Consider the following 72,089-nt stretch of genomic DNA (forward strand, 5'->3'; position numbering starts at 1 on the left):
TCTATTTGGAATCTCAAGAGATTTCTACGTCCTTTAATTTTTATACCTTTCATGAAAATGAAGTGGTATATTAAGTTTGTGACGAATCTCAAAATTGTAAGTCCTTAAAGGAAAATAGATAGACGCAGCAATAAGTATACCGAAATGATCAGGATGAAGAGCTGAGTTGATTTGCCATGTCCATCTGTCTGTTTCCATGCAAACTAGTCCCTCAATTTTTGAGATATCTTGATAAAATTTAGTGAGCGGCTATATTCAGGTGTCCGATTAAACATTTGTCGGAACAGGCCGGATCGGACCACTATAGGATATATCACACATACAACTAATTTTTCAGAAAAGAGGATTTTTGTCATATGTTCCTCAATTTATCAGACTGAAGCTTCACCATATGCTTTCTTATATTGCACATATTGATGTCTGAAAAAATGGATGAGATCGGTCGTATATATAACATTTGTCCCCTACAACCGATTGTTCAGCTTTTCGCAATTTCTACAACATTTGAACAGCTAGAAGCTTCAAATTTCACCAAATGCTTACGTATATAGCATATATTATTGTGTGAAAAAACCACAGAGTTCGGTGGCATATATGGTATATACCCTATATAAACTGCTATTTCGCTATGGCATTACGCTTACGTCACATCTTGTTAAGATACGTGATTCAAGGTCAAAGCTATTTAATGCAGACCACAAAGAAACGTAAAATTTTGCATTCTCACACAAAGTACCTGCGTATTTTTTATTTTATATGTATATTAAAAATCGCTTAGGTAGGTACACTATATATTTCATATCTTGTACAGCCGATTATTTGGATATTACGAATGGGATAAGATTATTATTCAGCCCCATTCATGAAAGGTATGAAGTGTACGGAAAAGTCGAAGACAGTTCCGTCCTTACTTGTTTCTCATATTATATTAGCAAGCCTGAAAATTACTTGAGGACCAGAACATAACTAGTAGGGTTTATCTCATCTGACAGGGGATAGAAATAGAAGCACCACCTACGCCACAAACCAGCTCAAAGTTAGTACGTAAATGCAAGCTAGTGAGTTAGACCATAGTCTTAAAATATGCATTACTTGGGTCCGGTTATAGAAGAATCGAAAGGAAGGAAAAGGATGGAATTAGCATAAGGAAATAAACACCAGTGGAAGAGTATCACGGGTTGTCACATATTAAAAGCCACATGGCCAGACTACAATGGCCACGACTTAGATCCTACGAAACGAGTTTTTTGAAAATCAAGTAAGGTTAAAGGAAGTAGGAGCTCTAAATGTTACTTATTTCATTCAATCTTCCAGGTTCGTGGCTCACTTTTTGTAATAGCGAACCAGAATTGATATTAATGTTGCTGAAACGAGATACCGAAGAGTCGTTTGGCTTTCCAAGGTGTGGTTGCCGTATTACCCCTACTTTATGTAGGCAGTTGTAACTTAAATGTATCCTATAAAGCAAAGATTACGGACCGCCGCAGCATCCTGGAGCCCCTTAGATACGAACATGATCCCGAATCTTGCAAATATTCTCTAAAACTGCCGATATTGCAAATTTCTGAGCGAGTCTAAAATTTAGGTAATTCTTTCTACTAGAAAGAAGAGCTCCGTACCTTGTAACGAAGATAACCATAGAAAATATGTAGTGCGTAATTGTTTGGATATATAAAAGTTAGGTTAAACTTGCTGGGCAAAGAAGTTCGTTTAACATAAAATAAAAGTAATAATAATATTTTTTATTGTGCCAAAATGTCAATTTTTATATAATACGTTGGAGCTTTACGGCCGGTAATTATAAGGTAAAATTTAAATTTTCCTCTTTCCTCCTATGCGTTTCGATGGTTTTGCATCTTCTTCAGCGAGTCTAGTTTTTGTTTAAAAAGAAAGCCAATACTTTATAAAAATTTAAATTTACCTTATAATTACAAGCCACACCCGCTTTGTCCGATGGTTGATCAACATAATCTAATCGTCCCTTTGGCCACACCATATTTATGTCGTTCATGTAGCTAACGTCGATTTCCTCTCCCCAAGCTCACAAAAAAAAATTTTTTTCTGAACAAGGATAATGGGAAAGATTTTTTTGCTTAGAAATGCTTTTTTTGAAAAGTGTCACCGGGATTTGGTATTGTCTTGCAGCGCTAGCTCTACGCTAATAATAACATCTTAGCCTTAAGAGCAGTTTCCAGGTCTGAAGCCTTTTGATAGTACTCCTGCCTGTTCTACTGCCGGTCCAATACGTAATTTTAGGAGCCTCTGAAAAAGTTGACCGGTTGAGCTTGGATAATGACCACCAATTATAATAGCATCTAACTGTGGTGTCGGCACTATAGTCCTTAGCTTTTCTAGCACTATCTTGTACCTCAGACCTCATGGGCCCCTCTTAACATCCTTTCCTTAAATGTGTCGATTTTTATTAATTTGGAAATAAAATTGAGTGTACTTAAGCATCGAAAGAAATTATTTCAATTTTTAGCTATTTTTTGTTTCAAACATTGCCAAAGTTTGGTCCTTGTCCAGAGCTTATTTTATATAATTTTAGTTGTACCCTAAAAATATTTCATAAATTTCTCATTATCAAAAATGTTGCTAGAAGGCGTCAACACATGGCACCATAATCAGCACAAGTGTTTGTTTTATGATCATGTACGTTTTATTTTATATAAAAACAAATATAGGCAAGTAATATGTTACCCTGTAGGAAAAATTAGCGCATTGTATGAATATTTTCTGTTAGAAACTACAAACTGGCATCAGTAAAGGCGGGTGAATTTTTACCATTCCAAACTTATCACATAGTAATGAGTATTATGGCAACTGACATAAGCTGACTAATCACCAGAACGGATCTTTTCCCTTAAATAACTATAAATGCGTATGGCGTTTTCTTTTCTGAAAAAAAAAAAAAAAAAAAAATGTTCCCACTTTTGAGCATAGCATTCTGCAAAATGTGCGAATTTGTAGGTTAAGTAAAATTTCTTGTTGAGAAGGTCTTGAAGTTTTCTTTTTGTCATTCGTAAAACAGCGGACATATTTTTGTTTTGGACTTCGGATTTTAAAGCCAAGTTGTGGCCCCTTAAAGTATGCTTTTTGTTTCGCCAAAGAATTAGGCCGATAAGAGCGTGGAAGCGAGAAGCGTTGCTAAGAAAGCTAAGAAAATTATTTCTTAAGGAGAATTGTAAAAGGTGTCACAGTGGCAGAAATGTTTTAAGCTTGTAAAATTTATGAAAATAAAAATTTGCTTTTCGCCCTTCATAGCTTATAGCGAGCACTCTGTCGTCAGTCTTAATAACATAACTTGAAGCACAAACTTATTTTGATTATCACATTATATACATAGCACTTTATTTAAAAATTATCTCCCCCGTGTTAAGAGAATATATCTACATCAGTCATTCCCAACAAGGAAATTTTCTACCAACTGCCCATTAATTTTTTTTTCTTATTCTGAAGCTTACTGCTATGCGCGTGCTACGCTTTTTGTTCAATAACAAAAATGACTTGAAAAGTACACACACAAACCACTACATAAATATATATGCTTGTCCACTACAAAAAATACTTTTTTTTTTACTTACAAACCCTTAAAACTTATTTTACTGTTGCTTTTGCCGGCAGCTTTCAATGAATTTACGCCGCCCATCGTAATTTTATAGCTAGTAAATCGGTTAAAAAAGAAAAACAACAAAAAAAAAAAAACAAGTGAAGGTGTCTAAGTTCATGTGTAACCGAACATTATATACTCAGCGTGAGCTTCAATTGTACATTTCATTTCAGCTAAATTACTTTTCTACATAACACGTGGCATCGACCGTTTAAAAAAAATATTGATAAGTGAAATATCATTGATTACAAACTATTTTTTGCTAAGTTATAGCTTATTATTCTAGTCTGCGACCCTTTTAAACTTGTTTCATATCTAAGTTGCCTTGGTCTTTAACCGATCCCGTCCATTTTTACTAGAATTTTTTTTTATTTATTTATTTATTTAATTCATTCAGTCTAAAAGTACATGCTTCCTTGCAGACTAGTTAAAAATAGAAAACAATTCAAGCTTAAACTTATATAAGCTGTTACTAAAATTAAGAACCCTACTGATTTGCTAGATGTATAGTCCTAGTTATAGGTTCATTCAGAGCATAATTCGTTTTATGAGTTAGTTCGATAAATAATCTATTATGCCGAAGATCACGCAGTGGAATATATGGAATGAACAAATTAGATAAATCGGAGCAATTTATGCTCAAGTTTATTATATTATAGGCAAGCATGAGTGAGATATAAGTTCTTCTGTTGTGCAAAGCTTGAAGACCAAGAAATTTGCGCCTGGTGGTATATGATGGGAGGCCATCTGGCCAGTGAAGCATCCGTAAAGCAATTTTCGTAAAAATGTTTGAACTCTCTCTATTTGATAGGAGTTAGATTCATAGAAAGGATTCCATATTATTGAACAATATTCAAGGCGACTTTTGACCAAGCAGATATAAAGTGCCTTCACGTCATAGGGTCCTTAAAGTCACTGGTATTTCGTCTAATGCTGTAAGGAAAATATGTGTACACAATTTCATTACGATATGTTAATTTTTCTTCGAGTTATGGCTCCCGAAACATAGAAAATTGCTTAGTCATAAAAAGGGTGTTGCCACGCCCATTTAAAAAGATTTTATGTTTTTCCTATTTACTGTTATAAATCCACTTGGAAAATGAAATACCATTGATGTAAAACTCTTTTTTGCAAATATATAACTTATTTTATTCGTCCACAACCGTCTTAAAAATCTTTTATATAAGAGTGGGCGTGGCCCTTAACCGATTTCGTTAATTTTTCTTCAAAGCATTCCTTATAGTAAAGGCAACCTCTCTGCCGAATTTTGTTACCATAGGTTTAACGATTTTAGATTTATGATTAATAATATTTGTAAAATTGATTTTATCACAAGTAGGCGGAGGCACGCCCATTTAAAATTTTTTTTTCAAATTTTTATCAAGAGTCTCAATATCAGTCCACATGTCAAATTTCAACATTCTAGGTGTATTATTTAACATAAAAATAATCAGGTTTTTGTGTTTTCTAAAATGTTATATATATAAAAGGTGGGCATGGTTATCATCCGATTTCGCTAATTTTCAATACCAATCTATTCTGGGTCCAGATAAGCTCGTGTACACAATTTGGTGAAGATATCTCAATACTTACTCAAGTTATCGTGTTAACGGACGGACGGACGGAGGGACGGACGGACATGGCTCAGTCAATTTTTTTTCGATACTGATGATTTTGATATATGGAAGTTTATATACCTGTACAACCAAACGTTATCCAATCAAAGTTAATATACTCTGTGTGCAAAGCACGCTGAGTATAGAAATTTGTAAAAGTGAAAGTGAAATTGTTCGACATTTCGACTATAAAAAAAAAAAAAACAACAAAAAAATTACCACACATATGCATACATTCACATGTCCCTAGTGTACATGTATACCAATAAAAGTGAAAGTCAATAAGAAACCTTGACCATTCACTGACCAACCAATGATTTTTTAAAGCCTTCCTGCTCTTTCCATATGAAGTCCCACCATCGTTTTCATATCGCTCTTACGTATCCTGTTCCACAATGAGTACTGCATATATGCATACATATGTACGATTGTGCTTTTAATATGTCCGACCGTCGATTTTGTATTTGCTGATTCTATTCTTCAACTTTCAATAGCACTCGCGTCTAATTTTGCTCACACACACACACTATATAATGCCGGTTTGTGTTTGATTCTCTTTGGTGCTCAATAGTTGAAACCACATATTCCAGCTAATACATTCAAAAGAAAATTGTGCGATTTACAAATGCGAGTAATGATTGCTTCAATATTTCTGCGCAGAATCAGTAATGCAATGAAAGTGAAAGTAGAAGTGAAGAAAAAAAAAATATTACTCATACGCACTGGAGCACCTTTCGTTGCGCATTTGCCGGCTTTAATACTATGCTCCAATTCATACGTAAACACGCATTGCATTTGAACGTTTATATGTAAACATGTACGTACATATGTATTAGTTTGTACATACTTAATAGTGGCTTATACACTCTTTAGAAAGTTTGAAAATTTAGTATACCAACGTTTGCATGCGCAGGACAACTTAAAATTTTTAAAAATAATTAATAGGCGTCCATCTTTCATTGTCGACCCAAAAAGTGTTATAATAAGTGGACTTTTTTTACATGTATATACATATGCACTTAAACTTTATATATGGACTGCTAAGTGTGTGACTTTATCTACACTTATAAAACTGTTGAGCAGAAAGTTCATACTGCTTAATTTCAGTATGTATTATACTCAGTTGTAACTGAAATGTGTCTCTCCATATTATATCTACCTATTCTCCACTTCTATGACCGAAAATTGTGTTTGTCCACTATCCATCGCAGATGATTCAGCTATAGGTTATACACTATGACCAACAGAGTTACGTGTCTGAGTTCAACTTGTTTTCTAGCGAACCTTCACCGCTGCCGCGAGTCTTCAATAATTGCCGCTAGATGGGTCTCCTAAATATCATCTAGGTAATGATAGACCAGGGATGCACCTTAACGTTAAGCTAATCGCTTATCAAAAAATTTCCACCGTTTCCGTTGAAACACTTCGAAATATTATCGATAAAGAAATTATCAAGATAAATTGTATCTCGTTTTTAACCGAAACGAAAAGCTTTCGTTAACGTTAAAAACTTTAACGAAAACGTGATACTTTATGTTTGAATTGTGCTGGCAATGCTATAGCCATGGTGAAGCCGTAAGGTGGCAACAACGAGCGCACATACACACACAAACTCTATGTAATTTGTTTGTGTAATTCGTTGGTGGTAATGTCAAAAATACTCTGAGAAATGTTCGTACTGTCAAAATTCATGAGAAAAGTTGCAATCAGCTTGGATAATGCTTTCACCTTTAATGACTCCGCCATCAATCAGCTTTGCCAGCATAGTTTGAAATTAATAATCAACATAAACGATTTGATTTCGTTTTGATATGGCAGAAAACGAAACGAAATCATTTCGTTAATTTGACGATCTTAACGTTAATAAATGAAACGAAATGACTTCGTTTCGTTTATTAACGTTGATTATCGTAACGAAATGATATCGTTTCGTTGGTTAAGCATGCCTGTGATAGACGTTGTTTTTAACGGAAAATGTAAATGTATATACATGTGAAAAAAACGGCTGATATGTGCACTTTGAACTACACCTATTTTGAGGTAATTTTATAGTTCGTTACTATTAACTATGCCCTTTGAAATGAAGACGGGTAGAAGAAATGTTTAAACTGTCAAAGGTCGTGAAAAGCGTGCAGGGACAAGTATAGAGATCTGTTGAGGATCTACAAGTGTGAAACTCACAGGGCGAAGTTAGTCTCATAGCAAAATTTCTGTATTTCTGTGCGGATATCGAGTGCTCCAGCGACGCAGCGGTGTAGCGGAAATATAGTCCAGGGGCTAATAAATAAAGAGAACTAATAATGGTCACGTACACTTACGGTCAAAAAAAAGCCAACGAAAATGTGTTGCATGTTACATCGTTTCTAAGGTCATTACAGCTATGTAAAGAAACTTTTTAAACGGTTTTATTTAGCTTGACTTGACAGGCAGGCCGCACGGCTGCATGCACGGCCGTTGTGAACGAATTTTGTAATTGAAATTTAAGTAACTTCCCTATAAGCTACAAGCTTGAAACTTGGAATATAGTTCAGAATACGATGTTAATGCAATAATAAGAAAAAAATTGCCACTAGGTGGCGCAAGGATCGAGATATTTACAAAAATCGTATTTGTGGTCCGATTTGGCTCATATTTGGAACACATAATACATACAAGAACAGAAAGCGACCTATGAAAAAAAATCGCCGCTAGGTGGCGCAAAGATCGAGATATTCAAAAAGTCCGATTTGGTCCATATTTGGAACACATAATACAAACATGAATATAAAGCGACCTATGATATCCGATTTGGCTCATATTTGGAACAAATATTACATACAGTACGGTAAAAGTGACATCAAAATATTTTGCAGTTGGAGGAGAGACAAGCATACGTGGCGTAGAGTCGAGTAAAGTCTTTGGAAGGATTATGTATTGAGGACTTAGATCGTAACAAATTGTCAGGAAAGAGTCCTTGTAATAATGAGTCACTAAATAGAATGAGAAATAATAGAAAATTAAATAAGGACTTAAAACTTGAAAATAAACTTGAAATAAAATATTATTGAAAACAATACTTACATGAAGTAATTAAATACTTAAAGCTAGAAAATAATTAAGTAGGTCCTAGGTACTAGTTATCACACTCCTCATCAATTTAGGGCGTTGATCAGACAATTAAATAAAAGCGTTGGACGCGTCATATTTTTATTGATAGTCATAAGTAAAACCAACTGAACCTTAATCAGGTTATGCTACGCCTCACATTTTTAGAAATTTCACGCGCCCAATGCTTTTGTTTAATTGTCTGATCAACCCCCTATAGGGTGGTATCTATAGGTGGTATCTTAAGGCGAGAAAGCTAGAAAGTTTCTAGCAGGTTGCGTCCTTGAAGAAGAAAATTAATATAATCGCTTACGAAGGACAAATCACACAAAATATGGAAATAGTAGGCGGAGTACATTAAAATAAATTATTCTTAAAAAGATTATGGACGAAATATATTAAATAGGTGACTTTATCCTCTCATTTTCGAAGTGGACGACCGCGAAAGGCCAATGTAGGCGTTGATAGGAATATCGTCATCACGGCTCTTCCAAATACACTTAAAACTACTCCAGAAACTTCCGCGGAATTGAAGGATAATATAAACATGACAACTACAATAGCAACGGCGCTGTGTCTCTTGAGAAAAACGAATTTGATGGCCCATGTCTAAAAAACAAAAACGACAAGCGATCCCGCACGCTAACTGGTATTATAAAAATATAAATAGGACAGGGAACGATTGGCCATGATTCATATTCTCTTCTGAGTGCATAATAAATTTTAATCAGTTAAGGTTCGCGATGCGTAGTAAGTCTCAAAAATCAGGAAGATTGAGTCAAAACTGCATTAAGACAAGTGAAGGATTCTCCGCATATAATGATGTGGAATGCATTAAAAACCATGAGAGTCGCTTAAATTTTGTTAATAGGGAGTTAAACTAACTCCGCCGCCTACATTGAGAGCATTCAAGACGGCATCTCACCAAGAATTGGTGTATTTTTGGGTCTAACAAGTGGGCGTGGTTATCATCTGATTTCTCTCATTTTCAATACCAATCTATTCTGGGTCCAGATAAGCCAGTGTACCAACTTGGGTGAAGATATCTCAATATTTACTCAAGTTATCGTGCTAACGGACAGACCGACGGACGGACGAACGACGAACGGGATGGCTCTATCAAATTTGTTTTCGATAGAAGAGTCCGCTCAAGTGCTTCTCGGCTCGCCTTTCCAATAGGTAGCTGCTACAGAGGAGCATTTACACCTCGATCACAGAACAGGGAGTGCCGTGTTTGGTGTCCGATACCAAGATCAAATGGGCGGTGAAGACTTTCTATAAGTTTAAATCGCTGAATCCCAATTTTCCTGCCAGGCTACACATTTCTGGTAGAGTGATCGTGGGGTGCATATGACTGAATCATTACCTCATTCTTGGAGAACTGCTCTCGTAGTTTTTCTACCAAAGTCGGGGAAGACCATGCTTGTGTAACCCAAAAGCTACAGGCTCATTATCTTAACATTAGAGGTTGTTAGATGTGTACATAAACTTCAACATGGATGAAAAATTTAAGTCAGTCAATACGGCACTGAACAGGGTAGTTATTAACAAAGCGAAAGCTTTGGATTGTAAGGAGTCGTTTAAGACATTGCAGAGGCTTTCAACAATGTTTCTATATAAATTACTTTATAGAACATCTAACTCTTAACTGATGAATCGGCTGCATGCTAAAATGCAGCAAGATTACTTCGCAGTGGGGATTGTATGAGGCCACGAAGTTAGTTAGCAGGGACACGCAACAGAGAGGGCTGTTATCACTTTTGCAGGGACCGCTCGCTATCAACCAACTGCTCATGCGGTTCCACGAGAAACCCGACTAACTAACGGCATGCGCAAATGACGTTGCAAACTAACAAAGGTACTTTTATCATTGAGCGTCTCATGATGGGGTGTTTGAATGGACACTACCTTCTGACGACATAAGCTTTTAAATTATCGCCATGCTAAGGCTTCAAATATTAGTTAGAGTTGGCACAGTTATCAGAACTAGAAGCAACAAGTGCATACATACGTTCAAGAAAACCCCTATTATTTATTATTTTTTAACATTGGTTCTGGCTTTTGATAGAGTTTTTAAGTTTCGTCGTTGGGCAAACTTCTGGTATCACTATGGACCCCCACGGACTAGTGCTACTGGCTCTATTACGCCAGTTTGTTACGAAATAGAGTTTAAGGCGGTAGTCGTACCAACGCAATAACTCACCGGAGGATCTTTTAATCCTCAAACAGTAAAAGCGAGAAACAAACACAAAAAACGGTTTAGGCTATAGTAAAGCTAAAACTTTGGGTGTAGGAATATATGGACTATCTTGACTATTGTACTCAAAGTATCGCACAAAGATGTCACACCAGTGCAAATCCTATTGAAATACAAATGCAAGAATATGAAAAGCAATGAACTCTTAAGGGCCCATTACTGATACTTAGCATAGACTTGACTTGACTTGGCGTAAACTTGGCAACTTAGCCATACGAGCTGGCATCATAATCAGCTTTGAAATTTATTTTTAAATAAATGTCAATTTGTATGACAAAATGTCAAAATGAAATAGAAACAAACAAATGGCATCTCAAAATGTAAACGTCACTCAGAACTTACATAGAAAATCAAAATTCAACAGACTTCTAAGTCAAGTTAAGTGTTGCTAAGTTTTGAGTAATCAGTAACATGCAATCAGTGATGCATCTTAACGTTAAGCTAATCGTTTATTAAAAAATTTCCACCATTTCCGTTGAAACACTTCGAAATATTATCGATAAAGAAATTATCAAGATAAATTGTATCTCGTTTTTAACCGAAACGAAAAGCTTTCGTTAACGTTAAAAACGTTAATACTAATTTCACACAGACGGCTTATTGAATAATAAAGGCAATTTTCTACATTAAGACGCTTATTGAGCTCAATCTTCCCTACAAAATTCGAATCTATTATTATTTCATTAGTAGCTAATCGAATGCCTAATGAAGTCAAAAGCACAATGCAACTCTGTTGGCAGCGTTCCACTTCCGTTTCCGCTTCTTAGTTTTCAAAGCAAATGTCATTGTCTGCATGGCGGAACGATACAAGGTGGCCGCATCGAACAGCTGATTATAACCTTTTTTATTTGATTTGATACATCAACTGCCGGCGCAGTACGATTTTGACATTTGTCCATCGAATTTACAAGTACATGGAATTTTTTTTGTTTGTAGGTATGTCACCATGCTCCCACCTTGTATCGTTCCGCCATGATTGTCTGTCTCATCCTTCATACTAATCGAGCAGTTACTTCTGTGTGAAAGCAAAAAATTTACGATTTCATTAGCAGGTGAAATGAGATCATTAAGTTTCTGTGTGAAAACTGTATAACAAAAACGTGATACTTTATGTTTGAATTGTGCTGGCAATGCTATAGCCATGGTGAAGCCGTTAAGTGGTAACAGCGAGCGGACATACACACAAACTCCATGTAATTTGTTTGTGTAATTCGTTGGTGGTAATGTCAAAAATACTCTGAGAAATGTTCGTACTGTCAAAATTCATGAGAAAAGTTGCAATCAGCTTGGCTAATACTTTCACCTTTAATGACTCCGCCATCAATCAGCTTTGCCAGCATAGTTTGAAATTAATAATCAACATAAACGATTTGATTTCGTTTTGATATGGCAGAAAACGAAACGAAATCATTTCGTTAATTTGACGTTCTTAACGTTAATAAACGAAACGAAATGACTTTGTTTCGTTTATTAACGTTAATTATCGAAACGAAATGATATCGGTTCGTTGGTTAAGCATGCCTGCATGCAATGTTCATTTAACAGAACTGTAACTGGCAGTTCTCAAGTCAAGTCAAGTCTATGCTAAGTATCAGTAATGGGCCCTTTAGTCTACCTATTTTTCGGGTTCCCTACGTATCTATGCATTTATTAATTTCTCATTTAGGATTTAAATTAAAAATTTAACTTTTTTCTTTTACAATGCTACATTTACAAAATTGTTTGTTTATTATTAACATTTTTGCATATCATTCCACATGATGCACGGCATTGGATATCTAAGCTCAAAGCAATCTTCACTTGCTTATATGAATAAAAGAAAATTTATTTGTAAATAACTTTATTAATCAATGCTGACAATTCGGAAGCATTATTGAGGGTTGTTTGATATATGTACTATGACTTGCTGAAGCTGTGACTGTAGCTGTCAATTGGACTTAGCGATAGAAAGGACAACAAGCAAGGATAAAATTGGCTACGAAAAAAAAAAATGTATTTATAAAGGAAATGTGTACATCCACAAGTGGTGTGTAATATTGTAAGACAACAATCAAAAATAATAACGCAGCAAGAAAAAAAAAAAAACACAAAAAAATCTGTACGAGTGTATAATGTGAGGGATAACTCTAACGGTAATACACAAAACGTACGCATCGAGTGGATAATTGTTGCAACATATTTGGCAATCCAATTGTAGGAAGTTTTGCATTAATGATTTGCATTTGGCATACGCAAGTGTTTGCGCTAAATAAAAAGCACTTGCATGCGCTTGTGTGTGTGCGTTAAATACGAAAAAAAAAAATTTGCACGTCATGTTGTTCATTATCGGGTTGCTCAAGGCATATCCGCTGTTGCCACAATTTTGATGGGCATGCTTGTGGCACAGTTGATTAGCTCATGAAAACACACAAATTCATAGGCAAATGCGTGAAATCAGATATAAGATGTACGCTTCAGTAGTAAGATGATGTCAAATTAATGCGATGCATAATTAAATATCTATATACACGCGTGAGGGGAGTTCCATGTGAAGTCGACAACGGCTTAGAGCACACATTACAGCTTTTGATTTGGGAGCCGCAATATAAATAAATATAGTTTAAAAAACTAAAAAGGTAATTAAAAAAATTTTTTTAAGTTAAACGGTTTTATTGCAAAAAATACTTACATGAAGTAATAATAATACTTAAAGCTAGAAAATAATTAGTTTGGTCCTAGAACTAATCATAACACTCCTCATCAATCTAGGGCGTTGATCCGACAATTTTAAATAAAAGCGTTGGGCGCGTGAAATTTCTAAAAATGTGAGGCGTAGCATAACCTGATTAAGCTTCAGTTGGTCTTACTTATGACTATCATAGAAATTTGACGCGTACACCGCTTTTATTCAATTGTCTGATCAACGCCCTAGATTGATGAGGAGTGTGATGACTAGTACCTAGGACCTACCTAATTTTTTTCTAGCTTTTAGTATTATTATTACTTCATGTAATTATTGTTTTCAATAAAACCGCTTAACTTAATAATTTGTTTTTTATTATTTTATTTTCAACTTTTTAATATTTTTTTAATTTCCTATTATTTCTCATTCTATTTAGTTCATTTAGTGACTCATTATTACAAGGACTCTTTCCTGACAATTTGTTACAATCTAAGTCCTCAATACATAATCCTTCCAAAGACTTTACTCGACCCTGCGCCACGTATGCTTGTCCCTTCTCGAACTCTAAAATATTTTGATGTCACTTCTACCGGACTGTATGTAATATTTGTTCCAAATATGAGCCAAATCGGCCATCATAGGTCTCTTTCTATCCTTGTGTGTATTATGTGTTTCAAATATGCGCCCCTAGCGGCAATTTTTTTCATAAGTCGCTTTCTATTCATAACTATATTCCAAGTCTCAAGCTTGTAGCTTATAGGGAAGTTACTTAAATTTTAATTACAAAATTCGTGCCGGCCAGCCAGCCTGCCAAGTCAAGCTAAATAAAACCGTTTAAAAACACGCAAATTTCGTGCCGTTTTAGTATCTACAGTCCGCTTAGATATGTAGCACAGAGGTTCGTGCCTCCGCTATTAAGCAAAACTCGTTTTGTAACGAGTTATTAAACCACTTCAATTGCCGCTAGAAGGGTCTAACTCTCCTAGCCCAGAGAGAGAGCTAATATAAGCGTGTTAAAAATACATTACAACTTGTGATGAGCCCACCCTGTTGAGGCTCTCATGAGCAGCAATTACTATGAGAAATGATTAATATGTAATGCATTGATTGCCACCGTGACACTGAACGTCTGGTTGATAGCCTCGTGAATGGGTTGATCATAATTTCGAGAATATTTCAAAAAACGTCTAAAAGTGTGTTGTAGCAAAATGTTGATGGATTCTTAAATAAGATCATGTTCTCGAGTGCTTTGTATTTCCAAACCAAGAAATTTCTTAGCAAGGTGTGGTGCATTACAGTGCACCGTGTAAAGTGTCGAAGATTATGTGTAGGTCTTAGAACCTTATACTGTTTTCACACAGATACTTAATTATCTCATTTCACCTGCTAATGAAATCGTAAATTTTTTGCTTTCACACAGAAGTAACTGCTCGATTAGTATGAAGGATGAGACAGACAATCATGGCGGAACGATACAAGGTGGGAGCATGGTGACATACCTACAAACAAAAAAAATTCCATGTACTTGTAAATTCGATGGACAAATGTCAAAATCGTACTGCGCCGGTAGTTGATGTATCAAATCAAATAAAAAAGGTTATAATCAGCTGTTCGATGCGGCCACCTTGTATCGTTCCGCCATGCAGACAATGACATTTGCTTTGACAAATGACATTTTTAAGCACTGAACACACCAAAAACTAAGAAGCGGAAACGGAAGTGGAACGCTGCCAACAGAGTTGCATTGTGCTTTTGACTTCATTAGGCATTCGATTAGCTACTAATGATTCAATAAGCCGTCTGTGTGAAAATAGTATTAGACTAACAAAATTGCTTCTATCATTAAAAAGAGAGGACTGTTGACTTATGATGGGTATTCTGACTGAACACTGCCTTCTGGCGTCACATGCTTTTAAATTGGGCTTGGCCAGTGATAGCAGATGTAGAAAGTGCGGGTTGGAGGATGAAACGATCAAGCAGTTTTGTGCTCATGCCCAACGATTGCAAATCTAAGACTCCAGCTATTTATACAGCTAGTCAGATCTAGACGCAGCAAGTGGCATAGGTCATAGAAAGCTTCTAGTATTTTGCCAAGAAGACGGAGTTATTTTATAACATACGTCCTGGTTTTTGATAGGGTTTATCAGTTTGGTCGTTAAATAAACTTCTGGCAAAACTACAGGCTCATTCAGTCTATGTGAGTTCCTCATGGACCAGCCAGTTCAACCTAACCTAACCTGTTGCATTACAAGAACTAACGTCTGTATGTGAAAAAGATTTTAAGTTTTTTTTGACAGTAATTCATTACGGAAGAGATAGAAACACAAAATTACAAAAAAAAAAAAAAAAAAAATATTTATATTAACTTAAGACATTTTTATATTAACTCATAACTTTCTCAAATATTTTATATTTGATCATTTGTTTAATTCAACCAAAAAAGGGTTAAGCCAAGAAAATATTCAACTATCAAAAAACTTGGATACACTTAAAAAATTCAATCTTTTAATGACTTCTTATGAGTAGAATATAGCATTTAGAGCATTTAGAGCTAATTTACGGAGCTCAGTAGTGGAATTAGTTTTGGATTTTTTTCGGGCTAGCCATTAGTGACTTTCTGTGTACTTGAGAATTATTTCATAACCAATGACTTCGGTATCAAAAAATTACCTGCTTCCGAAAAAGAATCCGTATGTTATGTGTTACCAACAAAGTTCGCGGTGTCACAAAAAAATGCCCGTTTCCAAAAAAAGTAACTGAATCTAAAAACGGACCCGGTTCCGAAGAAGTATCCGGTTTCGAAAAAGTATACGATTTAGATATAATATCTGATACATAGCCACCGGCCCCAGAAAAGTGATCGAGACGAAAAAATTAGCCGGCACCGATAAGGTAACAGAGTTTTATGGAAAACCTTTTTAAAAGAGAGTAATCGGTTCTGAAAAAAGCTACCACTTCAAAATGGTAACTGGTTCTAAAAACGGTTAGTTATTCGTTTGAAGGCTGCCGGTTGTTAAAATGCTAGGGGATCTCTAAGAAGTAAACGGGTTTTTAAAATAATAACCGGTTCTGGAATAGTAACCAAATTTCAAAAGAACCTGGTTTTAGGAAAGTATTAAGAAAAGTTACCGGTTTCAGAAAAGTAACTGGCTTTAGAAAAGTAATTGTTTCTGGAAAAGTAATTCTTTTTAAAAAAAAGTAACAAGTTTTTGAGAAAAAGCCGGTACTAAAATGGTAACTGGTTCTAAATAATCATTTGGGCGTTAGCACTAACAGTTTTGAAAAGTAACCGGTTATCTGCCAAATGATACTAATAGATGATACACTTGATTCGCTGGTAGGGTTGGGAGCAACCTTAGTTGAAGCTATAATGTACAAATAAGAAGCTGACCAAATTACTCAAAAGCGTTTGTGTCTTAAAGAAATCGAACCGCATAGTATAGGGCTCTGATCTAACCTAAAAAATCACTTCACAACCGTTCTGCTATGTGGATCAAATAAAGTTGATTCGGCCTGGGATGTATTTCTAACCAAATCCGCTGCTGTCTGATTGTCGAGATTGAAATGGGAATTAACTGACTCTTGATGCGATCTGTCTGCTCGAAGACATGCTTCTTTACATAGCTGATGCTCTGGTTCAATCAGTTGTCCCATATAAAACACTGAACAAATCTGTCCGCTTTAGCTTCGAACTCTTAAGTTTCACGCTGAATTTGGTGTTCAAACGGCATAAGGAGACATTTAATAATATTACTGAAGAAAAGTTTCGACCAAAGTATTTATCTACATAAATAGAATGGGCTCAACTGCAATTTTTGATCGATTTAATATGGAATGACTCATATTTAGGTATGCAGGTATGCGCGTAATATTCTTAATGTCCATTGAACTTGAAATATTGAAATTAGAGAAGATGCTGAAAGTGAAATTAGTTGAACGCTGAAGCCGCCCATACAAACTGACTGACCAAAGGGGAAGTGAAAAAAAGTAAATAAGCGAGAAACACCCTTAAATATGAATTTTATCAGAGCATAACTCGAAGATTTTTCTATTACTTAAACGGCATAGACAACAACAATGAACAAATTGAAAATATATCGCATACAAAATCGAATGTCGCCAGCAGCAACGAGGACAAAAAAATCTAACAAAAACAACAACAACAAAAAGTTAGAAAAGTAGTTGCTGCAACAATAGAAGAATTGAATAGTAAAAATTTATAAAAGCAAAAAGGGCGGACCAATCAACCGCCTTACGCACAAGCACACAGATGCACACACACACGAACAAGCACCAACACTGTCACATGGCTACATTGTCACCAGAATTGTTGTTGCATTGCTTGATATTATATGCACGCACTGACTTCGCTTCAATTCACTTTTTTTGAGGGAAATTATTTGATTTTCAATACTTTGGGGTGTTTCATAGCGGTTTTTTGATGGAAAATCTATCGCACGCTAAGCTCGATTGCAGCTGTGTGTATGCGTGTGTGCGTTTGGCATCGAATTTTTATTGTGAAAATCGTGTCGCAATAAAAGTGCAACGTTACAGTAGAGGGGTAGGTAGAAAGAGTGATTATTTGTTGTTGCATGTGGTTGCTGATCGATGATCGAACATTTTTGTAAATCGGTGAAATTCGATGAAAAAAGTGCCTGATTTGTGCACTTTTTTGTTGAGCGTTTTTCTGCTGCATCATGCACTCAACATTGCCCAGTACGAAACGGCACGTTCCAAAGGATACAACAAAGTCGCGCATGCGCTTCTATTTTTTCGCTATACAAAATTTACGCGTTTCATATTACGAACATTTGTGTGTGATTTTGAAAATAAGGTGTTTTTGTGATGACTTAGTACTTTTTTTTTTTGTATTTCGGTAAAAAATGAAGAAATTCAGCGGATGATTATATAATAAAAGGAACGAAACAAAAGAAAAGGAAATTAAACGATTAAAAAAAAAAAAACGAAGGATTTAACAAAAAATTATATGTGTACGTATGAATTAATAAACAAATAAAAAAAATAAATAAAACCGGCTGTGAGCATTAAATAACCGTTGTATCTAATGGCATACAGCAACCGAGATAGATACAGACTTCCGCATATCAAAACTATCAGGATCGAAACAAAATTTGATTGTCCGTCGGTCCGTGGAATATCTTTACAAAATTTGGTATACTGACTTTTTGCGATCCAGAACAGATTTGTATTGAAACAAGTAAGGAAGTCTAAGTTCGGGTGAAACCGAACATTACATACCCAGCTGTACACTTGAAATGCTCTTGTTGTTTGTTTTGTATTCTTAATAGTGTTACAAGACTGCGCAATAATACATGTACATATGGTTTTATTCTTAACTAATTTTTCTTCGAGTTATGGCTCCCGAAACATAGAAAATTGCTTAGTCATAAAAGGGGCGGTGCCACGCCCATTTTTTCAAATTTGAGGTGTTTCCTATTTGTTGTTATAAATCCACTTGGTAAATGAAATACCATTGATATAAAGCCCTTTTTTGCAAAGATATAGCTTATTTTATTCGTCCACGATCCTTTTAAAAATCTGTTATATAAAAGTGAGCGTGGTCCTTAACCGATTTCGTTAATTTTTCTTCAAAGCATTCCGTATAGTAAAGGCAACCTCTCTCCCGAATTTTGTTACGATATATTTAACGATTTTTGATTTATGATTAATAATATTTGGAAAATTGATTTTATCACAAGTGGGCGTTGCGACGCCCATTTTAAAAAGTTTTCCAAATTTTTATCAAGAGTCTCAATATCAGTCCACACGTCAAATTTCAACATTCTAGGTCTATTATTTACTAAATAATCAGGTTTTATGTGTTTTCCAAAATGTTAGATATATAAAAAGTGGGCATGGTTATCATCCGATTTCGCTCATTTTCAATACCAATTTATTCTGAGTCCAAATAGGATCGTGGACCAAATTTGGTGAATATATCTCAATATTTACTCCAGTTATCGTCTTAACGGACAGACGGACGGACGGAAATGGCTCAATCAAATTTTTTTTCGATACTGATTTTTCTATATGGAAGTCTATATCTACTTCGATTCCTTTGTACCTGTACAACCAACAGTTATCCAATCAAAGTTATAATACCCTGTGTACAAGTACAGATGGGTATAAAAAGCGAAATCGGCCGACAACCACAACCACTTTTTCGATATCGAAAATTTCAAAAATTGGTAAAAATGCGATAGTTCATAGCTAAGACGGATAAAGCGATGAAACTTGATATGCGAGTTGACTTTGTGACGAGAAATTTGGAAAAATTTTAAAGAAGAAATTTTGAAAGTGTTAAAGTCCTTTGAGATATGATGTTGAAGTGTGGCATGAAGGTTGTGATTGCTGCTACATATCGTTAACTTAATTCACAAAGGCCTTAACAACAGATTTTTCGAAACAGCGTTTCTCACAGATTTCGGATGGAAGTGCGTCCTGGGTAAGCATTTTAAACTGTTAGAACCAATAACAACGGAACCATGCCTTTTTCAAAAGGCCATATCTGCATGTAGTAAATGAGAAAATGAATTTCTTTTTGCTTCCCCTGTAAAATGTTTAGTTTGTTGGTTGATGCCTTTGTGAATTAAACTTACGATAAACTCACTTACTTACTTAATTGGCGCTCAAGTGTTTAAATGGTTATGGTCGTCTAACAAGGCGCGACAGTCGCTCCTTCTCTCTGCCAACCGGCTCCAATTGGTCACACCAAGGGAGTTTAATTCGTTTTCCACTTGGTCCTTCCAACCCGCCCTCTACCTCTGCTCAAGTAGGCGGGTTCCGATAGAAACAATTTCTTGGCCGGTGCGTCATCTTTCATTTGCATTACATGGCCCAGCCAGCGCAGCCTCTGTGTTTTAATTAGCTGGACTATATTGATGTCTGCGTAGAGCTCGTACAGCTCATCATTAAATCTTCTTCGGTATTCGCCATCGCCAATGAGTAGACGTCCATAGATCTTTTGAAGAACTTTTCTCTCGAACACTCCCAGAGCCGTTTCACTTGATGTTATCATGGTCCATGCGTCTGTACCATATAGCAGGACGGAAATGATAAGTGGCTTATAGATCACGATTTTCGCTTGCCGTCGAACGACTTTAATTTTCAATTGCCTACCTAGTCCAAAGTAATATTTATTAGCAAGAGCGATTCTTCGATTGATTTAAAAGCTGATGTTGCTATTTTTGTTATGGCTGGTTCCCAAATAAATGAAAACTTTTACTATTTCGAAATTATGGCTGCCAACAGTGGCGTGGTTGACAAGGCATAAATGCGCCGACTCTTTGCTTGATGACAGCAGGTAATTCGTTCTATCTTCGTTCACCATCAAACCCATCTTTCCCGCTTCTTTTTCCAGTTTGGAGTACGGAGAACTTACGGCGCGGGTATTCAGACCGATGATATCAATGTCGACAGCATTGCAAGCTTTTATAAAATATTGTTCTAGAACTGTTTAAATCTGCAGCTAGTATAATTTTCACAAGCATCAAATTAAAGAAATCGCACGATAGGTGGTCATCCAGTCTGAAACTTTGTTTAGTTTCGAACGGCTTGGAGAGGTCTCTCGCAATAATGACTGAGTTGGTGCCATTGCTCAGCGTCATTTTGTACAGCCGAATAAGTTTTGCGGGGAAACCAAATTTAGACATAACGCCATATAGGCAGCTCTTTTCGTACTTTCGAGGGCGGATTTTTTGTTGGAGAGGGGTGTCTCTTCTACTAGGTTAATCTTGGGTTTACATTTCCTTACGGGTAGTGGACCAGGGTTCACCTATTCTTGAAATACTTACGTATGATGCGGGGGTGGGGGATGAATATAAGCAAGAGAATTTCACAGGAAAAAGAAGAAGAAGGAGGATAGGGTGCGCAGAGGGAGACGTAGAAAACACGGGAGAGGAAGAATATTGCTCATAAATTATAATTCATTAAAATAAATTTTTCAAATAAAGATTGATTTATGAATTTAGTTTATCTGCGACAGCAACGCGCCGGGTAAAGCTGGTATTTATTACAAATTTCTGAGTGATTCATCTTCAACGTACGAGCCCAGAAGTATAATCGTCATCCGCAACAGTGCGCCTTAATTACAGAGGCGGCTAGTGATCGGGCTTCGTTCTAATATAACTGAATGTACCAACTGACGCCAAATCATTCAATATGTATACTCCGCATAACACCCTGAATTAGCTGAATTAGGGCATTGCTAGTTCTTGGCCACCGACTTCTCGACGCCTTTTTATGTCGCGGAAAAGCTTGGATGCAAACAAATGCTCGGGTAGCGCCCGGAGTTTGGTTAAACCTTCTACCGAGAGCAAAGTAGGGTGGACCGGGGTAGCTTCGTCTTTTTGTTTTTTGAGCCCTATATCTCGACAAATATTTTACGAACTGAAACAGATATAAGTTCATTCGATCCCAAAGTATATCTAGGATTCTAAAAAAACATTTCTTGAAATGTTAATAAAGGCTGAATTTTTTAACATTTTATGAAAATAGTCGATTTCGCTGAAAGTGCCCCATGGCGGGGTAGCTAGCGGCATTGATGGGGCACCTTCATCGGTCATGTAGTAAAACTGCGAAATGAGATTAAAAATCTTTTTAAAGTATTTTTTAATATGAATTAGTGGACGCCGTGGTGTGACGGTAGCGTGCTCCGCCATCCACACCGAAAATCCTGGGTTCATGCACCGGGCAAAGCAACATCAAAATTTTAGAAACAAGTTTTTTCAATTAGAAGAACATTTTTCTAAGCGGGGTCGACCCTCGGCAGCGTTTGGCAAGCACTCCGAGTGTATTTCTGCCGTAAAAAATTCTCAGTGAAAACTCATCTGCCTTGCAGTTGCCGTTCGGAGTTGGCGTAAAACAAGTAGGCCCAGTCCCGCCAATTTGTAGGAGAAAATCAAGAGGAGCACGATGCAAATCGGAAGAGAAGCTCGGCGAAAAATCTCTTCGGAGGTTATCGCGCCTTACATTTATTTATTTATCTGCATATATAACGTTTGGAAACAGAAATAAAGTTTTACTTTAAATAAGAATTTATTGTCCGGGGTAGATACAGCGTCTTAATGGGGCACATTCGGCCGCCGAGATATGCCCAATTAAAGGACGCTGTATCTATCCCGGACCCTGAATTTTTATTTTTCTATTTTTTATGAGTTATGAATTATTTAATAAAATCTAACTACACTCTACCACAAACATCACATTCTCACCTTTCACTTGCAATACATTATTTTTTTAAGGACACACATAAATATTGAAAATCACTTGCACAAACAACTTGAAGTAATATATCGGCACTCACGAAACACACAAAAGTACGTTTATTTGTATCAGTTATACAGCTAGAAATATGCAACTTTGTAATGGTCATAATTATTGATGGTGGGTGAGTTTGCGTCGATATTTGATGATGACAGATTTCTCTTTCATGCCAAAAACGTCGTTGACGAATGTACCTCAACGACGGAGGTACCCCGGTCTCCCCTAAGTTAGGTTAGGTTGCAAGGGCTGAGCTGGACACTATGGTAACAGCTCACTACTCCCCTACCTGCCCCAAATTGAACTCAGGCGAATTTCGGGCCGAGTTTCTTCAATATATATGGCTGCCTGCTTTTAAGTGTTTCCTACAAATTGCAAAGACCTTGTATACAATGGTGATAGAGTTTTATTGAGAAGTTTTCTACGGCTTAAATACATCAGAAAGTTTCGATTTTCATTTCCGAAGTTTGATGTTTCATGCCCCTATACCCACTGACCCCCATGCCGGACTTCATCACATTCCAATTTTACTATAACATTTCATAGCATGGCTTTTCTCCCACCAACTACAACAACGGTGTATGGAGCTACAAAAATTCAAGCAATTTATTTATCAACATAAATTTAATAAAACCCAACCCACTTTTTTTTTGGGAAATAATTTCACTACACATTGCTAGTTTAACGCATAACTCAGAAAAACGGCAAAGGAAAAGCTGTAGCATCCATTCAGTATATATGTACATATATAGATATGTGCATACGTAGGTATAAGAAACTATCAACATAAACGCATACATATTTCGATATCGAACCTACATTTCTTTTCATTTTTCTCTACATTATTTCATTTTGTACAAATTCTATGAAAAATTTTCTATTACATTGCACGTACATACATAATTTTCCTCAAACCAAAACCACTGGCATAACACACCGTTACTTGTATACAAAAAAGGAAATTACATACATAACATCAAAGCAATGCCAAACATAAAAACGCACACAAATTTATACAAAGTCATCCAATTTAAGGAATATACATTTTTCTTATTTTGTGTGTTTTCGTATCTTATTTTGAGTTCGTAAGTTGCCACGTCTTTCCTGTCCTCTTTTAACAAAGTTACATTCACTGAAGCTTGTGGCCAAGATATGCCAAGCTCACAACTAAAGCATACCTACACACCTACCAAACACCTACTCACTTACTTACCTCTTATACATATGTACATATTTGTGCGTGTGTTTGGGTAAAACTTATAAAAATTTTCTTCAACATGACTTGATAAAATAAATTTCATTCTTAAGCGAAAAAAAAAATTCCAAAGAAATAAAAATAAAATAAAAATGCAAGCAAGCAATCGCACAAATGCTGGCATATCTCAGGCCTCAAAAGAAAAGAAAAAAAAAAAAAAACAACAACAACAAAATTCTCAACTATGCTAAAACATAAATTAAGTTTCCATGGTTGAAATTGGTTGACTTGCGAGTTATATACCTATATCAACATTATATACACACACACTCAAACATATTTACACGTAATGCATAGTTGGCTCTCTAGGTAGGCTTGTGTGGGCGGGGGGCTGCTTGGTTGCGCCTGCACGCTTGGCTAGTTTGAGTTGAATTCGGTTTTTGCTTAGCAGCCGTTCACTATTTCTTTAGTTAAAAGGATATGCTGCAAATATACACACATATGCGGGGCAATTTCATGTCAAAAGGTACATTGATTGGTGCGCGCTTTTCTTCTCCACTTTCGGCTCTAAATTATCCCATATGTAGGTAGAGCTCGACTTATCAAGCATCACCACGATTAGCATCAAGACGAGGTTTTTAAATATAACATTTATTTTTGTCTATGTACCAATCGATGATGCGGCCGACGTGGATAAGGACACCTTTTATGAGAAACCGAAACTACCCATCGGGTTAAGGTTGATGGTTGAGGTGATACATGGCTGTGAACAGGATATACTGCAGTCATTGTGCCATGAGCTAAATGAGCTTTACGCATATAAGAACATATTGCAAAGAGTATAGCTCCAAAGGCTTTGCTGACTAAGTCATGCTATGCGAATGGTAGAAGCCATTCCGGCTCAGAAATTATATTTGTCGTTACCAGTATTGGGTAGCAGATGGAGGAAGATTTGCGAGGGATAGGTGAAAGAAGACGTGATCTCACTTGGTGCTTTCAATTGGTATCAGCTATCGTGAAACAGACTGACTTGCTACACAGCGGCAAAAATCGCGAAGGCGGTTATAAAGATGATGATCGTTAGGTTAGGCAAAGCTGGGAAGTACAAGTAGGCTGACTGACCGAGCGTGATACTACTGAAAGGGCCAATACCCTTCTTCCTTTAAATGTTGGAGCAAATTATTCGTCTAATGTAGTGCAAATTGTTCAGTCTTTTTGTACATCTGCTGGCTCGGGATGGGAATCTGAAAAAAGAACTGTCCTAGACTTGATAGCTAGTGTCACGCGTATAGCCCAATTAATGGAACTAGGGAGGGACAGTTGTCTACACATCTCAAAAATGTGTTCAAATGCCTATCTGGAACTAGCTTTCTCGGTTATTTGCAAGAGTAGGAGCGACATTACTCAACTGATTCTCAAAGTAAATTGCCACGGACATAGGACTCTTAAGTAGCAACCATCGAGCAGCCTCGTTAATTCCTAGGTACTATTCAGTCTGAAATAAGCTGCAATGGCCCGGCAGACTTATATAAGGAGAGGAAAAGATCTTCCAAGCAGACACCATTATCCTCTTTACTACCAAGTTTGGAGCCATCCATGAAGATACCATTACATTTCTATCCCTTTGGGATTCGTATGGAGAACTTGTTGTCTAGAGATAAGGTCCGAGTAGTATAATATAATTGAATGCAGTTTTCGGGGAGTTTACCCTACAAGTCTAGCGGGGGAAGGCTGAGCATTGGGAGAATCACCCTGATGTAAGCAATACAATTTATCGCTGATTTCTGGTTATCCTACAGACCGTACTATTTTTTTCGAATGCCGGCCACCACACTGTAATGCCCTAGAATAGGACGGATCTTACGAGCGCGGTATGCAAACAGTTTTATATGGGTGACTTTGAACTCCACATTTATTCCACAGTTAAACCCTTTCCAGGCCAGTCCTCAACAAATTTGTTCCAGTCGAGCTTCCTCGCTATTATAAAGCCGATGATAGAATTTTGCAGTTGCTGGTTATTAGAACTATTCAAGTTTTCGCAAGATTAAGTTCTGATTTGACTCATTTACAGGATCTAAAGATTTTCAAAAGCATGGCACAAAGAATTCGAAGGATTTTATGGCTCATTCGACCTTGTGAGGAGTGCTTTAATGCCATACGCAGTGGGAATTAACCGCAGGGTTTGCAGAATTTCGTGGCTCTGTGGTGTAGCCTGGAAATTGGTCATCCATTAAAACATCCATTATTTCACCGATAGATGTCCAAAGGAAATAAATAAATAACCATACCATTTCGGTCGATTTGACATGGAATGACCAATGTACGTACTTTTGTGTATTTACATAAAGCTCAGTTTTTGCTCTGGGCTGCTGCAGATATTCTGAAAATTTAAGTTTTTCGCTATGGGCGATGGGTGGCAACTGTGGCGTTATGGCTACTGCCACTATATGCGATATGCATCAGCAAGAGACGAGTGTAAAATGTTTCTATCTTCTTAAGATTGTGTGATTGTTTGCATGTGTGTGCATAGGTAAATGATTGCTTGTTACTTCTTCACTCCTCATCAAATTTTCTACTATCTAACGCAAACAGAATCGTTGTTTCTTTATTGCATTATCGTTATACAGGACATCTTTTCTTTATATAATAAATATACATATATACTTTATATGGTCCATGCCGAGGCTTAAAGTGAAGTGTAAACGAAATAATAAATTACAAAAAAAAAAAACCAACAGAAGCAGCGAAATTTCAGAAATTGAACGAAAAATGTCTTAATGAAAATTGCGAGAATGTAAACAAAATACACTTACATTTTCTCCGTCAGTCTCAAGAAATTGATTGAATGGGCGCGTGTGAACGTGGGTTGTAGAAGCCAATACCAAATATGGTGGCGATATACGCATATATGCACTTGTGTACAGTGGCGTAGATAGCTTTTTGTGATGGGGGGATTTATTTTGACAATTGTTTTTTTACTTTTAAGTTAGTTTTATTGGTTCTTTTTTATAATCATGAGAATCACTTATTATATTGTATAAAACAAACAGAAATAGGGATACATTTTTTACTTGGGCGCCCTCAATATGCGAAAAAGTCTTTCAATAATTAAAAAAGGAAATCAAGTTATCGGGATTTTTTCGATAACTTATCTATGACTCCATCAGCTGTGATTGCAATGTCATGATGAATAGCCAGAGCAGCCAGTCCATTCAAGCGGTTCTACAATAAAAAAAGAGGCAAACATTAATTTTTAGTTTTAGAATAAAATTCATAGATCTTAAAGCAACTATAATTGCTTACTTTTTTTGTTTTGTTCCTCAGAATCGTCTTTATCCGTTTCAAACGTGAGAAAGTGAGTTGATTTCGATACCGGTAAAGTAGCTAATATCCTCAGCAATACATTGATATTCGGAAAATTTTCTTCTGGACAATGTTCAAGCGCATCCAAAGAGCTTCCAGGTTTGATATCGCCTATCGAATCATCAATCGACTGTCTCGATGAAATTATCAGCTACTTTTTCAATTTCATTCAAAACATGCTTGAAAAGAGCCGAAAATTCGTCTAGTATATTTTCATGTTAAGTGAATCTTTCTCCAAAATCCATGATGTAAGAATCTATAAAAGGATTGACTGCTACACGAAAATAATCTTTTGTATTTTGAACTTCAGGATTTCTCCGTTTTTTGTCTACGCATTATTCTTTTGTGTTTAATCTCAATGTCAAGTTTCAGCAATTTTTTCGAAGCGTCGTAAATTTCAGAAAAAGCGTCATCTTTTGCACAAATCTTTTTTACTTCAATGGCTTGAACAAATTCTAAATTAACCTTTTGCAATTCGCGACTCAAAGGCAATTTCAATTTCCCATGGGGGATTGATCTCGTTGACGCCCCCCTCATCTATGCCACTGCTTGTATACATCTGTACATTTATTCATATGTGATTGGGAGTTTTTTTTTTGGCCGCCTTACGTAGTAAAACAACAGATTTGAAAAATAAAATCAGAGTTGGTTGTGTAGGTAGAAGTTGGTGTGAAGTGCTTTAACGCCTTAAAGTAAATATGGTGTAAGGGAAGAGCGGCTGTGAAATGAGTGGTAAAACCAATAGGTACGAAAAATATTAGTTTCAGTTACAGAAAAGTTTCTGACTCGATATTTATGCTGTGAAGGATTCGATGCGCCAAAAACCAATGGTAGATTCGCAGGCTCGAAAATTATTTTCGTGTGTATGCGTAGTGGAACTTTTCTTTCCTGAGCCCAAATCCTATAGAAAAATCGATGGCGCGATATCGGTTAATAAATCGACCCAGTCTACTGTATATACTTACTTTTCTGTACTTGCATTCAAATTCTTGATTTACTCACTTATAAACTATAATATTTCTGACATCCCCGCAGAAAATATGAAAGACAGTCACGTAATCTGGCAGTTACGCAATACAACAGCTATAATGACTACCTCCACACTTGTATCATTTCTCTAGAAAAATTCTCTATTTCAAAACTGGTGCCCTTCAAGCTGATTCGGAATCACTAATACTCTGTCCTCAGTCTCTTAAACATGTTTTCAACTGACGAGTTTAATATGGCGATGCCCTCCGCTGTATTACCTTTTTAAAGTTACGCATTAGATAACAGCCGGATCACTAGATAACAGTCTAGATCTAGTTCCTTCATTGACTAAATTTCCGTAGTTCCCAACTCGTGAAAACTGTATAGTTTGGAACTTATTCCGAAGTTCTACATGTTTTTAGCCCATTTACAATTTTATCAAATACAAGCTACATTAGTATTACTTGCCGCGTTTCTACCACAAATAAACAAATTTCATAGAATAGGCCTACGTCGCGAATAGAAAGATTTTTGAAAATCAGTCGGCATCTGGTCCACTGGAAAGAAAAGTTTGTGAAATATTGTAACGAATTTAAGGAAATTATGTAACTGTGCGCCTTCTCTTATCTTTCGAATCACTGAACTGTCGAATAAATAAACCTGAATGTTTCGTATATAAATTTCTTTTTATTAACAGCACTACTATGGTAGTAGATCTTCACAATTTAATGTTTTTACGTACTCCACTTATGGCGTGTCAAAATTAAACTGATTTCCTATTTCTTAGCTCGCGCTGTTATTATACTCCCAGTTGCCACGTTCAACTATTTATCAGGGTCTACACTTTTCGCGAACAGCCTTCTGTTGCCTTTTATGCATGTATGTGTAGTTTATCTGATGCCATATGCGCTCTGTGTTTTTGTTTACATGTGTGTTTAATGCCATCGACTCTCTTGAAAAAAAATTAAGAAAAAACACCGAATATGTTTTACGCAAATTATTGATCTGTATCGAAAATTGGAATTGTGGGCGGTGCCATGCATTCTATTAGAAAAATTAAATTTCCCTTCATCGCGCTTTATTTAACCCAGGCCTCAATATTTGGTATATAGTTTCCATTAATAAAAAAAATTAAGGTGAGAATGAGAGTAGATAAAGTAAACAGTATGGGATTGACAGTGAAAAGGGGATGCGAGGCCCACTTTTTAAATTTTGGCAAACTAATTTTTGTGCTGGCCAAAGTTGTCCAGTTGTAAAACAACAAAAAATCTTTTCCCAAAATAGTCTGTTCTGTTCGTATGTTTCGTTAGTGCATACTCATTTTGAATTGCTAGAAATGTTGGGACAAATCATTTCCTGAATGGGGATTTGGATTAGGTGAAAAATACGGTGCATGAAATGATATACAAGAAATGTATACGATCAAAAATGCCTTATTTGAGCTCAAATTCAATGCATTTTGATATTGGCTGGGACGTTTATAAAAGAAAATACTGAGATAGGGCGTTCTTCAAACGAATTCTGCGATAAGGTGTTTTTGAAACCAATTCAGAAATATTCAAAATTTCTCTGAAGTAGGACGTTTTCGAAACGACAGCCGGGATAGAGACGCAAAACTCAATTTCTCCATTTCAGTTATTTTTTTTAATATGAATTTCGAAAAGTTACAAACCTCTCTGACTGTCCGTCCTCTTATTGTGACATTCTGTGCAAGAAATATTTGAACACTGAAACATTTCTTCTGGGGAATTTCCCATAAGTAACAACTTCTATTTCTCCTCTCTACCTCTAGAAGTTGAGTTCAACCTCTATCTCTACTTTTAACACACATATTCCTAAAAAAAGCATTGTTAGTAAAAAGAAGTGCGGTAACCCAAAAGCATAGTCTTCGTGGTCTGACAAAAAATTTTCGGGCTTTATATTCGAGTATAAGAGCAATACATAATAAAGATATTACAACTAGATATTCTTAATTTTGTGCACTTATTATTTGCAGATCTAGCATAAACTCCAGCGGAGCTTCCAAATTACAGTATTCATGATAGAGGTTCGCTGCTATCATTTTATCGGAGTTCGGAAGTTCCAATGGAATTTTACTATCAATTAATCAATCAATATATATCATAGGTCTTTTTTTATTTTTATTTATGTATAAAGTTTTAGGTTCAAATTTACTTGAATGTTACTCGTTCCATGTGCATGCTTCATACAAAGTACTCTTCTTAAAAAGCTTTTCTTTTATCTTTTTCTATTTTCTCCATATAGTATTCACAAAAATGGCCGCGTCTATTTATGCCACCCCACCGCCAGATTTAAGTAGCGAGGACACTGCACTTTCCGATGTCTCGAGTGCATCATCGACAAACAATCGCAGTAACAACAACACTACACAAAACAACAACAGAAATTGTAACAGCATAACTACAAGTAACAACACCACAACAAACAGTAACCCATTAACGGTAACAAATAAACAAAAACGAAACATAAGTGAAGTCCTTGCCAATCAAGCCGATCAACCAACGCCACCAAAACGTTGCAATAGCGCATCACCAAAACCAACAAATAGTAGCGGAAGCACTACAAGTGCAACAATTTACATTGAGGAGAAGGAAGAGGCCGTTGATGATACAAGCGCCCCACGAGATGTGATTACAGTTGATGATGAGGCCGACGATAAGTCAACGACATCACCAAATGAAAGCGCCTCGGCGGCTACAAAGGCAGCCGTAGCGGCGGCAGCCAATGCAGCAGCCATGCAATTGCAGCTGCTGGAAGCGCTCAGTGATGCAGCTAAAAAACGACGTAAGCAGCATAATCCTAGCCGAGTGGGAGCGCAAGGAACTGCAATGCTGCTCAATGAGGTCAGTGATGGCGCGCCAGTCAATGCTGCGGCTGCGGAAGCCATAAATGCAGATAATGAGGAAAAAATGGAAGCGGCCAATATTCCACAGCCACCAACAACAACACTGCCAATAGATTATGAAGAAAAATTATCGAAAATGTTTTTACCAAAATCTATGGAACAGTTGAAGGAAACCTTTGAGTTGCTACAAAAACAACAGCAACAACAATTTGGAAACATATCAACAACAGTTAGCGAAAAGAGAGACGACGAAAGAGAGCTATTGGCACCACAAATGCTGATACCGAAAACTGAAAACGATTTGGATACCAAATCAGATGCAAGTGAGCCCTTCAGTGATATAAAAGCCCCCGAGCTGCATGAAATGAGCGCCGAAGAATTGAAAAATCCTTATCAGACCTATTGTAAAACATGTGGCGAAAATTTTGAAACCGAATTTAAACTAAGTCTTCATATGCTGCAAGAACACGCCAATGAGGAGAACGCACAGGAACACACGAACTGTAATGCCGCTAATGCGCAACAGCAAAAATCGGCGCACCCAACATACGATATGCTCGCTATGGTGAATGTAAAAATGGAGCATCCCGATTTTGAGAACTCCAATTCACCACCAACAAATACATTGCAGAGTAGTCATCTAACAAGTACCATGAACACAATCACGCCAAATGGTAAGGACGCTTGGTTGAATGCTATGCCTGGTATAGGATTTCCATTTCCTCCCGAAGCAGCCGCTGCTGCAGCGCTCTCATCCAGCGGTTATTTACCATTATTGGGTATGCCCGGATTTCCTGGTGTGGATGGCTTAAATCGACCGCCCTTGCGAATTTTTAATCCCGAAGCTTATTGTGATCTTTGCAATAAGGAATTTTGTAATAAATATTTTTTGAAGACGCACAAAGCCAACAAACATGGCATTTATGATCCTGCTGTAACCGGCGGTAGTGAGGGCAGCGGCACAAATGCTGCTGGTGGGGTCGGAATCGGAGGTGCAAACATGAATGCCATGACGCAGATGTTACAACTACAAATGCAGCAACAACAGCAGCAGCAGCGACAACAAAATTTAGAACAACTACAGCAGAAACAACAATTAGCGCTCGAAGAAGCGCAAGCCAAACAGCTCAACGCTCAAAGCGCCAATGGCACAGCACAACAACTAACACCCCCTGCACCGCCGCCTGTTTATTGCGATATTTGCTCAAAACGTTTTACCAACGTCTTCGCTATGCGTCGTCATCGCTTCAAAGCGCACGAACAGCCGCACAGTAGTCCTAGTGAGTTGCCGAACTCCGCACCAACACCACAGAATTCATCTGCGCAGTCACCTAAGCCAGAAGCATCTACAGCACCACCTCTAACTGAATTGAAAAATGATCAACCAAATAATAATATGCCGACAGATGACGCAAGTAAACAGTTTCAACTGCCTGAAGGTTTTCGTCAAGATTTCACACTCGAACAAGAGGAGCTCGCTTTTACGCCACAACCACGCAAACTTTCGCCACAATCGCAGCAGCAGGCGCGTGATGCCAATTTTGCACACGACAAGCTGCGCCGCTTGGGCGTGCTCAATCCGGAAGCATTTTGTGAAATTTGCTGCAAAGAATATTGCAACAAATACTTTTTGCGTACACATAAATGGAAACGTCATGGTATTTTTGTGCCACCTGATGAGCTCAAGGACGAACAAATGCAGTTGATGCAGAAGATGTCATGGCCCTTCATGGGTTTGCCCGGCATGCCATTGAATTTTATGATGCCGGCAGATAAGGCGCTAATGGCTCAACGTATGTTTGCTGCCGCTAATTCAGCTACCGCTACGGTTAATGCAGGAGCTGAACACGAAAATCAACACTTGAGCAAACGCATCAAGCTCGAGCAGTTGGATGAGGAAGCCGTGCACGCTAATGACGAAAATCAAGAGAATAAATGCGCTATCAGACGTGAGTCTTCGGACCAACAACAACAGCTGCAGCAAGGTGGGCAGGCGTGTTCAAATAGCGTTTCCTCTACGCCGGAGCCGCCACATATAATTCAAGCTGAATCCTATAATTCGGGTGCCAATATGCCAGCTAGTCCAGAGTCGGCTGTGGGTTTGCAAAATTTGCAGAAACTACAATCGATGATACAACAGCTCAACGATTTGAATGGCAAACGTCCGCTGGGCTGTCATCTATGCGGACGTGAAATGGAAAATCAATATGCGCTACAGGCGCATATGATAAGTGAGCATGCGAGCTTGCTTGATAGCAGCGGGCCATTGCCGTTGAACTTCCAACAACATCTCTATCAGCAGCAGCAACAATTGCAAGCACAACAAGCGCTCAAGTTATCACCCTCCGACTCAACTAGCATCGTAGTTCCAACGCTCAGCGAAATGCGGTGCAATCAGTGCGATCGTGATTTCGCCAGCATACAAGAATTCAAACAACATATCGCCGAAGTTCATCTGCTCACAGGCAGTCCATTGCGTGAGGGTTTTGTTACACCCGAGCGTCCAATCAACCCGAACGCCGTGGTGGCAGGTACACGTCCACCCTACACTATCACACCGACTAGCAGTTACTGCGAAATCTGCAATAAGGAATTGTGCAACAAATATTTTATGAAAACTCATATGCAGCGCATGCATGGCATCGAGATCGAGAATGGCGCACAAATTGGTGGCGTCGTCTGCAACATTTGTAACAAGGAGCTCTGCAGCAAATATTTCCTACGTGTGCATAAACACAACACGCACGGTATCGTTGAAGAGGGTGCGCCATTACCGCAACCACGTCAGAATGGCTTGAGCTTTGAGGCTCAACAGCAGCAGCAGCAGCGCGAGCAGCAACAACTACAGCAACAGCAGCAGCAGCTATCATCTGCAGAAAACGATTACAGTCGCAGTATGAACTTGAGCCCATTCGGCAGTGGTAATTCGGGCGATTCGAAATCTGATAATGCTAACTACACAGAGGTGTGCACAATTTGTACCCGTCGATTTCGTAGCGCAAAGTGGTTGCGTGCCCACTTGCTCAGCGATCATGGCCCAGCAGGAATTGAGAAGTTGCGTGAGTTGGAGCAACAGCATGGCTCATTGAGTAAGTCAGCAAGTCCTACGCTCAAAATACCCAATGGTTCCGCAAGCAGCACCAGCTCAAGCACCGGCGGCGGCAGTAATACGAGTAATGCCAACTCATCCACCCCGAGTATGCTACCAAATCCGATGAATCTTGCTCAAGCTCTGCAAAATCTTAACGCACAGCATTTACTTGGTAATATGCCGAAGACTATGTTACCTGGCATGTTTGGCGCAGTCGCGGAACAAGCGCTGCAATCACCGCATTTACAAGAATATCAATGTTCAATGTGTCCCTTCACCACACCCTACTACGCATTCCTATTCATACACGAACGTTCACATTCGTTACTCAGTGGGGGTGACGGTGGTGATGCGGTTGGTGAGCTGAGTGTAGCGCCTACAGAGCAATTAATGGGTAGCAGCATCAGTGTGCATGAAGACAAAGTCGCGTCAGAACGCAAGCAAGCTGGCAAGCACAAATCAGAGGCCAATAATTTAGTAACAACAGAAAAGTCTCATCCATCACCATCGACGCAAAACAATAACGGTAGTACAGCTGAGAAAGGTCGCCTGGAATCTACAAATTTGCATTTACGAACCAACACCCCCACGCACGCACCATCGAATGGCGGTTCAAGTAAATTAAAACCAAGCAAAGAAAATGCCATACTACGCAATGCTAAACCAGTTGAATCCAAAGATAACCACAAAGAGCTTACTGCAAAAAAGTCTTCGAACAAAGTGGAAAAAGCACGCACAGTTGCTACGTCGCCTATTTCCGCCATCTTCAACACGCCTGCGCATGAGGCGATCAGTGAGTTAGCAAATAAAAGTGGTAAAATTGCTAGTTACGCGTTGCCAAAAGATGTCAATGCTAGCGCTGCGGATAATGGGAGTGAACCAGAAATGCAGGCGTTTGTATTAGAGGCGCAACAGCGCAGTGAATTGGAATTAGATGCTGGAGATGACGTGGATGAGCAGCGTAACAGGTTTGTACCAGCTATAGTTTATTTGCCTGTTAGGAAACGTATCTCAGGGCCAATAACTGTGTCCTTTAATTTGACGCCAGCCTAAGGAGAACTAACTTAGGGTGTGGGTGTATGAAATGTTGTGCGTAACTTGAGTAAAATGTTGTCAAACTGAAACGCCTTTTGTTAGATTGAAAGTACGATAAAGAGCAATTTGTTAAATGTCACAATTATAAAATTTCTTGTTGGCCAGTTGTAGGTTCAGCTAGAAATTGACCTAAAGATGATTTATGTTTCTCTGCTGTGCAGACTAGCGTACTAAGAATGAAGAAAAATGCAGCACGCGATTTTTCGATATGATTTTGAGTTTACTTCTGACATTATTTTTTGAGCGAAGTTCGAGTTGTTTTTAGTACGATTTCTTACATAGGGCTTGGCCTGGATCAATTTATCAGAATTTAACTCTTAATTTGTTTTGGTTTAAGTAGCTGATGTTTTCGGTAGATATCGAGCCTATTTCAGAAAATTCTTGAGATTATTTCTGTCTCTTTTCAATATTTATTTTTCACCGTTACCAAATTTTTAGTGATATATAAAAACACTCAAATCTGAATTTATTGGCTTTGTAAAGCATCGTTAAAATATGGGCTTGCCTTGCCAATGTAACACTGTCATGTCCCATGGTTTTTCGCAGAGCTTTAAAGTTCAGGCAGCTCTTGCATCTGGCGATAAACTATTGTATAAAAATTTTGTTGCCTAAGATTAAATAAAAACACCAAAAGATATAGTGCTAGTAAAATCAACAATTTGGGTTTGTTAGTCTCAAATTAAAAATGTTCGGTAAAAATGACAGTCTTCCAATCAATCTAACTGATTATCCTGTTAAAATAACTGATTTCATTGGTCATTTCAACATCGAATAACTGACGCAGTTATGCAAATGTATCAGCGAATTTTAACGAGAAATTTACGCTCACGGCACTCACTACATTGTTCTTCATATCAAGAGCTTTCACTGTTATCCGAATGTTAACGGAAATATGCTGTTTTAACAGTATTCTTAGGGTGGCAGTAATAATTGTCAACTGAACAGCTTAACATCTTACTTTTGATGAAAACTTTTTTTTTGCTCGAAGTTGTTGCAGCTATTTGCAATAATGAAAAAATTACAGAAATATCGGTTGAATTGACCCGTAATTCGGTTGATATTACCAGTTTTTTTCTTTCAGTGTATGTATAGTCGAGATATTGTACATTCTAGACAATGTATTTCGTTAACCTTTATTCCATCTTATGATCAATATTATCATTAAAATAATCAGTGTTAACTCCACCAAATATGAGCTTTTTTAATCGAAATAGCAAGCATAAATTTCACTAAAAGTAAAACAGCAGGTGACGCCATTCTCGGTAGTGTAGCCGGGGCATCTTTGTTTACCACCAAAATTCACTACTTTGCCTCCTGTTCTATGAAGAATTGAATTGATATGAATTTTATATTCGCTTCTTGTTCTTGGTCTTCTCTAAATTGGTTAAACTTGATGTTAAAAGTTACCATTTCAATCAAACGGGACTTGTCATATGAAGTCAAATATGTTGCCGTCTGTTCTGACCACGAGAGTCGATTAAAATGACAAAATAAAGGAAAACGTATACAACAAATTTTACATAAAACCAACAATAAAAGAATCATGTTGTCGATTTTTACATCATGTTTACATCGTTTGCCAATCGGCAAATGCAATATCGTGTGCGGTAACCATAAAACGCATTTGACACCAAATGATGATTAGTTGAGGATGATGATTAGTTTGAGGAAACTTTTGATGTCAAACATTGTAGCCTAATCAAACCCGAGCTGTATAGTGGTTACGATTTGCGAATAATTTATAGTGCACTTCTTCGGAGTCCATTTGTAAATTTTTACAAGCTCAAGACTATCAATATTACAAGTATTTATGCTTGGAACGCCATGATTTTTCTTTCGAAAGAAAAAAGGAATTAGGATCACGAAAGCTGACAAAGTAGACTTAGTGTTAAAGTTTGTAAACACTTAAACTCAACCGCTATGTTGGGATCTCACCTTTTGTATGCAGATATCTGAAAGAAAACTGCAAGAAAATAAACTAAAATTTTTGTAGTATCTTATTGAGATTGGTGTCCTTAGCGAATGTGAAGCAAAACATAATTGTAGATTATAGGGTGGAGTGACACCCTATGAAAATTAAAAGCACAATAACAACAAGCGAAAGTAAATCAATGACAAACAAAAAAAAAATAAACATTTTTTTTACCTACAAAATTGTTCAAAGTTTAGTTGCGTTGGGGCACCTCTAAACATACCATGAGTGAAACAAAAATTTTCAAGCTTATTTCTGGTCTAGAAAGGCAACTTTCTAGAGGTCAGCCAAAAGCGATTTCGAAAAAAAAATAAATTCACTCCACCCTAGTAGATATGCATGGCATGGGTAGAATTGATTCTCTATTTAAATAGTGGGAGAATTATTATTTATTTATATTTAGGTTAGGTTAGGTGGAAGAGGCTGCATCCGCTGTCCAAGCGGAGACTCACGTAGGCCGTTGTGGCCCGTTGTGCTACCACGCGGGGGCCCCTATTACCTATTTCCCTACTTCCGAAGAAGAATGTTTAGACCCCAGGGAGGCTAAACCAGCGCGTTTGTCTGGTGAAACGCAAGATGTCGTTTGTGTTTGCAGATTCAAGCTCCGCAAGACACCCCCAAAGGAGTGTCTGTGGAGGCATCGGTATCTGGTTTTCGACAGTGCGGGACAGTGACACAAATAGTGCTCTACGCTTTCTATCTCCACTTCGTCCCTACAGCTGCGGCAGAAGTCATTTGTCTGAAGGCCCATATAGGTACCGTGAGTGCCCATGAGACAGTGTCCTATAAAAAGGCCCACTAGTGGGCTTATAGAGATACGGCTTAACAATATCACCGATTGCGATCTCTTTTCATTAGCTTAGGCGAGATTTGCTTGGATATACTACATGTAGGTTCCATTGTCCATCTGGCGTTTGCTTGATCCGTGAAAAGAGATCGCAGGCAGTGTTTGCAGGTTTTTAGAGGAGGGCTGGCCCAACCAGCGGAGGTTATTGTTTGCAGGTTGTTGCCATCCCTAGGTAGCTCATCCGCAGCGCAGTTTCCTGAGATGTCACAGTAACCAGGAACCCATATTATGCTTAGGTTGCAGTTTTCAGCTAGATTGTTGAGGGTTTCTCTGCACTTCAATGCTACTAGTGACGAGGTGTTACTGCATTGCAGGGATTTTATGGCAGCTTGGCTGTCCGAGAAAATTGAAATAGAATTGGTCACCTGCAGGTTAGCAAGATAGAGGGCTGCTTCCCTGATAGCTATAAGTTCAGCCTGAAAAACACTGCAGTGGTCGGGTAAGCGAAGGCTCTCGCTTAGATTGAGCTTATCCAAGAATATTACGCTACCGACCCTGTTGCTTAGTTTAGAGCCGTCCGTAAAAACGGAGATTTCGTGAGATTCCGTCTCCCTGCCGTTTGCCCACTTGTTCCTCTCTGGGATTCTTGTGGAAAATTTGTTGTCCCAGCAAGGGGACGGTGTTGTACGGTCCAACTTCAAGAATGTTTCGGGGACCAGCTTCAGGATCCGGGTGTGACCAAATCTGCAGTCCCTTCATGGTTCGATAGCGTTGAGCCTTACCGCGTTGCAGGGGGCATAGTAATTTCCATATAGTTTATTTATATTTACTTTATTTTCAAACTACAGGTAAAACAATTTTCGCCAAAATAATGCCATTAGTAGGGGATCATGCCATTAACAAAAGTATATCTTAAAAAATATTCTGCAAAAGCTTGAAAATGAATCCGGGATGATTCTGTTTAGAGATAGATAGCACAAATTTCCGCAAGGATATGATAGACATTTTCAAGATGTTGGCAAGGCGTATTGTACATTTATTTTGTTGGGTTTCCGATTTGATTTGATTTTCCGGCTTTTCTTGTCAAATTTGGTTTGAAGACCAACCGGTTTCGGCTTTGTGCTATGTTTATGTTCAGAGCACGAAAATGACACTAAAGATGGCACAATATTGAAACTTGCTTTTCTGCAAATCAAATTTGAAAAGAGGAAACGGAAAATAGCTCCAATATATGTACATCAGGCACTGTAAGGATGGGATTAAAATTTCCAATAATTGCATAACAATTATTGTAATAGATTACTGCTTATAGCTGACAAAACTAGAAAGTGGACCTTAGAGAGAGCTCGGCAGTCACATGGGTCAATCACTTTCATTTCTGATAGGAGTAATCACATTTGACAACATTTTGCTTAAGTCGACGCAACAAACCAAAGCTTTTAACTTTGGTGATGCAAAAAATCAAAAGTTCCTATGACAAAAATCAAAATTTTTTCTTTGTAGTAGAAACAACTAGCGAAAATAAAAATAAAAACAACAAAAGTTAAACGTACATATATAATAAATATATATAAAAAACTGCAACTTAATTAAGCACAATACAGTTACAGTTTTAGTGTAGCTAAATTTACTTAAACTATACATAAATAAAAACACATATACACATATACATACATATATAGTGGGACATAATATGGCGAGGCATTAGAAAGAATACACTTCCACAGGCAAACAAAAAGCTATTACGTAAATATTAAAAGAAAACATTTTAAATATAGAATTTAAATTAGTGCATATGTATGTATGTAGCTAATATATTAAGAGCGCACAAAAAATAATATAGAAACATACATACATACATATAAGGATGAATATGTACCCACAAGGGGTAAAGGCTTTGCTCAAATCGTATAAAAAAAAAACAAAAATCAAATAATGAAATATATGAATTTACTATAGGAAATATTTTACATAAACACATATACATACATACATATAATTAGTTTGCAATCAAATGAATATCAACAAGTAAATACATAGATACATAAATATCGAAAAAACGTAATTCAAACGTAGTAAATATGCAAATTATAATGATTATTACATACATATATATCATATATACATGCATACATAATTGCCAAACGTACGACTTTAAATAAACAAAAATATGCAAATACATAGACACAGGCACTCACGAAAAAAAAGTAGCAGCAAAATATGTGGACATTTTATCAATTATTTTCTCCTTGTGTATATTTTTATTGATTTTAGAAGAAAAAAATTTAAATGTAGACTATAGAAATCAATTTCGAAAAAACTCACTTATCCGAAACATTTATCAAATTCTTCAAAAAAATGTCCAAACAAATATATTTAGTAAAACAACTGGAGACTGAACTCGAGACGTTTTTAAACAAATTCGAAATTCGGGAAAATTTTCAAATCATAATGGAAATTGTAATGAAACTAAAATGAATTATGTAAACGAATTTCAAAAACGTTTTCCCAAATGTTCGAAAATTTGAGAAGTTCTTCATAAAAAAATTTTTGAATAATTCAAAAAAAAAACTTCCACGAATTCCATAATGAAAACTATGGAAAACAACTTCGAATATATTTTTTATTTTTTTTTTTAACAAAAATCCGTAAACATTTTTACTGTGTGAGAAGTTCGCAAATGTTTTATAGAAAAAAGAGAAAATTCGTGAAATTTTCCAAAACTATCAATAATACAAAATAAGAAACTTAAATAAATTTTTAGTTAATTAAAGTAATTAATCGAATTTCAAAAACGTTTTATAAAAAGTTCGAAAGGACGAAAAAATTTTGAAAATCCTCAAAAAAATTTCCAAAATAATGTCAACAAACTATATTGCGAAAACAATGGAAATTAATTTCAAAAATGTTTTAAAAAAATGGAAAATTGGAAAAATTATTTAAATTATTTATGAATATTAAAAGGAAAAATTTATTGAGATCTGCAAGGAAGACAAATCATGAAAATGTATTCGAAAAAATTCAACGAGTCGTGAAAATTTTTAATATTATCATAATAATCTTTAAGAAAAATTGTGTAAACGGATTCCGAAAACGCTTTCTAAAAAGTTCAAAAATTCGGGAAGCTATAAAAAAAATCATGAAAATATTTTCGAAAAAGTTCAACGATTCGTGAAATTTTTTAATATTATCATGAAAATCTCTACGAAAAATTATGTAAATGAATTTCGAAAACGTTTTCTAAAAAGTTCGAAAATTCGGGAAACTATTAAAAATCTTCAAAAATTTTCCAAAATAATCTCCATGAATTCTGTAGTGAAAACAAGGAAACAAATTTTGAATACGTATTCAAAAAAAAAAATCTATGATTAGAGGAGTCTATAAATTTTCATGAAACTTTCTTTCGGAAAAAAATTAAAAAAAATGTTTGGAAATTTTTGCGCTGAATTTCAGAAGAATAGGGATTGCTTTTTACAAGTAACCAAATTTGTATTCAGAATTTTTAAAACGTTTTTGAGTATGCAGTTTTGAAGAGAGATTTATTTTATTCGGACTAAGTACAAGCTTCAAGTCTCTCAAAATTCGCATCGATTTTTATCAATTTTTCCAGTGTTTTAGATTTCGTTCCATATAAAAAATAAAGTTTTCACATTTTATATGATTAAATCCAGTAAAAATTTTGAAATTTTCGTAACTCGTACTTCGAATTTTTCCGAAAAGTGTTTTAAAATTGGTTGAAATAAATTTTGCTCTACAATTTATTAAAGTGCTGTCTAGCTTTAAAGAGAAAAAAGTTTGAAATAACTAGCAAAGTTTTCATATAGTGTTTGCTGCTATTTTTTTACACGCAGATGTATACAAAATATAATGTTTTAACCAAATTAGCATAAATCATAAAAAAGTATAGCTAAGAAGAGGCAACATTTTGTACATACAAACGCACATACATGTATACATAACAAACATATAACTACTTACATACATACGTACTACACACATATAAACATAGAAGTAAATAAATAAATATTAAACGAAACAGGACAAGAACATTTTTCTCAGGGCAAAAGTACAATTTACTTAGTACTTTCCATTTAAAATGCACTAAATATTAACAAACTTAAATAAAAGTAATAAACATAATAAAATAATTAATAACAAAATTTAGAAAAAGGAAGCAAAAAAATTGCTTGAGAAAAAAATATTTCAACTAAAATAACAACTAAAGAATAATTTAAAGAAAAAAAAAACGCAGTACTACCTCAAACTAACTAAACACAATAAAAATATTGACAGGTAATTTTTCTAAGCAAATAATATGCGGATGTCGTTGTAAAAATAATATATATGATGGTACCGATAAAATAATAAATATTTTTCGTTTTGATAAAAGAAATATTAAGTAAAATGAGGAACGCAAACAAAATGTTGTATGTGCTTGAAATTTTAAAAACTAATTAAACAAATTTTTGTTTTGATTTTTTTTTTGTTTTTAACATTATGTAAATTACATACAAACACATTCCAAAAATTTTAACAACAATATTTAGTGTTATTTTATATATAAAATTTATTTGATATATAAAATTTTAATTATAAAATATTGGGCTCGTTTGCTTGTTATTGGTTAGATTTATTCACATCAAACAATAACAGTACATATTCAAACTTTATTGTACTTTACCGCAACTTATGCTCAACATATGACAACAACTGATCGCTGTGCTCGGCTCGTTCGCCGCTACTTTTATAGCCTGTCAGTCTGTCAGTTGTCTGCTCATCTGGTTACTTCAACACTCGTCTGGATTGGTTGCATATTACATTCTCCAATAGTGCTCGGATATATAAGCGTCCCCTCTTTACCTTGTATATGCGGGTTTTCTTTGTGTTTCAGACAAAAAAATTTAAAATATTTAATAAACGCATTCACACAACAATCTACAAATTTGATTTTGATAAAGTAATAGCTGCTGAATAAAAAGTCTCGCTCTAAAACTTCGCCACAAATTTCAAAATCGTTAGTTTTCAGGCTGTTCGAATGGTAATATGGGCCTATGTATATTTCGACTATCAGTCTTCCTAGCGACGATACCTGCTTAGATGTCTCGTTTGCTGAAAGCTGCGCTCAGTATCTTTGTCGTGAGTCTAATCTAACTATCTTCCTTTAACTTTCATTTCCAGAAAAGGTTTAAGAACCAGCATCTAGGGGTTTGTATTATTATGATTTCCATTGTGTATCGGGCTATAATAACTGCGACAATGTCGCCTGCGTAACCGACTAAGAGTGTGTCATCGGGCATTTGAAAATTGAAAAATTTACCGTAGCTAACGGTTCGCACATCGGAGCCGAGAATGGTGTTGTTTCGCTTGTGACTTTAGTGGTCCAATGGTCCTCTGAGATTGGGAATATGACGATCCGATCTCTAAGGTAGCTTCGAATAATATGTTGGTCTAAGCTTTTCCGATTTCGATTTCATGCTGTTCAAGATAGCAGCTTTCAAATGCCTTTTCGCTCTTTTGTATGCGTCCGCTTAGACATTGGCGTGTACCGTTCATCTTGCCCTTGCCTATTCTCGTCGTAAGCATGGACAATTTAGTCTTATCTCTGCTAATTCTTCTGTCCATTAGTGAACGGACTTTCCTTGCAGATTATTTGATAACATTTACATACATGATTTTTCTTACAAACTTGTTTACCATCAAGCATTGCATCTTAAAAGAGTTTCTCTGGCACTCGTAGATGCGTGATCTTGGCACGAGTATTAATTTATAGTTTAATCTGCGGGTACATCTGCTTGTGTCCGCCCAGTAGGCCTACTTTAAGGAGATATGTTGATGGTCGCTGTTAGCGAAGTTTGCCGACAATTTATACTTGTATGGCTCTGGAGATGCTTTGAGATTAATTTGTGTTATCTGGTGTGCTCTTGGGTTAGTTGTTGGCTTTCTCCATTCGTTTGCTTCCGGGTTGATGTCCCTATCTTACAGATTTTGTAGGAACTCTCCTATGCTTGCGCTGGGTCTTTGGAAACGACATATTATTCCGGCATGTTGGAGTTGGGCCCAGGTAACTTTCTTGTTTTGAGAGCCTTGCTACCAGGTGGAACCCAAGCGTCACTCTTATAGTGGAGCTTTCCAGTCAGCAGACGACGTCCTTTTATTTACATATACTGCTGCATTGCTACCAATATAACGAGCCCTAACTGCAGTTTTAGTGTAGCCAACAAAAAAAAGAAAAAAATAAAAAATCGAGCAGAAGATGTTTAAAGTGCCTTGACCTAGTCCCAGGTTGGCATAATTCCAAGCAAAAATCTTTACCTTATGTTACAATACAAGAGTGAAGATAATTCCAACTTTTTTCCAGAATTTTGCTCCTTCAAAACATAGGGTGACACCTTGAGGATCTTCTCCCATAAAGTTATGTATATTTTCGTTTGTTATACTACGTTTCCACCAAACCCAAACTCCGTGTTCGCCTAATTCATACGGCGGCTAAAACATGCCAAAAAATATAGAGACAGGTATCGAAATACACGTTTTAACCTCAATATCAATAATTCTAAAGCGAAAATGAGAAATTCAATTTTTGTCAAGAGATATTTAGCAAAAAAAGGTTGGCAAACACGGTGTTTGAGTTTGGTGGAAACGTAGTATTACATTAAATTTGCTGTTAAGACATTACCTACCCAATGAGGGAGATAATTCACGTTTTATGAAGTGAAACCAGATGTTGCAATATAATTATTTATATTTTTTTCGCTTCACAACTTTAACACGATATTGAGCATTGATTTCGGCGTTTCTTTAATGGTATCAGCACAAATTTATCCCAAAACCTAGCCCTACTTTAGAATTGACTAGCCAGTATAATTGCCCATAAGAACCATGGAAAAAACGCCCTGCTTCCAAATTTTCTTCAAAAACGCCTTTATTTAGCATAAATTGAAAACATTTTGATTTAGATAGCGAGTTTATGAAACAATTTCGAAGATAGGGCATTACGGAACCGAATTCTGAAGAATGGCGTTATTCAATTAAATTCTTCGATTTAGCGATTTTAAAATTTTGCTGAGATAGATTGTCATCGAAACAGCTACCGAGATAGGCTGTTATTCCACACAGCCGTAGATATATGACTCTAATTTCTTACTTAAAAAACACAAAATTTTCTCAAACGAGCCCAATTTAATCTAGTCAACGTATTTTATACAACCAGTTCGGCTAATAGCTTCAAGCTTATATAAAAGAACAAATAAATATACTTATACGGCAAAAGTTTGATGCGTACGCATATTAACACGTACATATGTATATTAATTTTTATAGTATTTAAGATAATTTTTTTATGATATGCTAAATGAACACAAAGAAAAGAATATAAAATAGGGCAAAACAAAAAAAATAATGCATGCATAATAATATACAAAATTTAAGCAAGAAAGGTTTAAAAATAAGCATAAAAACTATCGCATATATTCAACAAAAAAAAAAAAAAAAGTACAGTACAACGGCAATTGTTATTTTTGTGAATTGTATTTAAATATTTTAAAAAGCTGTGTGCCTTTTAACAATTGCCAATATTTACTGGTTTTAAGTTTAAATTTATTTAAATTTTTTTTATTTTTTAACTTTATTTTTAACTTCATTTATGGTTATAAGTTTATTTAATTTTTAGTTTAGTTAATTTACAAAATATAATTTTCAATGTGCATAGTTTTAATTGTAAAAAAATGCTAAACTAAATAAAACTTATTTTTTAAATAAAAAAATATATAAATAATTTAATTTTATTTCTTTCGCTTGTTTTACTCTTGATTTGCAGTTTGTTTTATTTTTTTCTCAACAAATCTTTGCTTTGTATTGCGAGCGACCGTACTTTGGTCTTTGGTTCATTTAAGGATAGGCTCGATCACAAAACTTCGGTTCGGCCCTAGCAAAAAAGTTGCCAAATATGGCCGAAAGCTGCTAAACTAACATATTTTACTTTTCTTGATAATAGTATTGAATGTTAAGAAAATTCTTGATTTGTCAGCGCTATGTTCGCTTTGCCAATAAATGTCGCCTTTAGTCACCTAAAGTGCTGTTCTTTTATTCTTTGCCGGGATGTGATGAGGCACATGTAGAGATGTGTACGTGTCTCCCACCAGTTAGCTCTCGCTGTCATGTATACCGTTGACAACTTTGTGTAAGAAAAATACAATATGTTTAATAACGTTATTTAAAAATGAGTTAAAATATAGAAGAATTTAATGCCTGCTAAATATTGAGACGAATTTCATATTTTCTCGGTTCTTATTATCGGTACGTGTCACTGGTTTGTCAATTACTAAAATTGTAGTGCAACTTCAACGTATTATTTCACTAACAATTGATTGCTTTAAATCAGGGGTCTGTATTCCATAGCACAATTATGGTCTCAGTGCGTATCCGAAAGGGCAATTATTTCCAATTTTTCTTTGCACAATTGTTTCATGTGTGTGGTCGTACCTCTTCTGATCAACTCTGTTGCTCTACGCAAATATGTCCAGGAGCCTATAGAGTTGAAGAAAAGGGCCGAGAGCAACGCGGCATAAAGTAATAAACTTTGTGTTGTCGACGCTTGAAGAAAATATTTATCGTCGTCCTATCTTAAGGCAAAGACCACAAATAATTTACGGGGCATTTGTTTGTAAATATTTTCACTTGAAGTACGCTGTATTTTCGGAGGCGCATCTTCCCCCAACTTTCCATCAAGCTTGCACTCATCGGTGTACATGTTGATGGTACCTGGAACAGTATGTTGACTTAAACTTTATCACCGTGGCTTAATAAGCTAAAATAAACTAAATTTTTAATGCAAACTTTTTTTGCTTGGCTGTGAAGAGTTTGTCTTTGGTCTGAAACCAGAAATAGCTTTCATAAATTTGGTCCTTGGAGCCCTTAAATAAGCCTTTGCAATATTTTCATTTAATACAGTATTTGTGGTTTCATGAACAGAGGAAATGTTTTATGCACCAACGGTATATTATTTCCTTACTACAAGACTCTTCAAATATACATAGAACTCCCTTTCTCTTTTGACGGGATACTCGCCAAAACTTACTTCCCACGTAGCCAGGACCGTATTTACCATTACGTGAGCTCTATGGCTCCCCTTAACCTAATAAGCCAAAGCAAATCTGATGCCGTTTGGTGAGAAGTATTTGTCTCACGTATCTGCTGGTCATATCCTATCTAGCACTTCCGCAGGTCATGTGAAGATCGGGATCAGTCATCACACTATTTCCACTGCACATGACCTGGTTCAGTTTATGCTCCGTTAGTTCACAGCTTCGTCATGTCGTCTGCGAAAATTAAGTTAAAGGTGTTTTCGGATATAGCGTCGAAGCTTGTGCTGCAACGTCTATTATTGAGAATTGGGTCTTGCGGTGAATGATGACAAGACGAAACTCCTCCTGTCTCGCAAAAAGTATCGACGTACTCAAGCCTTTGCAGTCACGTTATTGTGGACTTACATAAATTCTATCTCGAAACCACCATTATTAGGGCACACAATGGCAGTTTGAAAGAGAAGATTAAATCTTGCCAAAAGTTCTATTGAAAATTACACTCCTTTCACGAGACAAAAATCACTCGCCATAAGTCTCTTTCCATATCCATTCCATATCTGTCCTGATGCATGGCTTGGAATCATGAACGGCGTATAGAGACAATGAATTGGCTTTTGGTGTGTTCAAGAGAAAAATTGTCTGGAAGATTTATGGTCCTGTTTGTGACGCCAGTGACGAGTATCGTGTGAGAGCTTTGTTGGTTTAATCAAGTTATGCGAATACCCTAAGATGTTTCGACAAATGTATTATTCCACTTAGTAGGGAGAGTCAGGTTGAGAAAGACTTGGTCTTCCTTAGCGCTCCAAATTGGCGTCAGCTATCGCGAAAAAGCAGTATCTGGCGTAACTTGTTACGCAACTTCCAAAATCGCCAAGGTGTTTAAGAGAAAATTTATGATGATGATAATAAATACTGATTAGTATGGATGAAGATGGGAAAGAGTCACTTACCCTTAAAGAAAAAGAACCTTTGCTAGGTTCTTGCACTCCCTAAAATAAAAAGCGACTGACTAGCCGAGTCAGGCGATCACTTGGTTGACATAGATTAGCTTAGAGATGATGTTATTTCTGAAAATTATGCTAGTACAGGTACTGCGTACTACAAGAATCATTTTACAATTTTTATATTCGTAGAATCGCTGGGCAAAAAAGGTCTGAAGGTAAAGAGGCGAAATTTTCTGAGCTTGTATCTCTATTGGACATGCCAAGTTTTTCTAGTGGGAACACTTGACCAGAGTCTCATATAAAACAAGACGGGTGGTATTGTTAGAAGTTCTACAAGATTTGGGTCGAGCTTATAACCGTTGTTCGGTCGTTCTCTTTACTGTTATTTTCTTGCTATTGTTGTTGTACCTATATATATTTTTCTTAATTTTGAGCATGTGCGTCAGCATTTTGCTATTATTTTCTTTTAAAAGCAAATTTATGCATTCTTTAGTTGACTTTACGATATATATTTTTTTATTTTTCCATTTTTTTCCACATTTAGCAAAAAAAGAAACGTAAAATCAACAACATAAAACCATGAAAAGCTCTTTACATTGCAAACTGGTGTTAATTTGATGTCGCCTTAGTGGCGCGTGTTAAACACACTTTTTTTTAACTTACAATATTACCCTCACACATATGAAGAACTTGGCTCAACTACTTCTACCGTTACCTCCGTTTTCCCCTAACTTACGTTTTGTTTCTATCGTCAATTGTGTATTTAGTATCGGTTTTTTGTTTCCGTTTTTTAAAGTTACCCTCCTTAAGATTTTTTATGACATTCCATTGATACCCTACTGTGCAAATACTCATGGCTACTTAAATCCAACGTCAATATAACCGATTTCCCATCCTCCCCTTATTCTCCTAATGCACATATAATCACACACGAAAGCCACGTTCCTTTGCTGGTATTGATTTCAACTAAAAAACTCACAAAAACTTAGGTTTATGTAGTTATGTACATATTTCTTTTCCTGATACAGACAGACATATGTAAGTTGTTGTTGTGTTATCTTATGATGATTGTATGATTATTGTCACACGATATCGTAAGGCTTGTGATGAAGATGGTTAATTTTTGAAGTGAAAAAACTTACACATTACAATTCTCTAACAATATAATCTTACAAATTTATAAGTATGTAGGTATGTGCTTACACATATTTTTTAACAATAGATAAATTTGTTGTTTTTTTCCTTCGTTTATATCAGATCTTCCATGACAAACATTTATTGGCTGCTGTGCAAGTTGACAGTTTTATTGATTTTTAACTTTTGCAGCCATTCATTAGGGTGTTATTTAATTAAGAAAGACGATATTGCACACGACAGAAAAAAACAATAATTTACAGCAACAAAAGATGGTCTTGTGAGAAGTTTTTTAGTTGGTACAAAATGTAATTTTTATTAAATTATATCTCAATTGAATCCATTGATAATTGAAGTAAATGAAAATTGGGCTGTTCAATGTTAATGAAAAAAATATTTAAAAAATATTTAGGGTTCATAATCTCTTTAAAGCCTGATTGAGTTTGTAATGAAGTTTTGAGTAGAGCAGAGATTGATTTGCTATTTAAAAATAAATTAGTTACATCAGTGATGCTCACACATATAAAATGACCTTAATAGTTACGAGAGCTCAACCCTTCACCCAGAATTATTAACGCAAAATAAATAAATGTAAGGCGCGATAACCTCCGAAGAGATTTAAGGCCGAACTTCTCTTTCAATTTGCGTCGTGCTCCCTATAATATTTCGTACAAATTGGCCGGACAGGACTTGCATGTTTTATAACAGATAAGTTGTAATCATCGTAACTTGAATATACCAAGTATTTTCAAACGGGCCCAATCCACTTTAACTCCCCCAGGGGTAAAATTAGCCAGCTACGGGCTTGCTATAAGTTGGTTAAAAATAAACTAAAGTACACTATTATCTGTTTATTTTCTTAAATGAAAGCGAACTATTTTGTAGATGGCAATTTGTGAAAAATAGTCAGAGCTAATTTCTGCATTACATGTCAACTAACTACAAGTCAACTTACTTCAGCCTCAAAATAAGATAGCCCATTGTTAATTGTAATACATTTGCATGTAGGTTAGGTTTGGTTGGACTGGCTGATCCATGAGGACCGCACATAGACTGAATGCGTCCATAGTGTCACCAGGAGTTTCTTTAACGACCAAACTGGAAAACCCTATCATAAAATCAGAACCTATAATATAAAATAACTCCTATACGCTTTTTAGGACCTATGCCGCTTGCTGCTTTTAAATCTGAGAGCCGTATCACTTCCAATAGCTGAAGTTTTAGCCTGGCAAGCGCAGGGCACGAACACAAAACGTGCTCGATCGTTTCCTCCATCAACCTACACTTTCTACATCTGCTTTCACTAATCAAGCCTTATTTAAAGGTATGTGACGCCAGAAGGCAGTATCTAGTTAGAATGCCTGTCATGACTCCCCAGTCCTACTCTTTAAATGATTGGAGTAAATTTGTTAGTCTAAAGTTGTAAGACTACACATGGTTTTCGACACTTTGCAGCCCCGTGCTTGGGTACACGCCTTTCTCTTTCACTCGGTCGATCTCGCCGAATCTATTTGGGATGTATACGGAGCAAGCTTTGAGGGATGCGCCCTTTTTAGCTAGTTCATCCGTTTTTTTTTATTTCCATCTATTCCCATGCGCTTTGGGACCCAATATAGATGTAAGCTTCTCCTTGTCCCCATTCTTTCAAAGGATTCCTTACACTCTAACACACTTTTAGGTGGTGTGTTATGCAGGATTGACGCGGCTGCTGTTAAAGCGGTTTCTCCTGCTGTCGTTACGGCTACTACTTTCGCCTGAAAAACGCTACAGCTGCAGCTTATATATTATTATATTAGTTTATTCCAACTCATATCGATATCCAATGTGGGATATCAACTGGAGAAACATATAGATTTTAGAAGTAGAAATTTTTCTAAGATTGGATAATAATTTAAAATTATGTTGGAGACAAACTGGAGAACTTAAAGTTCATAAAACGTGGTTGGATAAAGTTTGGACAAAGATGCTGAATCTCGACTTAAGAACTGTAAGGTCGGAGAGAAATTAGAGAATGACGGTGCATACAAATTTGAGAACTATATTTTTCTCGAAGACTGGAAAATCAATATTTTGATTGTTTGCTTGGTTATTTACATATAGTTATGCAAATTTTTTAGACACCGTTTACTTTTAAAAAATTATCCGAAATATTCTCTCACGTTTTTTACAATTATTTTCTGACTTAGAATTATATTTGTTTTGGTTAACTAGACGTCAGTTTTCTGTAGCTCTGCAGGTCAGCCACTATAGATGAGCATTCTTATACATACTTATTGCAGCAGGTGCAATCTGTTACGTTCCGGTACATGACACCTTTAAGGTACTAGCCCGACCATATCGGAAACGATTTAATATGGCCACGTTGAGTCTTCACCCAAAACTTTAATTCATATCACAGTTCAATATTCCTTCCTTTGATTTTGGACAATAAGCTACTGGTACGAACATCTTGAAAAGGATTGGACATTACCAGGTCGAACTTTTTCAGGATGCGTTCACGTTTGAATCTCTATGCTAGCAATGTGTGGAGCTTCGATAATTTTAAAGCCAACCATAGCATAATGTTCATGTTAATCCTGTGACGCTCGAGTATCATGCGATTAGTTATGCTAGCACTGAGGCTGCAACCTAATTACCCTTAATCTAGTAAGTTACAGCTTGATTCACAACTCTAATCAGCATCTATGCTAGCATTGAAGCTCTAAAATGAACGCACCTGCCAAATATATGCACTTTCAAATTCATATTTGTGACAGGATTCACCTCCCGTAGGTTTATAAGATAAGTTGTTTAGCTATACAACTAAATATGTATTCCGCATTCATCTTTCAATTATAGTGTACTGGAGCTTAATCAACTATTAGTACGGGACCTAATATTTCGGGGTCATCCATATAACAAAGCTCCAACTTTTTGTTTAGGTTTGTCATTCTACAATTCTGTGGACTTAAGCGATAATTGCATATGACTACTGATTTAAGCCGATATGCTGTCAACTAGCATATTAGCGGTGATTAAAGCTACCAACCAGTTCATAAACTAAAACAAAGTATGATACTGCTACTGTTACTCCTCAAAAGTAGTAGCTGCTTCTCGGACTGATTTGCCACTCTAGTAGTTGGAAGGTTCTGTGATACTAATGAGGGGCAACGAGCTCTTACATATTATATAATTTCATTGCCTATATATAGTATGTAGCGGATGCAATGATAGTGTTTCTATCGCAACCCGCCTATGGAAGCAGAGGTAGAGGGCGGCCCCCACTCCGTTGGAAGGACCAGGTGGAAAACGATTTAAACTCCCTTGGTGTGACCAATTAGCTCCGGTTGGCGGAGCGAACGAGCGACTGGCGCGCCTTGTTGGACGGCCATAACCGTTTAGACGGTTAAGCGCCAATTAAGTAAGTAAGTAAGGATGCAATGATAGTCTTAGATATAATATGCTGACCTACCATATCGTAGGTCCCAATTTCAAGTAACGGGACAACTAGCATCAAAAATAATATAGAAAATATATCTAAGCAATGGTTTGGTAAAACCCAAGAGTGTGACCCGCAACATGTTGGGAAGCCAATTTGTAGGAAAAATTAGAAACTAGCACACAACATACCTTTTTGAAGAAAAGCTCGGCTTCAATTTCCTCAGTGGTATATCCCACCAAATTATTATTATTACACACATACAGCCATATTTAACATTTAGGTATATAAAAAGTGCTTAACTGCATATGCCTTGCAAATAAACGAGCGAATAACGAGCTGAAAAACGGTGCCTTCATTTAAATGCATTTTTAGTATACAATCTGTTATGCCAAGAGTAGAAATAATTTCACTTCCGCATTAAGTCCCCCACATTTTTAATACTCTCGTTTTATTTTTCAATCAAAAATAAACCCAAAAAAACTCCCTCATTTCCTAGCACTCCCGCTGTGAATACAACTGTATTTTTTTTATAATTGAAACTCCAAAAAAAAAAAAAAAACAAAAAAAAAAACATAAAAAAACACAAAGTCCAAGTGGAAAAAAGTTATAAAATAAAGAAATGCATCTGCATTTTGAATTCTACCCTCAAAAAATATAAATAAAAAAGAATAGAAAATAGGAAAAAGTCAGCCGAAAAATGCAGGCCAACGCATGACCGCACTACTAGAAACATTTAAATAGGCATAGTTAAGCCACGCGTACACCCAGGACAATATGTTCTATACCAATGCCAATGCACACATACATACATACGTATACAATTCATATTTTAATGTAAAAAATGAATAATAAAAAAACGGCATGGTCAAATGAATCTATTCAAATTATGCTATGCGCGTGCAGGACATAAGCGTTTGTATGTTTATCATTATTAAAGTATCAGCAACTGTAGCCATTGTAAAAAGAAAAACAAAAAAATTGTAAAAGGACTTAGTAACACATACATACATATATATCGTTTTATGGATCAGTGTAGAGTAGCAGCTGTTGTGTGTTGATTTTTTAAAGGCTATATAGAAATGCGGCAAATCGAAATAATTAATATCGTAAATACATACGAACGTATAACGCCTCGTTTCTGCGTTAACAACGTACATATCTACAATTGGGGAAGTGTTCGATAAGCGTATGAAACTAACATAAAGTTGCTTGCTTTTTTGCATACACAAAATATCGATACGTAGTGAAAGTGTAAAGTGCTCGTACAGTTCGTCATATATACATATAAAATATACAGTTATAAATGTTTTTAAATTAACTAGAGTTCGGCCAGCGGCTAAAGAGCGAAAAGAGCTTCGTCGACTTCTTGTTGGTAACCATCGATATCTACAAGTTATTGGCTTGTTATCGATAGCGAGTTATTATCGTCGTGTTATCGTTTGTTATCGCCGAGTCATCGGTTTCCTATTGCTTTCCTATAGACGGTCTTCATTTGTGTCGTCATTTTATATTGAAATTGTATCCTCTTCTTCTTCTTGTAGCAGTGCAATATGTGCGATCACTTATCATCTATTGTCATCTTTGTGCTCTGCACTGCATGACTTTTCATTGGCGTCGGTTTCATAACAAACCGATTAAAAATAAATAAGAATGTTGTTAATAATGCCATCAACAAATTGATAACACTTCGATAAGATAACTTTTCGATAACATATCGATAACTCCTTAACAAAAATCGATATATTTTCAAAAACAAATCAAAAACGCGCCGATGACAAATTGGTAACAGTCCGATATAAAATCTATAATTTTTTGATAACATATCGATAGCTTTTCGATAAATAGTGGATGATTTGTCATACTGAATCGATAATTTTTGATAACAAATCGACAAATCGATAATAATCGATAGTTTTTCCATAATTTAGCTATACATTTTCAAAAATTTTTTGTAATAAATTGATAACTTTTCAATGGCTATCAATAATTTTTCGATAATAATATCATCTTTAGAAAATCTACGCAAATTCATTGGACTTCGGTAACATACACTCAAATCATATCAACTCTACCACGTTCATATATTATTCCCACTTTGTGCTACTCTTATGCTTACATTTTATAGTCCCCATATTACATACCACTTCCAAATACTGCGCTTACATCTATCTTACTATTTTATTTTGCACTCTCCCATACCGTGAGCAAAGACTTTTGCACATCAAAACCGTTTTTCTCAAAAAGTGTAAAGGACGAAAGAGCCATTTCATTATATGGGTGAAAATTTCTCCGAGATTCCAACGGGGGTTTCGAACATAATTAGTACTAACCTCAGTAACGACTCCATTGTTTAGTTCATGTTTTGTGAATGATTGAAAAACCGAAGACTTAAGAGTGGAAGCGGAAAGGGGGAGATTGGCTTGGCCCTTTTTATTTGTTATTGGCGCTAGGTATTTCCACAAACGTAAGCGCTAATAATGAATTTGATAATATACCCAACATAAGTCTCTTATCGTCAATGTTTCTTTTAAAACTCCGTACTCCGAGAGCAAATGAGGCGGCGGTTGTGGTGAAGCAGCAGCATGCTCTCCTACCACATCAAACGTCTGGGTTTTAGGCGCTGGAAAAGGAGCATCAAAATCAGGCACCTATTAGTGAATAAAAAGGAATAGCAACAAAAAAGGCAATTCTTAGAGACCAATTGCAAAGCGAGCAGCGGGGCATTCATATGGCTGAGTGGTTAAATGTTGGAGATTCGAGTTCAATACTCAGCTCCCGAGAAGCCAGCTGATGAAGAAGTGAAATTCAGAAACCTGTCCTAATAAACATCGCCGTTTGTAAACTTTAGAATTGTTCTCTAATATCAATAAGAAAAGCCATTGTATAAAGCAATATGAGCTAGTCTCGCTAATTACATACATATGGAGCATCTAAATCTTTAAAGTTTTTCAATTAGAAAAGAAAATTTAAAGGAGCCTTGAATATTCCGTTCTGAGTGGGCATAAATCATGCAAGTTCCGTCTCGCCAATTTGTAAGAAAAATTAAAACGCTCTTTTTTGAGAGTAAATGATTGATATTTTTGTCCGAATGGCAACCAGGCCCTGTCAAAACCTTCAGCACAGTTTGTTTGTTAATTGGGTTCGAAATAAAGGTCAAAAATCCTAAACTGCCTTAAGAAAAAAAGAAGTGAATAAAGGTAGTCCACAGAACTCTCCCATGTGCAGTATCACTAGTACGACTCCATAGGATTTCTGATTTTTTATTTTTCTCTATGCTCAGTTCTATTAAGAGCATTCTGCCAACTGAACCGTGTTAGATGCTCAAAAGGCCATTGCCCGCCGTACTTAGAGCATAATTGCTTTTCCTTGTTCGCACATCTAAATACTTCATATTCCACATTTCTTTTGCTGCAGAAATTCTTGGCCCGTGTTCATTACAGTTTTGCTACTTCTGTCACTTCTGATTGTATTCGCAACAATTACAAGGAGCGTAGTGGAAAATATGAAAGCATGCTCCAGCCGGAGGCAGCATAATTATTTGTCACGTGTCACACGCAACACGCGCATCAATGCACACACGCGCACACACACACACACACAATAATACATACATTTAGGCGCAAATAAGTGAGAAGAGGCATGCAAATTTTCGCTATTGACTAGATGAAGTCAATTGCTAAAACAACTTCAAGAAGAAATACACACACATACATACTTGTACATACACATGTGCCCATGTGGAATACAATAATGAGCAAACGTCGACGTTCAAGGACATTCGATATTTTTTGGAAGCTTATTGCACTACTCGTACAGCTGCTTTGTTTATCGTCGACTCTTGCTGCTTTCGCTATTATTTTACGAGTTTTATTTTTTCAACTTAAATATCAAATGTACTTTCGCCATAAAATTGCAAAAATATGTAAAATGCTAAGCAATCTGCCCAGCAGCGTTTTGTATTCACCCTCGCTAACAAATTTTTGTTCTTACGTAATCATAATTCACGTAGAGTTGAGTATTTATTAAATTGGCAATATGTAAAAGAAAAATGCAAAAGCAGTAAATTGTGAAAATATTGCCGTTATTTGAATTTTGTATCGAATTGATGGCAATTTATAATCAAAATTTCACAATTCACTCATACACACGTCGCGCTCACTGCCCTGCCCTGCTTTATTTGCTTTTTTCGGGCATTTTGTTAGTTTTTAGCGCATTTGACAAAGTTTAATCCAAATTTTTATTGCCATCATTTGTGTAGGTTTTTGCATGCAGGATGCATATTATAAGTCGCATACATAAACAGCATGCATGCCATATCTACATACATACATATACATACACACATACATAACGAAGGCATACCCACGACAGGACCCTTCTCATTATTTTGTGACGATGTTTTGCATTAAATGCGCATTGAAAAAATTTAGGGGTGCAAGCGTTCAAGCAAAAATTATAGAAAAAAAATCTGCATATAACAAAAGAATTTATATTGTATTCAAAGCGCTTGGAAAAGAAGAATTTTGTAATTTGCATGTTTAAAAGTGCAATTTTTCCAAGCGTCGTCTTCATCCCATTTTTCGTTAATGCCTTTTTTGCATGCATTTTTGCATAATGTTTTTGTGTGGAAAAATAAATGAGAAGAAATCAGTGAAAAATGAAAAATGCAATTTAGCAGCGATTGTGTGCTTGCTTGTGAGGAAGGTAGAGTAGAGTGCATGAGAGATGCGCACGGTAAATGCTTTATGTGTATTTGCATATCTACAGTTACATACATTTGAAATGGGACAGTCATTTATCATAACAATCGACAATTCACGTTATGTATATACATAGATGTGTTGACCTAAAAGTCCAAATCTGTATTGGATTTTTAGCCGTGTTTTTTTATACACACGTATACGTTTACGTTTGCGCGTGAAAAAAAACGCCTATCCTCGCTTAGATAATGCTCAGCAGACCCATCTAGCGGCAGTGGTTAAACAACTAGCTACAGCAACAGGGTGTACCGAAAAGCGGAGACACAACCCTCTGTTGTATGCCTGTGTATAACATATAGCTAAATTAGTTGCGATGAATTGTGGACACACATAGAAAACATAGAATTAGTGTAGAGGGTGAAACAAAAACACATATTTCAGTTGAGTATAATGCGTATTGAAATTTATTAGTACACATTTTATGCGCAGCAACCTCAGAGGTGTATTTAAAGTTTGACGCTAAGCATTTACGTGTAACATTTACGTGTAAAAAAAACACGGCTATTATATACATAGCTTTTTGGGAACAATTCAACCACACTTTTGAACCTTAAAAATTCGTTCGTACGTGAAAGTTCAAATTCTTTTGAGAGTCACACCAGAGCGTTTCTTATAAATTACAGAATTTGACTTGATAATAAAACTGCAGAAATGTCGATGCTAATGCGACCAGCTTCAATTCACTGATTTGCCAAACTTACTCTTTGGTGTATATCAGCGCTCTTGGCATAATGCCGCTCTATGTAGCCTGTCAGGTGTTAGAACTATCTTCTTTGTCTGCTTTAAGGTCTACTTTTGATTATAGACCACTGAATTTTGCTTTAACACTCTGGCCACGTAAACAAATTTCTAAAGGTCTGGAAGAGGGCTTTTGACTTTTTGCTAGACACCTGTCGGCCATTCTAGTAATTTGCGACTGCGTGGAAAATTTTTACTGTAGATGCCACAATGCCAAACCGCTTCCGTACAAACCAAATTTTACAAGAGATGACGGAAAATTGTTACAAGATACATCAATTTCAGTCCACCACTCCAGACTCGAGAGAACCGAAATCTAGGCCTAGGATTGTGAACACAATTTATCTTGACTTTGAAAAAGAGCGAGGGCAGTGTTATGGAAATTAGGAAAGGCATACTAGTGAATGTATAGTAAGACGGTTGTTATCTGTATTCATAATACTAACGAATGAAATGAAATCGTACATAATTGCTGTGTTTTTTTTTTTTGTTTAAATATGTCAGCGAGGGGTTTGGTGGACAACCCTCAGGACCTAGTGGTTTAAGTTGTTTGGCCTTTTTGATGCCTTACTCAATGAGGAATTCTCATCCTTTATGGAGGTAAGTTTTCTGTTTCTACTCTTGCCTAATAGCTTGTGCGCTTGGCCGTATTTATTGCAGAATGCAGGACAAACTGCTGAGTGGCTAATTCCTGCGGGTTCTATTTGACTTTTTCGCTAAAGACAATTAAAACAATGCTCGCCGTCACAGATTTTGTTCCGCTAACTCAAATGTTCCACTGCTGTCCACATCCGCTTACAGGTCCTAAGATGATCTTCCATGTCGCCTCCTTTTTTTATCACCCATCCGGCAAATTTATATGTTGAGAACTCTTACTTTTGCATATTCTTTGTTCCTTCCTCACTTTGTATCGTTAGAGGCATAAGCCGTAACTATAATTTCGTGAAATATTGGTCATTGTCGATCATCAGATTTCAATATAACCTTAAGATAGATCTGAGATAAGCTTGAATATACTCAATAGAATTAACTAAAATTTCGTCTCAAACTTCAGATTCACTTCTACACCATCCGTAAAAGGGCTCGTTACACAACACTGAATGATCACAGATTTCCATAAGTCTTTAGTTGAAGTCAAACCTGTACAGAGAAACCATTGAACGTTATAATGCCTGCAATCTAGTATCAATTTGTGCCTAGGGTACTAAAACCTCCATATTTTTCAGTCGGTGATCATTTTAAAAACCAGCTATTTTCGTGGCATAATTTGTCGACAAATGACAATAATAGTTCAGAGAATCCCACAAGAGTGGTTCTTAAAGAAAGAGCAGCAAGCACGCATATCATGGGAATAGATCTTTGTAACCGGGTTTACGGTGTTCCGGCTAAGAAAGCATTTTATCGGAACAAGCCTATGGGAGCAGAGGAAGAGGGCGGCCTTCATTCCGCTGGAAGGACTGGGTGTGAAACGATTTCAATTTCAAATAAAATAGGAAAAACAGAATCGATACCATTTCTACCAGCATTCCATAAATAAACAAGACTAACTTCTCTTCGAATGAGGACCTTTTTCACCAGCCCAGGTTAAGTTAAAACTTAACTGAAGGATAGCAACATTTCAGATAGTTTGATTTGACAATTTCACTTTCTCCACTTTGATAAGTTATAGATAAGTAACTAACAGAAGACTGCAATAACGGTCTAAAAATCAAATTTGACAAGGGATGACCGAAAATCATTCCAATATACATCATTTATCTACCCTGTCGGAAAATCAACAAAAGAGAACGAAAATCGACACTGATGATGGCACAACGCCGAAACCGGTTTTTCTCAAAACCAAATTTGACAAGGGGTGACGGAAAATCGTTCCAATATACATCGGTCCTAAGAGTCTTACGGCCAGTTTTAGTTGAGCTTTAGTATAAATGCAATGTTAGCACTTGTAAAAATTTCAAACTGTCCCATTTCTAATGCGATTGACTGTTTAAATGTACATATCTATTAACATCAATTGAATTTTCATTCGCAAGCAGAAAAAAAGGTAAAAATCCACTCAAACATAGCACCCCTCACTTGCGAGTTTGTAACAAATGTTGAATATTGATTTTGTGCATTGTGACTGAATTCTCGTGCGCTTCGCAACTGAAGACATTCTCTCAGACTGTCAATTATTGATTCGTTATTTTTGTTATTGACTTTTTACATATACAACAAGTACGAGTATGTATGCATATGTGTAGCAAATTTTTATTGTGTTTCAATACATAAATGCTATGCAAATTTTACCGTTACGTCATTATATTAATACCATTAAATCATGTCTATGACAGTTGTAGCGCAACGGAGGGCGTAAATGTGTCTGAAAATTGTGAAATATGAACGAAAACATACATACATACATACAAACATACGTACATTGTTAGACAAGTGGGTGAACTTACTTACACTTACTTATGTGCATATGTAGTGTAAAAATTGCCATAAAAATATGAATTCTTTCTAATGTCACATTTATTTTTGAAAAAAAAAAATTATAAAAATTTGCGACCCTCATTCTTGCTAGTTAGCCTACATCTATTGAGCAAGATTAAGCGCTTTGTACACTTAAAATTTATACATAAAAGAGGCCTTGGCGATGTCTCAATGAAGGTTTTACATCAGCCTGGAAAAAAATTTTAAAGTTCTTACATATGTATTCAAAAACAAAATTTTTTTTAACTTCCAATCCTTTTCGAAAGTTATTCAGTTCCTGCATCTTAGTAAAATGCATGGTATAAAAAATTAAAGAAAAAAAAACTTTTTTAAAAATAAGCTTTTATTATTGGTTAACAAAATTAACTAAAAAGTAAAAAATAAATTGACTGTAAAGAAATATACACTTTATAAGTTCATTGTAACCTTTAACGATAATTAGGCTTTTGCTTCTGCGACAAAAAAATTCCATATTGTACATAATTATATATTTTTAACATTAAAACTTTACACCTAAATTATTAAATCTTACAGTTTATATCACAGTACTAATTGTTCTAATAAAAAGCGTGTTAAATTTTGATGGTATAATTAAGAACATTTAGGACCTCCTTTTCTTGCTATCACAATGTAACACGCTTTTATTAGAACAATTAGGACTGTGATATAAACTGTAAGATTTAATAATTTAGGTGTTAAGTTTTAATGTTAAAAATATATAATTATGTACAATATGGAATTTTTTTGTCGCAGACGCAAAAGCCTAATTATCGTTAAAGGTTACAATGAACTTATAAAGTGTTATATTTCTTTACAGTCAATTTATTTTTTACTTTTTAGTTAATTTTGTTTACCAATAATAAAGGCTTATTTTTAAAAAAGTTTTTTTTCTTTAGTTTTATTTTTTACTTTTTTGTTCATTTTATTAACAAGTAATAGAAGCTTGTTCTTAGAAAAGTTTTTTCTTAAATTTAATTTAAATATGAATTTTTGTTTAAATTTTTAGTAGGGTAAAATATTGTTTAAATTAGTTATGTAAACTTTACTTCGTTATTTGTAACGTTTCTCATCCTATCCATTTCTTTTAATGCATCAACATTACAAGGTTTCCTCAAAATCAACTTTGAACAGTCAAGTTCTTCTATTCGAGTGTTAGCTAACGTAAAATCATATTTTATTGTGACTTTGCCTATGTCGCGTTCATTGCAGATCTCTGCTCTGTTCCATCGCCAAAAATCTGTAAAACAAAATCAAGTGCGCCGAAAAGTATGCAACATTTAGCGATAACAGCCTAATACTGTTTTCACACAGAAACTTAATGATCTCATTTCACCTGCTAATGAAATCGTAAATTTTTTGCTTTCACACAGAAGTAACTGCTCGATTAGTATGAAGGATGAGACAGACAATCATGGCGGAACGATACAAGGTGGGAGCATGGTGACATACCTACAAACAAACAAAATTCCATGTACTTGTAAATTCGATGGACAAATGTCAAAATCGTACTGCGCCGGTAGTTGATGTATCAAATCAAATAAAAAAAGTTATAATCAGCTGTTCGATGCGGCCACCTTGTATCGTTCCGCCATGCAGACAATGACATTTGCTTTGACAAATGACATTTTTAAGCACCGAACACACCAAAAACTAAGAAGCGGAAACGGAAGTGGAACGCTGCCAACAGAGTTGCATTGTGCTTTTGACTTCATTAGGCATTCGATTAGCTACTAATGAAATAATAATAGATTCGAATTTTGTAGGGAAGATTGAGCTCAATAAGCGTCTTAATGTAGAAAATTGCCTTTATTATTCAATAAGCCGTCTGTGTGAAAATAGTATAACTTCTACGTTTGTTGCATACACAAACAAAGCGAAGTTACCTAGGTACTTTCTTTCCCCTTGTGCTCCTTATTCCCTTGTGAATACAAATCTTTACCGATAACTCTGTTATCGATTAATTTATCGAATTCTCGCAAAGTAGTATTGCATTGTTATACATGTGTGCAATATTTCAGCTCAATCGGACACCGGGAAGTGTATCAAATTTAATTTGCAAGATTTGATTACAGACAACAGCCAAGTGAAAGTAAATAAAAGCTTATAAAAAAATAAGGTAGTTCCACTCAACATTTATTTACGTTTTGGGGATTTTAGAAGTTTCATAATGTTTGTTGTTTTGCTAGAAGCGTTACTGTTTAATGCGAAATTGTGGTTTTTCGGGATGGAAATTTCTTTTAGCAGGATTTATGTGCGTACATATCTATTCAGAATACAGTAAAACACGCAATTTTATTGAAAAATATTGGATAATGACTCATGCATTCGTTAGTGACTCTTACTTTTATGGCAGCTTGACCCCTAGACAGAAAAAATACACGAAAAATCAATCATTATGCCCCTACAGTGGATATTTCTCAAGTCATGTTGAGAAAAAGTGTACCTCCAAAGTTTGCAGTGAGTGGTAGGTGTTTAATTTGTCACGTTTGTGAGACGCTACATCCATGCCAATGCTAAAAGGGCACAGAATGTGTATAGGCTGGGCTTGCCCCAAGGTTACCCCTGGTATAACGCGCAAATGAATTTTCATAACTAGTGGCTAACCTGCAGAGCTAGAGGGCAATGTTTTCCTTAAAAAATGGTTTAACCATTCCCTCCTCAAGCGCTGAGCTTGAATTATACAATAAATAAAAAATGTGCGACTTGTAGCCAATTTATCACCATTCAATTTCAAAAAAATTGCGTTTAAGTTTGCTAAACTCTTTAGAAATTGCGGTGTCGGTTTATAAGGACCTCCTTTGGGCAATCAATTGACAAACTGGTATGTTTTACACTTAAGAAGGCTACATTATTTTGCTTTGTATACTTCGAACCATGTTTTTTTCATCAAAGCCATTCTCGGGAGCTCGAAGAACTTATTGAAAACATTCTCTTCTAGGATGATATTTCGTAATAAAATATTTCCAACGCATGCGGCTCATTTTTTTCTTTTTTATTTAAAATAACTATGAAAGTAATTTAGCCGTATCGGTTAATATGAAATCCATCAAAATTAGAAAAATACATAACATTTTTCAATCTGGTAGCTTGTCGTTGCCCCGCAAAAGTCAAGTGGCTAACGTCACATTGAATGGAACTACCTCCCTTTTTTATATCATGGTAAAATGTGATTAAAAACTTTATTTCTTTTCTGAATGCCACTATGGGAATGACATAAAGAGAACTAGAAAATTACTTCGATTTAATTTCTATATTTTTCTTAGGTTAATTCTAGATCAGAGAAAACTAGGGCTGCGATACTGAATGCAAAGTATCGATACGATCTTAATTTCAAGTATCGCTTTCTTTCTTTATTTTAGAAGAAATTTTTCGCAAGTATCGGCTTCTCGCGATATTATCGAATCTCGAAGTACTCGTTGGACTCGCCGACCTCTCGGCATGCAATTAACTCGCTGTATTGATAGTATTATAAAGAGCTTACGATTTCTTCTAGAACACAAGCGACAATTTCGATATGAAAATTCTACATAACTATAATACCGCCAACGTAGCGACTAAATTGAATATCAAGAAGTTTGCGAGCTTTATAAGTATATCCAGATTCGAGAATATCGCGTGAAGCCAATATTCTCCGAAAGCAAATCGTAAGCTCAAATTTAAATACACAAAATATCGATAGCAATATTACAAGTTTCAAGTTTGCTTCCAGATGTAGCGTTACTGAATTCTAAACTTATTTGAATCTGCGATAATCCGCAGCTTATCGACGATCGCTAAGCAGGCGTATATATTTTGATGTTATCATCTTTCCTGAAGCTTTCTGAATTGATAGCTTTAATACCAGAAAGTTTGAATTTGTAAAATATTGTTTCATTTGAGAAAGAAGTTTGTGTTAGACACCAAAATGTAAAAAGGACTAGTTATCTCCCAGCTGCGTTAGATTTCTTCCTCCAACCCGATGCGTTCAGGTTTGGATACTCGACACCTAGAAACATGTAGCATTATAAATTAGATATGCCGTCAAGACTTTTTTAGAGCGTCGGAAGTTTATTCGGCGTTCATTTGCATGTCGTGTAAGCGCAGTGACTGAGATTCAACAGAGCAAACAGTGAATCAGTTCAAGCAGTAAACATCTCGTACTTAAGTTCTATGCTCAAATTATTTTGCACAATTCTCATTTTACATACAAGATACTACAGAAAATGTTACATTTTTACTCGAACCTTGTGCACCATTGTTATAAGTGTAACGATTAGAAAATATCGATATCGAGCGATAAAAGCATCGAAAGCCATGTAATCCAGTAAACGTGATTATCTTTTAACTAAAAGTTGAACTTCAAGGTTTTTTGTTTGTGTATCAACAGGACCAGGTGCATCATCGTATCGACCATGACGACACAGCGGGTCAGGAGGCTTAGAATATACCCGCGACAAGTATGCCTGTCGTAGGAGACGAGTAAAGCAACAAATTGATTCAAGGGTTTGTATAGCGCAACCCTTTCAAAGTGTTGCTAGCGCAAATATAGCCTCTCCAAATCCAATTGTCAACCTCACCTATCCGAGGCGATTACTTTAACAGCCGAGGCTCTGGCGACCGCAAGTTCCTCACGGATATAGGGGTGGCAGGGCGCTCTGGCCTTGTAGCTTTGTGCCTTAATGGTGCTTGTTACTGGAACGTACCGGATCTGCATCCGGCAAAGGAGCATCAACATCGATATTGCGTGCTAATGCTTTTAAATACAGCTCGAGTAGTAGTTGGCAGTACAGGCAATCAACTCAACGTTACTGTGCAACCAACTGCATCGATGCGCAAGGGTAGTAGTCCAAGCTTTACTATTGTCTCCTTAAGTGCACGACCTAGAAAGCACGACCACGCTCCATTTTCACTACTCTTTTGTGATGCGGCGCTGCTCACATTTAGCACGCTTATGATCGTCCGATCCTTGGCTATGTTCACAAAAGACAATATCAAACTTTGCCTTTGCTGCAACTTCGCCAAATCTTATAGGCTCGACACATACGACTTTTGATGCAGCATCGTGCATTGACGGATCAGTAGAATGCATGCGTTTTAATGGAGAACGGCAAATCGAGAGACAATAGCGCCATATGACATACAAAACCCCTAATTTTCAACTTTTGCTACATGTGATTATTAAGAAGAACAATTTGACTTTGGTTATGAAAAGCTTTCAGATTTTGCAAGTGAAATTATTTTCCGAGTCGTTGTTACTTTTCCAATGTTTTTTACAATTAAAAACTGCATTTTAACAAATGAATAGGAGAACAAATATGTTAGCAAGTATTTTTCTTCTGTAGTGAGAGTGTTTATAACAGTACTTCGTGAAATATTGTATGTTAGTAGGCAAGTTGAAATAAGTTTCAATTGCTAAGTCGGAAGCTTTGTTTATATTTAGAAACGATAAATCTTGAGCGATTTTGACGATGTTGGCTTCTGCATCAAAACTCATAAACATGAGGCAATCCATTGTCACGAGTCCATACAAATAATTCTAAAAACCCTAAGTTAAAAAAATTAAAATTTTCTTTAATTTTCCAATTATTTCAAAAACGCTTTTGAGACTGGTTTGCGTAGTTTCAGTTAAACACCTCAATTATCAAAAAGGTAAAAAGAAGAATGTACTGTAATGACGAAATTTGATAAAAATTGTACTGCTATTTTCTGGTTTCCAACTGTACCTACCTTCCCAAAGTAACCATATTTGCGATGAAAAGAGCTTTCTAAAATATTTGTTTTAAATTGATATATTTAGCAAAATTTTTTAATTTTTTTATTTTGTTTTTAAAATATTTCTTGAATTGTGTTTGTAAATGCTTGTGTTTAAAAGACATACAACAAAAAATTATGAAATGGAGACAAAAAACGTCAAATGGATAATGAGGCAAATCAAAATTAGTGTTAAGCAAATAAAATTAGTAATAAAACAAGGTGACATTAATCAAAATTACGAGTACCTTTAATGAGCGTAAAATCAAAAGGCCACACCCACCCAAAAATGGGGGGCCCACCAAAAATCAAAACTAGTAGACTACTTAAGTGCAAGAAAATTGCCATTTATATAAATATTATTATACTCACATACAAATGAAAAAAAAACATTAAAATTTAAAATTATTTTAAACAATTGAGGGGATGTGTGGAATAACGGTATAACTCAAGAATCAACCTTTTGAGAAAAGTGAAAAAAACTTAACAATGCACATAAAAATAAATTTATATTAATCCTACTTGGTAGGATTTTAGATAGTATGATTCTTTGATAAGAAAAAGTAACAAATTTTATATATACATAATTTTATTAGAAAATGGATGATTTCTTTTTTTTTTTAGTTATACCGTTATTCCATAGATCGAATATCAAATATTTTGTTTGAGATACTTTATTAAACAAAATAGTAGATACATTAATAACCATTGTTAAATACATTATATTCTATTATTTAGATGTGCTTATAACTATTTGTTATTTCCTTTTGTTATTTTTAACAATCTTTTTTCACTACTTTTATAATTTTTAAACTTTTTCTATTTTTAACAATGGGGTTCTCTGTCTGCTTAGTCGTTTTTGAAACCACTTCAATTCTTTTATTTTTCAGTTCTTTCTTGTCTACGACATTGAATATAATTTTCATACCCTTTCGACGCATCACTACTGCAAAATTTTATTAGAGAATTATACCGTTTTTCCATAAATAAATTGTTAAATATCACTATTATTTTCTAAGATTAATATGGTATGTGTATGTAATCGTGCTCTTTTTATTTAGTTGATTTATGGAAAAACGGTGTAACTCGACTTATACCATTATTCCACACATCCCTCAATTGTGTTTACAAAATTTTTATTCATCAAAGATGTATGTAATTGGAAATGCGTAAGCTACATATACATATATAATAAACAAAAATACGGACATACATACATATATACAAAATTTAAAATTATATAAATATATGTTTGTGTATAATTTCAAAATTAATGAATAAGCGTAATGTGAAGGAGCAAAAATCAAAATTTAACTATTAAAATTGCGTAAAAGTCTTTTTTTTATTTAAAATTTAAATTAATTTATAATATATATATTGTAAAATGTTTAAGTATAAAAGTGTATGTTGATCAAACGAAATCGATATGAAAATGAAAAAAAAAAACAAAATCAAAGAGAAACAAAAAAACAAATTCTTTGGCATGTTATACATCATATTGTTTACTTACAAACAAACAAGCATACATGCGAAAAATAAATCTGTTATGACGAGCAAAAAATCAAAATTTCAAAAAGCATAAAAAATGTACTTACCTACTAATTTTTACAATTACATTCATATTTAAGTAAAGTTTACCATTTACTATTCACAACAAAAAAAAACAGCTTTTTAATCAATGTTATTTGAACATCCACTAAATTTATCTTTCATATGTTTTTATACTCAGCTGAGCAGAGCTCACAGAGTATATTAATTTTGTTCGCATAACGGTACCCCGTAATGGCGTAAACTAATCTATATAGATATAGACTGCCATTACCAATGACGGTTAAAGCGCTGAAACTTGGTAGGTTGGTTTATCTTATGACGCAGAATTGAAAATTAGTAAAATTTTGGACAATGGGCGTGACACCGCCTACTTTTAAAATAAGGTAATTTAAAAGTTTTCAAGCTGTAATTTGGCAGCCGTTGATGAAATTTGGCAGGAACGTTACTCTTATTACTATATGTATTCTAAATGAAAATTAGCAAACTCGGATGACGAACACGCCCACTTAAAAAAAATGTTAAACGTAAAATTTTAACAAAAAATTGAATATCTTTACAGTATACAAGTAAATTATGTCAACATTTATCTCCGGTAATGATATGGTGCAACAAAATACAAAAATAAAAGAAAATTTCAAAGTGGGCGTGGCTCCGCCCTTTTTTATTAAATTTGTCTAGAATAATTTTAATGCCATAAGTCGAACAAAAATTTACAAATCCTTGTGAAATAGCTTCTATGACTATAACTGTTTTCTGTGAAAATGGGCAAAATCGGTTGAAGCCACGCCCAGTTTTTATACACAGACCGTCTGTCCTTCCGCTCGGCCGTTAACACGATAACTTGAGCAAAAATGGATATATCTTTACTAAACTTAGTTCACGCACTTATCTGAACTCACTTTATCTTGGTATTAAAAATGGGCGAAATCCGACTATGACCACGCCCACTTTTTCGATATCGAAAATTTCAAAAAAGTAAAAAAATTCCATAATTCTATACCAAATACGAAAAAAGAGATGAAACGTGGTGATTGGATTGGTTTATTGACGCAAAATATAACTATAGAAAAAACTTTGTAAAATAGGTGTGACACTACCATATTAAGTAGAAGAAAAAGCCCTTGGAATCTTGGCACGAATAGTGTTCGTGGCATTACATCTAATCTAATATAATATAATCTAATATATCTAATCTAATTCTAATCTAATATATATTATAAATGGGAAAGTTTGGATGTGAAGATGTTTGGATGTTTGGATGTTTGGATGTTTGGATGTTTGTCCAGATGTTTGTCTTTGTGACTCAATAACGCAAGAACGGCTGGACCGATTTGTATGAAATTTTGCACACATATAGCCAATAGTCTAGAAGGATCTACTAGCTATATATTTTTCAAACGGGCGTGGTCTCCGCCCCCTAGGAACAGTTATAATTTAATTATTATATTTTTTCGTCTTTTCGAGTGAATCACGCCAGAATGGCTACACGGATTTTGATGAAATTTGGGACACAGACAGTAGTCTACTAGCGAAATTTTTTTCGAACATGGAAAGAGGGGTGGGGGTCCCACGACCCTTTCGAGCAATTACTTTTTAATAATTTTTACACATTATAACTTTACGTATACTGGCCTTCACCAATATCACAGACTCAAGGGGTCAAATAAGTCGAGGGCTGACAAAGTAAGCAGTGAAACACTCCGCCGCCAATCCCCCCTTTATCACCCCTCTGGTGTAAAATCTATAAATTGTTATAACTCAATATAAATTTTCTCCTACTTCAATAGTTTCTAAAGGAACGAGATCTAGACAATTTTGGAGGAACGATCAGTGGTCCTCTCCTCTACTCCCACCATCCGCCCTCCATCAATTGTTTTTATTAGCACGCTTTTATTAGCTTTACCTGTATGTTTCTATGTAACTTTTCATTCGCTCCAAAGCGCCTGCTGCCTTATTAACATGGTTTTATAATTAGCTTCACCTTATTTGTAATCCCGTAAGGGTCATATCGAGGCCCTTCCGGGATCATTTCTGGATGGTTTTCGGGATCGGTCCGGGATCCCGCCGGGGTAATTTCGGGACTTTTTCGGGATCATTTTGGGACCCTTCCGGGATCATTTCTGTATTGTTTTCGGGATCCGTCCGGGATCCCGTCGGGGTTATTTTGAGACATTTTCGGGACTATTCCGGAATCATTTCGGGACTATTTCGCAATCATTTGGGGACCCTTCCGGCATCATTTCTGGATGGTTTTCGGGATCCGTCCGGGATCCCGTCGGGGTACTTTCGGGAATATTTGCGTACCTTCGAGAGATAAATTCTTGATGGTTTCCGGGATCATTACGGGACTTTTTCGGGGTTATTTGGAGTCCCTTTAGGCATCATTTCTGGATGGTCTTCGGGATTCGTCGGGGTCATTTCGGGACCTTTTCGCGACTAATACGGGATCATTTGGGGACCCTTTCGGCATCATTTCTGGATGGTTTTCGGGATCCGTCCGGGATCTCGTCAGGGTAATTTGGGGACTTTTTCGGGATCATTTGGGGGTTCTTCCGGCATCATTTCTGGATGGTTTTCGGGATCCGTCCGGGATCCCGTCGGGGTCATTTGGAGACTTTTTCGGGATCATTTGGGGGCTCTTCCGGCATCATTTCTGGATGGTTTTCGGGATCCGTCCGGGATCCCGTCGGGGTCATTTCGGGACTTTTTCGCGACTAATACGGGATCATTTGGGAACCCTTTCGGCATCAATTCTCGATGGTTTTCGGGATCCGTCCGGGATCTCGTCGGGGTCATTTGGGACTTTTTCGGGATCATTTGGGGGCTCTTCCGGCATCATTTCTGGATGGTTTTCGGGATCCGTCCTGGATCTCGTCGGGGTAATTTGGGGACTTTTTCGGGATCAATTGGGGGCTCTTCCGGCATCATTTCTGGATGGTTTTCGGGATACGTCCGGGATCCCGTCGGGGTAATTTCGGGACTTTTTCGCGACTAATACGGGATCATTTGGGAACCCTTTCGGCATAATTTCTGGCTGGTTTTCGGAATCCGTCCGGGATCCCGTCGGGGTCATTTGGGGACTTTTTCGGGTTCATTTGGGGTCTCTTCCGGCATCATTTCTGGATGGTTTTCGGGATCCGTCCGGGATCCCGTCGGGGTAATTTCGGGACTTTTTCGCAACTAATACGGGATCATTTGGGAACCCTTTCGGCATCATTTCTGGATGGTTTTCGGGATCCGTCCCGGATCCCATCAGGGTAATTTCGGGACTATTAGGGGATCATTTGGGGACCTTTCCGGCATCATTTCTGGATAATTTTCGGGATCCGTCCGGGATGCCGACGAGGTCATTTCGGTCCTATTTCGGGATCATTTGGGATACCTACCGGCATCATTTCTGGATGGTTTTTGGGATTCGTCCGGGATCCCGTTGGGGTCATTTCGGGACTTTTTCTCGACTAATACGGGATCATTTGCGGACCCTTTCGGCATCATTTCTGCATAGTTGTCGGGATCCGTTCGGGATTCCGTCACGGTCATTTCGGGACTATTAGGGGATTATTTGAGGACCTTTCCGGCATCATTTCTGGATAGTTTTCGGAATCCTTTCGGGATCCCGTCAGGGTCACTTCGAGACTTTTTCGGGATCATTTAAGGATGGCTTTCAGGATTTCTCCGGGAACCCGTCAGGGTAATTTCTGGACTTTTCCGAGACTATTTCGGGATCATTTTGGGACCTTCTCAAGATCATTTCTGGATGGATTTCGGGATCTGTCCGGGATGCCGTCAGGGTCATTTTGGGACTATTAGGTTATCATTTGAGGACCTTTCCGGCATCACTTCTGCATGGTTTTCGGTATCCGTTCAGGATCCCGTCGGAATAATTGCGGGATTTTTTCGGGATCATTTGGGGTCCCTTCCGGCATCATTTCTGGATGGTTTTTGGGATTCGTCCGGCATCCCGTCGGGGTCATTTCGGGACTTTTTCTCGACTAATACGGGATCATTTGCGGGCCCTTTCGGCATCATTTCTAGATAGTTGTCGGGATCCGTTCGGGATCGCGTCAGGGTCTTTTCGGAACTATTACGAAATCATTCGAGAACCTTTCTGGCATCATTTCTGTATAGTTTTCGGGATCCTTTCGTGGTCCCGTCAGGTTCATTTCGCGACTTTTTCGTGATCATTTAAGGATTCGTCCGGGAACCCGTCAGGGTAATTTCCGGACTTTTCCGAGACTATTTCGGGATCATTTTGGGTCCTTCTCAAGATCATTTCTGAATGGATTTCGGGATCAGTCCGGGATGCCGTCATGGTAATTTGGGACTATTAGGTGATCATTTGAGGACCTTTCCGGTATCACTTCTGGATGGTTTTCGGTATCCGTTCAGGATCCCGTCGGAATC

The 72,089-nt window shown here is 36.3% G+C and overlaps 1 protein-coding gene across 1 annotated transcript; it reads left to right on the forward strand.

Moving 5' to 3' along the window:
* Positions 1-13,068: 13,068 nt before the first annotated feature.
* LOC137251696 (uncharacterized) lies at positions 13,069-35,048 on the forward strand. Its single transcript, XM_067786463.1, has 2 exons — positions 13,069-13,182; positions 30,304-35,048. Exon 2 carries the CDS (start codon positions 30,315-30,317, stop codon positions 35,046-35,048), a length of 4,734 nt encoding a protein of 1,577 aa, XP_067642564.1. The 5' UTR covers positions 13,069-13,182; positions 30,304-30,314.
* Positions 35,049-72,089: the final 37,041 nt, after the last annotated feature.

This window comes from Eurosta solidaginis, chromosome 5 (assembly GCF_040869045.1).
Source record: "Eurosta solidaginis isolate ZX-2024a chromosome 5, ASM4086904v1, whole genome shotgun sequence".
NCBI classification, from domain to species: domain Eukaryota; kingdom Metazoa; phylum Arthropoda; class Insecta; order Diptera; family Tephritidae; genus Eurosta; species Eurosta solidaginis.

Bases quoted from the DNA above. Each gene is read 5' to 3' on its own strand.
- LOC137251696 (XM_067786463.1), top strand. From the start codon at position 30,315: ATGGCCGCGTCTATTTATGCCACCCCACCGCCAGATTTAAGTAGCGAG.